At 45.7% G+C, this 72089-nt stretch overlaps 1 protein-coding gene across 2 annotated transcripts; it reads left to right on the forward strand.

Annotated features, from left to right (window-relative positions):
- The first annotated feature begins 14765 nt into the window (after window positions 1-14765).
- Window positions 14766-37247, forward strand: LOC138528318 (gap junction beta-2 protein-like). Of its 2 annotated transcripts, none has more exons than XM_069639819.1 (2): window positions 14766-15071; window positions 34774-37247. In XM_069639819.1, exon 2 carries the CDS (start codon window positions 34801-34803, stop codon window positions 35593-35595), a length of 795 nt encoding a protein of 264 aa, XP_069495920.1. In that variant the 5' UTR covers window positions 14766-15071; window positions 34774-34800; the 3' UTR covers window positions 35596-37247. The 2 variants fall into 2 exon arrangements, with proteins under 2 accessions (XP_069495920.1, XP_069495922.1); XM_069639821.1 differs by lacking the exon at window positions 14766-15071 and adding an exon at window positions 16832-16967.
- The last annotated feature ends 34842 nt before the right edge of the window (window positions 37248-72089 follow it).

A 72089-nucleotide genomic window follows, 5' to 3' on the forward strand; every position in this document is an offset into this window, starting at 1 on the left:
CACAGGGTTACAAACAGAGAGGTCGGGGTTAAGGGGACAAGGGCACCCAAGGGGATAGAGCTGACACTGTCAAAAGGCTTTAGCTCAAAGCGGACTTCCACTTTCTACAGACTCCTAGACCTGTCCGAGGAATCAGACATTTTACCCTATATGACAAAATGGGAGACAGAACTGGGTATCGACATACAACCAGACTCCTGGTCAAACATTTGGGAAAGGGCCCATGAAGTATCAGTTTGCAATGCAATGAAGGATTGTGGGTATAAAATACTATGCAGGTGGTATGACTTTAAGACCCCTTGGAACGTGCATATTTAATGGATAGGGTAACACCAGAATAATTCTGAGTCCAAATAACTGGACAAACTCAAGAAGATGGCAAGTTTCTGTTTTATTACCAATTATCTAAAACAGGCAGGTTACATTTAACATCAACGGATGTACGCTGATTCTCTCAATGATTTCCACAAAAAATACAATTCTTATACTTCATTATACATCAGAGTGACGTCATATTACGTGGCAATAGCGAAAAACATATCAAGGGTCGGGATTGGTTAAGGGAAACATCGAGATATACAATCATATAGGAGCAAGGATTGTTATTGTCTGTCCTTCATCAGGTGGACCTCTTCAAACATGTCATTTAAGAAAAAATAGTTACATCATTTCCCATTGGTCTTCTAAACTATAAATTCCTTTGTTATACAGACTAACACAATTGGTTGGCACGCTTGTGCCATGTCTGGAATATTCGGATCATTTAGCAGCACGTTAGACCCAGGTGCAGGGAGATAGGACATGAAGCCACCTCACCATCCAATTAGCCCAGCATCTCTCATCACCCATACCTTCTGCCATGAAATTGTCTTTCTACTTGGCCTTGCAGAGTATCCTCATTTTTGGAATGCACAGGAGTGAAGGCACTCGCTAACATGTCTGGAACTCCAAGTTCAAGCTTTATTCCCATCCATGGCTCACGTGACAAGAGACCACGATGTGGTCCATTTTGCAGCTTTTAAATGCTCTAAATGAATTAAAACTTGGCATCCTTTGTGTTCTTTCTTGAACCTTAACGTGAGAAGATTCATACTCTGCACACTCATTTCTCTTCAGAGTAGATAGCTGACCTCGATTTCTAGGATCCTGACTCAGGCCAGACAGCCTCGCCATGCAGCTCCACTAGCCTGCTATTTTGCTGCGACACAACTTTTCATTCCCCTTCATGGTTTCTGGCTTATTTATTTCATGATACCAATGACCAGTTTCTGTACATGGTAGCTTCGCCTGCATTCTATGCACTACTCATAGCTAGCCAATACAATTTTGATCTAGTTTGCGTTTCAGCGTCTATACATTTATTGAACTTCTGTTTCCTGCAGCACTTTGTTAACGTGTAATCTTTTTTTCCACGTTGATAGTTCACTAGATTTTTAACTTCGTCATTTCTCCTCTAGGATCCATACATTGGGGGTCATTACGAGTTTGGAGGTAGCCATGCCATTATTTGCGCAATGGCTGCCTTCAAACTCGGGTCCGGGTTCCCTGAATGGGGACTTAACGGGTCATTCCAACTTTGGAGGACCCGGTATTTCCCCATTCAGGAAACCCATCCCCATTCCCATTCGAGCCCCCATAGGGCTCAATGGGAATGGGGAGGGAGCTAACAATGGACCGTTAATAACAGGCCTGTTGTTAGCTAACTGGTTCTTTAGGGGCTCCTGCTAAGGACCGCTGGTTTTACCAGCCGGCCTTAGCGGGACCCGCTAAGGGACCTCGTAAGGTGGCAGTAAGGGTTTAACGGCACCGGCATCCTTACAGGTGCTGTTAACCCCTTATCACCGACCTCGTAATGAGGCCCATTGTCATCAGTCAGTATCTTGGGACGTCGTGCACACTTTCTTATGATGTCATCAGTTTGTTTTCTTTGCTCTTTCTCATATTCCTTCAGGGAGTTCCTCTCATAGGTTGTCATCACTTGGAGGGTGCATTCAATAGGGTTGTCTCAACATATATCTCCGTCTAAATACTTGCTGTGGTATTGGCACGATAGCTAGTGTCAGGCAAGGCACAGTCTCATGTGTCCAGTACAAAGGAGGTAGGGGGCAGGATCTCCTGCGGATGTATACATCTGCTCCTCTACAGGTACATTTCACCGAGCCGTATGCACGAAATTGACCCTGGTCATTCGGATAGATACTGGAGGGGTTGCAGGTAGATGCTGGAGAGGTTTGGGTCACTTGTGGTGGTCCTGCCCCCATGCTCAGCTGTATTGGAAGGAGATCCTCTCACACATTAGAGGCCTTACTGGGGTGGACCTTCCGCTGGATCCAAGAGTAATCATTATGGGTTACTCAGCAGCAGACGCTGGATACCCTCTACGAGGCCAAGCTCCACGGGTGATAACGCAGCACTGAATAGCTGCTACAACCACCCTGGCTTTCTCTCGGAAACTGGCTGAGGGCCCATTAGTAGGGCACTGGTGGGTCTGTGTGTCTACTTTGGTGGCATTGGAAAAAATAACAGTGATTCTAACTGAATCCTACCAGACCTTCTATGTAGCATGGCTCCCTATCATTTCATTTTTGGGATCTAAGGAGCATGTTACCCACCAACCATAGACTTTTTGGTACTTTGAGCTACTTTCAACTACTGTGGTTGCGTCAGGACACGCCATTTGCACTGACACTGGTGACACTTTACTCTTTTTGTTATGTTATTGGAAGAATGTTGGGTCTTGATGTGTTGCCCTATTTGTTGATAGTCAGATTTTTGCTCTGTACTGTGATTAATTCAGAAAATGCTAAATAAAGCTAAAATGAAAGGTATGCCGTGCTAGAATAAAGAATAGAATTCAGTCTTTCTTTGAAATTCAGAATTAGGCACATGTGACCACTTCTTGATATAGTTTTCAGGTTTTAAATATTGGTATATAATTGTATTCCTGTGTGAAAGTTAAGGATATAGTTCAGGCCTCCTTTGGGAATCACAAATAGGCACACGCGACCATTCTCTGATGTAGTTTTCACAAGTTATAGATAGTAACTCTTGTATTGTCAAAGTTCGGTATTCGGTAATGGTGCCAGCAGCATTCCCTCTTTAATTAGGGACACGCAACCACTTCTTCAAGCAAATGGAGGAGTAAATGGAGGATAGCACAGGGGCAACATGCTGGTCTTGGAAGCAAAACCATGCAGAGCAACAGAGGCTCGAATGCTGGATCTGCGCTTAGAAACTGAACTCAGGTATGCTATTAGGCGTGTTGTTAAAAAACAATAAAATATATAAATAAAATAAATAAATAATAGTCTTAGCATAGTAGAACAATGGACTTTAGTAACGTCAGCTTCTCACATGAGAAAAAGACTTTTACCGTTATACGCTAGTGCTACATTTCCATTGATCAGATTACTTTAGATGCAACAAACAACTTCTACTCGCTTAAAGTCTTACGCAAGTTAACAAGGAGCTGGACAGTGTTGCCGGCAATGCTCACGCAATGTGTTAGAATGCTGTGCTTCACTCAGCAGCTTTGTAGATAATTGCTCTGCAGGTTGCACTGCTTCCCAGACTTCTGTCATAACTTCTACTGCTTCTGGCTCTCTGGGGACCCACACTCTTCTCCTAAAGAGGTGTCTCTAGTCTGGCTACACTGTTTGGGAGCTCCTTTCACTCCCAGGATTCTCGGCTTGATTATTACTTTTCATCTCCATCTCCTGCACGTCCGCAGCTCTTCAATCACACCCACATGTGAAAAGACCTCTCTCCTGCATGGTTTTCACTGTGCAGCCTCTGCACTTCAGAGTTTGGGGACACAGGACTCTCTTTAAACATGCAGGTAAAATCTGCTCTCTGCACACTCCAGCGTCCCTAGTGTTCTCCCACTTCTGCTTGGTTTGCCGGCATGTGCGTGCTTTCTGCCATTACTGCTGCAGCTCGCATTGCGGTCAAAGTTCCAGCTCCTTCCACTCTTTCTAATTGCCTGCTCCTGAGGGGGCCTTTTATGCCTCCCAGGTTCCTTCAGGTGTCGGCTGTTAGGGTTAACTGCCTGACTACTACAACTTCATGTCTCTTCAGCCCTCTTCCTCATCGCAGTAATTCTAGGATTATGGGACTTGTAGTCCCCTTCAACAAAGTTAACTTTTTCAACAATTTAGAAGCTATTTTTAAGGGTAGATTAATTTCCCATAAATTCAGTAAAAAATTGAATTTTAAGATTGGGTGTTGGGAAGACATTTTGTTTCAGGTATTTTCTCTAGATCTTTTTATATTACACCTCAGGGAGTAAGGAGGGTATTTATTTTAAAAAGATTTTTCTTTTAACAGGGCTTGCTCAGATTTAACAAAGTTTGTACCCCGGGTCACAGATCCTGTATGTGGGTCAGGAACATTATAATGGCAATAAGCCATCACTTATTTGGGCAACCCAGAAAGGCATTTCCTTTCAGAAGACCTATACTGCATCTCATCCTACAGCATCTCCTTACCTCTCTGGCCTGTCTCCTCTGTAAGGAACTCATGGTGGCAACAGTGAAGACGGACACAAGTGATCACACTTAAATGGTGTTTATTAAACTGTATGCAGGTTGGAAAAACAACTAATATAATCCTAAATCTAAGATGGGAGCAAGCGTCGACCATCAAATGAAAATAAGGCAGTCCTTGTGACGTCTTTTCAAAATAAATGTCCTATACTAATAAAGGAAAACTATTGCCAAATCCTTACAACTAAATATAGAATATAATATGTCAGGATGTGTTTGCCAGAGATCTCCCTTGCCCACGTTTTCAGCATGGGACAAGGTGGGACCTTGGAGCACAGCACACACTCGAGCATTTCCTGCGCTAGTCGACTGTTCCGTATGAGCTTTCGGGTTCTTCGATGGTCGAGTCTCTTTCATTAAAAAGTCTCTTGCCTCCGAGGGCCCAATGTACTCAACAAACAAACAAAAGGTTCTGTTCCATATGTACGTTGGGTGATGGCTTCACCAATGGGTCCCCCTCTTCCAGGAGTAGACCCCTCAATATGTTCTTATTGATATCAGAACCTTTGGTGGCAGAGTCTCCCACTTCCGAGGGTCTGATAGTTACAAAAGAAACAAAACAACAAACAAAAGTTCTTTTCGGGTTGCACTTGAGGAGGTGATTCCTCACCTCTGGGTCCCCCTCTTCTGGCCGTAGACTGTTCCCAAATCTCAGCCTCCCTCCGCAGGGTTCCCTATGGCTTATCCACACATTTTAGGGTGATAGTTCTTCACCCCTGTGTCCCTCTCATCCGGGCACCAACGTCTTTCAATATGTGTCTTGATCCTCAGCCTCCCTCTTCCAGGTTCACTATGGCTTTGCTCAAAGACAGTTCACCTTTTGACTTTCAGCAGTCTTAATCTCTGTTCAAATCATTCTCGTGGACATCCCTCTCTCAGGTTCGGACCTCTTTCAAACGTCAGCCTTCCTCTTTCGGGTTCACACCTGTCAACACAATGCTCATAGGACTTCAGACTTCATCCCTTCTTGTTAGCATCCCTCCACCAGGTTCACTCTTGACAACTTTTGTAACACTGTTCATTTACTTATTTCACCATGCGGGATTAATTTCCCTTAGCTTCTCAATCATCTGTCGATCAAAGACTTTCGATGGTACACAGGATTTTACAAGACCCCTGTATGACTTTGACCCCTCTTCTCGTGTTTCTCCCAAGTCCTTCTGGTAACTGTAGTTCAATAGTGGTGTAATAGCCTAGCGTTTCTCAAGTGAACATCCACCTCCTGTTTGGTTCTGCTATGATGGCTTTCCCCAATTCTTTTATCAACAGTTCTTTGTTTTATTCAAAGTTCCATTTGCTGCTTGTTACTTTCGTTCAACACGTTTCAGTTTCTTTGTCGGCTCCCCCCTCGACTCAGCGGCTGTTGAACTGCTTTGGACCAGGAGCAGCAGCTTGGTCCCGAAAGCGTGCCTTTGCAAATCTGGTGAAAATCCGACCAGTAGTTTTTTTATAAAATGAGCAGAAAATAGGTTAAAAAAAATTGCACTGCTAAGACTAACACCCACGACATCAAAGATGACATCACAAATGTCATTGATGACATCACTGATGACATCACATGTCTGTCTACCTCTTTTTTCCTTTACTGACATATCTAGGCCACATGGTTTTCTTCAGTAACAGTCATGAACTAAAAATTGTAAACGTACTATATTTGCAGACTTATTGTTCAAGTATGTTTTTACAGTAATTTCCTTAGGGTCCAGTCATATCATATGAAACATATACATATGGGAGGACACAAGCTTGAAAAACAGCAATTCTTTCTTTGCATGAAGATAATCAGTAGAGTTATCAGCACTTTCTGATAGTTCTGTTGTTTTTTTTTATTACTGTATTTTCCCTGTATATGCTCATATTTGTATACACTCACACTACTTTCCTTAGGGTGCAGTCACATCATGTGATACATGTACATAGGGTAAACAGCAGCTTTGAAACTGAGCAATCATTTATTTGCATAAAGATAATCAGTTAGGTTATGAATTGTTTCTGCTACTACTTCTGCTTTTTTGCTTACTTCACTTTCCCTGTATATGCCCATATTTGTATGTGTTATTGTGTCTTTGTGTTTTGTCTGTTATAATGCAATTATATTATACGTGGGTTTTATTAGCTACTTATTACGTATTTCACAGTACACAAAACTCTAATAAGAAAACAGTTATCATTTCATTATTCAACATATCAACATTATGAATATTATACCTTCATCATGTATGCTGCACACAATGCCTATGTTTCTGCATGAGTACCTTAGTATACTGGATAGAACTTCATAATAGAATGCTATTTATATCAATGCATCGCTTAATGCACTAATTAGCTCTTGATATTTATTGCAATGATCTTTGACACTTTTTTCTCAACATTATAATAAGATTCCCTTGTACAGACATTTATGAAAAGTAAATGCACATGTGATGTCATCAGTGATGTCATCAGTGACATTTGTGATGTCATCTTTGATGTCGTGGGTGTTAGTCTTAGCAGTGCACGGTGGTGGCGTGAGTTATGGTTGCTTAGCTTACAATAACTGGTGAATTTCAGGGGTTTTTTGGTTTTATTTGGAACCATGACGTCCCTTTAACAAAGCTTTTTCACTGAATTTTATAGGTTTTTAGTAGCGCAACTTAACCATAACGTCCCTTTAACAAAGTTTTTTCACTGAATTTCATAGGTTTTTAGTAGCGCAACTTAATCATAATGTCCCTTTAACAAAGTTTTTTCACTGAATATATATATATATATACACACACACACACCAGTTTGTCAGGTCACCATAGATTCTATTAAAGTGAATGGACAGTAGGAGAATGAACTTCATTTCCTCCCCTGCTACTGCCAGTCACCAGAGTACCTTTGGCCAGGCAGAGCTCTTCCTCACAGCAGAATGAGGAAAAACATGTGTTATGCCATGCAGTCTTATTGTTACTCAGTCTTGTATAGCACAATGTCTACCAGTTCATTGTCTTTTGATGCTTCAGGATCTGCAAGAGGTGGGGTATGGAACAAACGTAGATGTAGAAGGAGCAGGGTAGGGTTGCTTTGTAGCCATGTTAATGTGGACAGATCTGTATAGGTAGGCCTCAGTGTGGATTGTAGGTGTTCGATTTCTTTCAAGTTGTCTGAAGTAGTTGTTAGTGTATGCTCCAAGTTATGTAACATGTTTATGTGGTTGCCAATGTTAGGTTAAATCATGCTTTTTCAAGGTATGCTATGCTAGTACACAAATTCAGGGCCCACACTTTGTATTCAGTTGCTGGAATGCTCCATTCTGGTATCCAGTGATATGGTTGCCGATAAATTGTTTTTACAAAAAATTGTGGCAAAAAGGCTGTGTTGTGACCTGGTAAAAGTGTTTGCATTATAACACACAAGGGAAATGGGGGACACCCCGCTCCCTTTGTGCGGTATGATGGGTCCAGGGTTCACGGGGGTGTCTCCCGCATCCATTACATGGATTGCGGGGGCCACACCATGGCCTTTTTACCGTGATTTTTTTTAAACTGCCATTTTTGCAGCAACTTTTACTTGGAACCTCCATTCTAATGACCCAATGACACCTCAAAGATGCTTCATCAATAGCACCATTCAGACTTATATGGGATTATAGTACAATGTAGCTGGACATGCACCATGAACTAACAACAGGAAGTCATTAAGAATTGCATTAATGGGAGGATTTTTCTTCTTAAAGGGGAAGTATCGGGCTTGTCAGAGGAGCAGTGGCGGAGCACAGGGGAAAGAGGGTGGTCACTCATCCATGCCCCTTCCATGTGTCCCAGTGTGCAACACCACCTGCTTAGCCACTGAGTTGCTTTGTTTGTTTGTTTTTTTCTTTATTTGTAACGCGCGCCGGACCCGAAAGGCATCAGGGCGCGAAGATAAGAATACTTTAAGCTTACAAGTTACAAGGTTACACAATCACAAAAACGTACAGATCAATGACAAAAACGTGAAGATCAATGACAATATAGCAGGTAATACATTTACATAGCAGATAGATACAGTGGAAAGGTCGGTTTGGCTATTGGTCATTTGGTTGGTAGGCTCACCTATGGCTTGTTTTCTTTGAGCCACTTGATGCAGTTTGATCTGAAGTGAGGGTATGTTTGGTCAAGTCTTAAGGTCGGCAGGAGGGAGTTCCACGATTGAGCAGCTTTGACCGGGAAGCTGTTCCCTGCAATTGTAGTCATTTTGAAAGGGGGAACTGCGAGGTAGTTCGTATAAGCAGTTCTCATGGGTCTAGATGTGATTCTTCTTTTAAACTTCTCTGAGAGGTAGCTGGGTGCTAGATTATTGAGACATTTGAATGTTAGGAATGTCGTTTGAAGTTTAATTTTGTTTGTCGTGGATAGCCAATTAGATTCTCTGCTGATTATTGAGATATGTTCTCTTTTGGAGATTCCTAGTGCCGCTCTAAGGGTGTTGTTTTGCAGTATTTGGATTTTTTGCGTGATGTATTTATTCGCACCTAGATAGAGAGCGTTGCAGTAATCCAGTTTGGACATTCCAAGTGTTTGTGCCAGTGTGGTGCAACTAGTTGTAGAGAGGTAGGGTTTAGTGACCGGATTAACTTACAAGTGTAGGCTGTGGATGAGGCCATAGGGTTCACTTATTTTACTAAAGTTAAACTGGCGTCGAGGTAAAAACCTAGTGTTTTTACCTCCTTGGCAACTTTGATTATGTGGCTGTCTATGACGAAGGTTGTGTAGTCTTGACTGAGTTTCTTGATATTGTATGTAGACCCCAGTATGATGAGTTCCGTTTTGTCATCATTCAGGCATAGACCATGACGGGCCATCCATGCCTTGATGATGAGGTATATCTTCTTCACCAAGGCCAAATCCTGTTTGTAATCCCCAGAAAGTGGGATGAGAATTTTGACATTGAAGTTTGCAGTTACATGCGAGACTGTCCCAAGTGCTTTTTCACACTACAACGTATGCAGACCAAGCATGATCAGTGGTGATTTATAGCAAGTTCCTTGCCTTTGCTGATCTCCAGTCCCTTTACTTTCATTTGGGCAGGATCCTAGAGGATGTTGGTGCTGAATTGCCAAATCTCTACTGATCTATTTTATTTGTATCCATTTACTTTCTGTAAATGCCCAAAAGCATCTATATCCACAAACCTACCTGGATATAACGAACATGCTGTTTTTTTAAACTCTCACTCTGTCCCCATTGTCCCATGTTGCTGCTTCCGCTGCGTACCTTACTGGTTTACAAGGACAATCACCACCTGAAAAGTTACTTTTTTTAAAGAGACAAAATGTGTTGGTGGCGATTGCAATGTGGGTGTGCATGCGCAAGAGAGTTTTATTGAGTGCGTGTGTTTGTCTGTTTGCACATCTGTGATGAGAGAGTGGTGCACCACACACATTCCTAGAATAGGATTTAGAGTGGCATAATGAAGTATACTTGAGCACCATCACTAGTGTTTTAAAGTGGTAATACAGGCTTATTTAGTCAAAGGCAGCATGATTGTGCTGGCATTTATCACGGACACAGGCATCATGGAAATGTGCTATACAGGACCAGTGTTGGCATTTATTGCAGACTGATAAGCATCATGAGAGTGTTTTACAGTGTTAATAGTGACATATATTTGGTCACAGATAACATGGTATGTGTTTTACAAGCTAAAGGTGATATACATCATAGACATAGGCACAAAAACACTTGCATCACAGTAGCAATGTCAGCATATATTATGGACACAGGCATCATGAAATGCCGTAAAGTGCCCCTGTGTGCTGTTTGTGACCCTGCATTCATTTATTCGATTTTTTTCACAGACCTAATTGCAAATTTGATGGCTTTTTACCCCGTTTTTTTTTATAAATGTGTTGGTGTACAATTCATCATCTCAACTCATTATTTAATAAAGAAATTCTTGGGGGTGGGGGGTCCGCACTAACCCTCTGACATTGCCTCAAGCTCACTCGTTACTCTTAGTCATTCACACACATTCAGGGAAAATATTCACTCCTCGCCAATGAAAAGATCTAGAGCCATCACTAACCTTGTATTACTTATAATGGAAGTGCCTCATCAGCATCCTCCATCCCCCAGGATAAAAAGAAGCCTCCAGTACCGAGGACGAGCACTTCTCACCATGTAATGACTGGGACATGGATCAATGGACGTGGGGATAGTGACTACTGATGTCCATGTTCATTGTGCAAAAACCAGCCCACAGAGGAATATTCAATTTGCAAACATTAATGTGCCCTGAAACCTATGCCCCTGAAATTAAAATTAGAGTAGCAGCAGCAGTGTAACCTTGGAAGTTCTACTTCCATCATCTCCTCTTTACTTGTGTTTCATTATCCTCTCTTGTTTTTCTAACACAGTTTAGTTTTTTAAAATTATTTTTGTGTAACAAAGTGTGCTCACATTTGGTTCTAAAAACAACTCCCATTAAATAAATTACTTATTTTTCATTGGGGTGGTTCCACAAAACCATGATACATATCCGGCACAAACCTTGATCATACGCCAGTACCAACGAGGAACCACATATAACCATTGTTTCTCAATTATCACACATATTGAAGAGCCTTCCGGCAGGGGAGTTGCTAGTTCTGGAAAAGACCCGGGGCTATGCTGATGTCAGAACTGTTGGGACTGGGGGCTAACTAGCCTTTTGGCTGTAGCTCCTGAGATTCTATCCGGGGCTACAACCAAAAGACCAGGGGCTTAGCCCCCCCCCCACTAGCAAAGCCTCTGCCTTCCAGAGTTTCCTGTGTTTGTGTAACACTCCCTTACTAGAAGTGCCAACATGCTCTGTGCAAAACCAAGACTGGCTGAAAGTGGGGCCTACTAGGCAGCTATGCACATTTTTTACAGAATATATCTCATTTTGGGGACATCAAATACATACAAATATTTCCCAGAGTGTGCACAGGTAAGGTTAAGGGAATGGGTTTTACAAACGTTACATAAGACCACACACATTCAAGAGGCACTAACGGTTCTCCGGTTGCAGAAAATGCAGCATGTTTTTTTCCTGTTCCATCAGTCACTCACTCACTCACTCACTCACTCTATCCCTTTATCCATCTCCCCTCCATGTGATCGAAGCTGTTAGCAGCATGAAATTGTTTTACAGTGGAAAGGTTTTCTTCAGGCGCACCTGACTTAAAAGGAGGCAGAATTGCCATATATTGTTAAGGCTACATCCCACACATGGCAACTTTCTATGACTTTGAGACAGATTTGTGTGATGATTTCGAAAATAAAATACTGAATACAAAAATAACCTTTTTTTCCTTGCACATTCCCTGCAATTATATGCAAGGGGAGACCGTTGCAACACCCCATAGGCTCCTTGTATATTTTATTACCCTAACCCCCTCACCCCCCCCTGCAAATATAATTGCGGGGAAATGTGCATTTCGCAATTCTGTATTTTTATATTCAGCATTTTCATAGCCACAGTAATTGACTGACACCGCTGAGATTACTAGAGGATACGTGGTCTGAGAAGAGCTGGACTTTTGGGAAGTAAGAAGAGTACACAGTCGGCCTCTGTGCCTGTTAGAGGTCAATACAGATGGAGATAGAAAGTAAATGTAAGGCATAGCAAAAGGTGGGTCAATGTAACCACTCTTCCTGGCCTCTTAGTGGAACTTCTTAGGGGACTTGCCTTCTAGGAAATCTCTTCATTTGCATATAGGCCAGTCTTCCTCAGGGGGTAAAGAGTGCAAGATAAGAATTGAATCTTTGGGCCCGATTCATGGAAAAGTGTGCAGAGATCCTGCAAAGCCCACCTGTCGGGAACGCCTCTGTGTGAGCCTACGCACAGAAGTTATTTTGTGCACTACGCGCATTCATTGAATTGTTTGCGCAAAGTGACTGTAAATGCAAGCCACGGCGGGAACGCCCCTGACCAGCCCCCACGCAAAGCAAAAAGATCCAGATACAACTAACTTTGCAGGCTCCCCCCGGGCAAGAACATATGCACCCTTGAAACAGTGTGTGGAGTCCCCCGCAATTAGACCTGCATCTCCAGGACACTGGACAGGGTCCCCCTGTAACTATTACAGAAACCCTGGTAACATGCATACACATTTCAGTAACTCTGGTAAAACTCTGGAAAATCTGTGTGCAAACCCCCGTAAACTGTTCCTCTACCCCGCTACACTGCTTATGCGCACCCCTAACTTCTATTGGAAGCCTGAATGCATGCACGCACCCATGAATCCACCATGCAATCTTACCTGTGCGCTGTGATTCCTATGCACAAGTGTCTGTAAGCTTGCCTTTGGGTGGCGGTTACATCGAGAGCTTTGCGTGGTCATTTCCCTGATGTGAGATCCACGAATATGATTTTACCTGTGCAGTTGTTGGCGTGCAATCGCCTTGTGCAGGCTGTCCCTGTTAGCGTCCACATTTTCCCTTTTTCTTCCTAATTTTGCGAGCTTCGCCCCCTACTCTGGTCTATGCGCAGGCCGCACTCACGCTCTGCACGGTGTCTCGCGCAAAGCACTCGGCCGCTCACATAGACGTGCCGAGCCTGTGCGAAGTCCCTGCAGTGTACGAAACAGTGCTGCACAATCGATTCCTTGAATCGACAAATGGGGTTTTGTGTGCGATTTGGCATGCGAAGTCTGGATTTACTGCGCAATGTATTCCAAGAATCGGGCACTTTGTGAAGGTTTGGGAGAGGGGTTCGGAGTGGGGGGTACCGAAACAGCAATTGGACGTGGGTGGCATATTAGGCAAGTGACCTAGACAATGCTGTATGGGTTTGAGCAGAGTGAGTCACTTGTGAGGCTGATTAACATGAGAATAACCGTGCTCCGGTGCTAGTGCCTCTCAAAGGAACCTGCTCTATTTCCCTATGGCAAGTGGCCCACAAGGAACACGGAGTGAAGAACTGAAAGACGATGGCCTGTGCGGGAGAGAGAGGAGTCCCACATTTGAGGCCCTATATGCATACGCCTCCTACCTCAGAATGTTATTCCGGCCAGTCCACTGCCCTGCACAGAACGTGCGCACCTTTCCCAGGGCAATGGAGTGGGGTGCAATAAGGTGCGCCTCCTGAATTAACAAGGTGGCTTTTGCATGTGCGCCTCATATGATACACGAGTGCATCGCGGCACGCCCGTCTCTTAATGTGCATTCCTGCTGGAGCTTGCATTGCCACACCTTTCCCCTTGGTGCCGCATTAAAATGAGCACAGATGGGGTGCAGGCAGTGGATTCAGTCATGCCCGTCACCAGTTCTTGTACAGAAAAAAAGCGACATCCCACAAGCCACTGGCACTTTGGCAATGGCTACTTCCTGCGATTGTCAAACAGTAACTTTGCGATGCTTTGTGCTACTATTCGTTGTCATGAGCAATGTACAGATTCACTTTTCAAGTCATAAGGAAGGAACAATGCAAACGTTCAGCCTTCTCAAAGTTGGTGCCATTCGCCTTAGGTATTGCAATTCGCAATTTCCATGTGTACACCGAGACATAGAACTTGGCGCCTGCAAAGTGCGTCACTTTGAAATGCACCGGCTTTTCGTAAAGTCCTTTCAAAACTGTGGACCTTTTTCTGTTGTTAATGTATTCATCTCTGTCATGATGATTTAAATAAACACGGGGACTGATGAAAATAATGAAAATGTGAACTCATATCGGTGCATCTTTCTAAAATAGAGTATTCACTGAGCTTGGAACTTGATTTATTACAACCAAATATATGTAGCCCACATGTGTCTTCGGACGAATAAATGCATTGAACGGTAAATATGCTGGTGGATACAACCCGTTTAAAATGCAATGAATGCCTTTAAGGAGGAAACTTTCTGGAGCCGCCGATACTGGGGTTCATTGGAGTGTGAATGGCACACTCACTTTGAAAAGTTGACCGGTCTGTGGTTCTTCAGTCACCTTTGAGCGTCATAAAATAATTCCACTGGAATACTCCCCTGCTTGATAAAGAGGCAAAAATCCTATTCTTCGTTTATTCGTCTTTTGATTTCGTTATTGAGTAACTGAGTGTGCATTGTTTCGATGTTTGTCACATAAGACTCTAGATTGTTGTGCCTTGATAATGCCGAATAATCCAGAGTACACTCTCCTCGGGTGCTTTATGGGTAGGAGATAAAGCAATCTCGCCAGTTCACTCCTTTTATTCAATGCCAGGGACGATGGGATTTACCAGAGGGCGTGACACGTCATGGACGGCCCCTCCCCCTTCACGGTATTTACTCCCTGGCGAGGTCACCGCAGAAGAGACAGTCCAGCGTGCCTATTGCGTTTTAGGAGCCGGGCAGCAGAGTCCTGAAGAAAGTTAATAGCGGGAGAGTCGCAAGCCACCTGCACGGGAGCAGCACGGGTCGCTTCTGAGGAGAGTAAAGGGGGAGCGAGTATCTGCTGAGCAGAGGTGCGCATAGCCGAGACCGGACACCGCTGGGATGCGGCTTTCCCCCGTCACCCAGTGACATGCCCCTGCCTGCAGCCTCAGGGGTCCCGCGGGAGCCGGAAGTCGTGTGACGTGCTGCGCCCGCTGCGGCTCCTCAGGTGAGAATGCGTGCGTGCGTGCGCCGCGGCGCGTATTGGTTCCCGTAGAGCTGCGAGGGGCTCGCATGCTTCCGCGCGCCGGCAGGTGCCAGTGGGGCGCGCGCTGAGGTCACGCCAGAACGTCGCGTGCAGAGGACCGTTGCACTCACTCACTGTAGCTCGGCGCGGACGCGCACTTCGGGTCTCGCGGCAGTCCATGTGGCGTGCGGGCCCCTGCGCTCTCTGACGGACGCCAGCTGCGCCCTCACGCGCGCACCCCGGAATGTTAACATGTTCAGGCTCCCTTCGTTCCATTGAGCACTGGGAATAGTGGTGTCACCTGCTGATTACATGGGGCTCGGTACTCACTGGGGCTGATTCACAAGCGCGTATTTCAATGGGAAAACCACCTCGAAAAACGCGTTGTGAATCAGGACTAGAGTGTGCATGCATGTGTTCACAGGGGGAGTTGAGCGAATAGGCGCTTTCCTTGATACTCACTGGCGGCAGCTAATGTGTGCACACGCAGGGTGAAAAGATCCCCCCCTCGCTGTCTCCAGTCCTAAACCTCATACTATTCACTTTTAGAAGCCCATGCATGCCTGGAAACGCGCATTCTGTGAGACACACGTCGAAGAGAGGAGAAAATTCAAGCAAGCCTCTTTTTCATAGCCACGGCCGCAAGTCCATGTACCGTATACATGATGATAACCATGATATCCTCATATACCCACTGACTATACAGCTGTGTATTTTCCGTTCGTACTTGGCGCGTGTTAATCAGTACACTTGCAATGGATTAGCAGTGACATTCTTTGAATATGTATGCATGTATGGTTTGCTTGTTAGGCGCTTATAGGGCAAGTAAAATACCGTTTAAAAGCGCCCACACACTTAAAGAGCAGCATTCAATTCGTTAGTTTATGCTGAAAGCGAATGCTCCGTGGTTCAGATAGTTGCTCTTGTTCAAACAGGCACTCTTTCAATGCATGTTTGCACTGGAGCAAATGTTGTACTCGCGCTAACACAGTCCCGTATTAGCACCAGGGTGAACTTTGACTTGGCGCAACAGTGCATTGACATAATAGGCTTTTGCACGAGGGCAATTTGGGCAATAATGACAATAGGGTGCAAAGTTGCACTTGCACCAGTGCGTGTGGTGGCTCTGGTCCCCTGTGCGCATGTCACACACGTCTGCGCACGGGAACGGTGCTAGGAAAGGAACTGCAGGCCAGCCTGCATTGGTGTCCACTGCATTGTTTCCGAGGGCGGTGTGCCACCCTGTTCACTGGCTCAGCGCAATGCTATGGGGCCCGCTGTACACAAACACGCGCACACGCCCGCCTCTCCAGACTCGCAGCCTTTGAGTCACCTGGATCCCGAAATAAAGCCCCGCATCAGTCGTGATATACCCGATGAGAATGCACTCGGCGCCGTTCCCGACGGGCCAGTGGCAGGCACGGCTTGTGTCTCGGGGCCTTTGGCTGCCTGTGGTGTTCTGCGGGCAGGTTTGGCTGGTTGCAGAGCCGCGCAGCAGGTTCTGCCAGTGCCTGGCAGCCCCGGGTATCTGGGATGCTGTTGGAGGTGAACGTGTTCCCGTCTGCTCCTCTGTGATGAGGGGAACCGGCTGGAACGCAGCCGTGTTTCGGATTTATTTGGGCATTTTTCTGCCCTGGGTTCCCCTGTGGCAGACCCACTGCGTCATCACACGCATGGGCGTCTCACCTGGAAGGGGAAACGCGCTCGGGCTCGGGTGCAGTGCACGCCTCATGACTAAAAGGGATGGATGGTTTGTGAAACCTGGCGCACAGCCACCCATGGGTGCACATGTTCCAGCCCACACATTGTCTGGGACAGCAAATCCAGACTGGCAGAGGGTGCAGCAGAGAAAGGGCAGGAAGAACCGAGCCAGGCAAGGTAGGCATGGTGCAGCTGAGAACGGGCAGGAGAGAGTGAGCAGCAAAGGTGGGACACTGCGGGCACTTGAGTGTGGGCAGCGGAGAGGAGCACTGCAGAGCAGCGGCAGATGAGCGTCGACAGAAGGGACTGGGCAATGGAGAAAGCCAGTCAAAAAAAAAGACTTCCTACGTTAGAAAGTCTTTCTGCAGCTCTCTCTATAAAAGATGTATGGCTGTCACTAGAGACACTTTGGGCCTGATTCCTGGAATATTTTGCACCGTGCAAAGTACTTTTCGCGGGTGCAAAGTGACTTTGCACTGCAAAAATACACTTTGCAGAATCAGGGTGGAGCAGTGTAAAGTGTCTTTTTGCAGCGCTAAGTGACTTTGCACTGCTCCACCCTGATTCATGTAACAGTGCAAAGTGTATTTTTGCAGTGCAAAGTCACTTTGCACTGTTCCATGAATCAGGGAGTTTGGTGGCAGTGCAAAGTCACTTTGAATCAGTGAAAAGTACTTTGCACCATGCAAAATATTCCATGAATCGGTCCCTTTGTGTGTCTGTCACTCTTTCCGTGGCTCTCAATAGAAAGACTTTCCCAGCTGTCACTGAAAGAGACATTCTCCAACTGTCATTAGGAAGACTTTCTCCGACTGCCACTAAAAGACTTTCTCCAGTGGTCTCTTGAGAAGATGTTCTCTTGCTGTCGCTAGCAGGGACTTTTTCCGGCAGTCACTAGAAGAGACTTTCGCCCGCTGTAGAAAGAAGAGACCTCCTTACCTTGAAATTACACCCCTGTCCTCTCGCCCCTCCTTCCCCCCCCCCGCTTTGCACAATGACTAGGACTCCCAGAGCTGCAGCCACCCGTTCAACAGAGTCCTTCCCAGTCCCCGGTTTCCTGTGTCTCTCAAAGGTGCAGAGTGAAGAAAGGGGTGCCCGGCAGAACCCTCAGACCCGGCCAAAAAAATCTCCTCTGTGTACAGTTTCAAGACACACAAAAACTGAGTGTGGTAATAACGTGCCAGTATTTCCGCATACCAGCACATTACCGCACCAGCACACTTCAATTTTGCCCGTAGGGTGGATGATTTACCTCCACCTCTGAGCTCTGAGCTGGAGGTATATCTGCCACCCTACCGGCAGAAAACTGCTGGTATTACCGGCCCGGTAACTCTGGTGCCAGTTTACCGTCAAATAGCTCCACGGGACTCCATAGAACAGGGATTTACTGGCATTTCTGCCACTCAGAATCTGCTGGTAATTCCAGCAGACCAAGTGGCAGAAACGTTCCTAGAGTTTGCCGGTACCCTGCCAGTAACAGGTAATGAGGCCCCTGGAAGGATCAGGGAAGCTGCTTGCCGTCCTGGTTGCTCAAGGACATGCAGCTTGTTATTGTCTGCTCTGTGATGAAAGATTGCTATTGCTACACACATATCAAGCGGTGTATGTATGCCTTGCAAGCGAGCATTGAGGAAATCAACTAAGCCATTTAAAAAAGAAAAGGGGTTTTCCTTGTGATTTGTTGTCTTGGAAGATTAGATCACTAAGTGTGGCGTGTGGGTGCTTTGAGTCCAAGTGAACCTATTGCAGCGTAAATCACACACACATTCACCCTTACTAGACAGATGTGTTGCATGCAAAGGGGTACAATTCACTGCATCAGAATGCAAATCGACGCGACCCTAAACGCCAGGGCTGGGCTATTGCTGGAGAGCTCTGCGAGCTGCTCGCAGTTATGGCTGCACTCCTTTCATTCTCACACACGACGCTGCCTGTGTGACATGGCCCTACTTGCGTTCCTTCTTCACCCATGCAAGAATCCATACTGTGTACATCCACAAACACTGGGGTTTAAACCCCTCTCAACAGCTGCCCCAGGCAAAGCCTCCTGCGTGGGTCTGAGTGGAGAATGTGGCAGGTGTGACTGGACTCTGCTTGTGTTTTCTTCAGCTTCAGGGCTGTACTGCAGAAGCAGTCCCAGTCAGGTCGGACTGGGACAAGAAATAGGCCCGGTCACCCAAAAAAAGTGGCCTGCCCCTCGCCTCATGACCCTTGACCTCTGACATCACTGTGATATCATTTGACCCCACCCCAAAGTGACATCCCGGGAAGCAATGAAACACGACCTTTCACCCCTTGAGAAAACAGGAAGTGTCATCAAATAGCATTGAACCTAAGTACACTAAATTACTGTGAATCCAAGCAGACGCCCAAGTCCAAATATGCATACAGTATCACCCAGCCTGTGTTGTTACTCATTTATCGACCTAAGAAGCATGAAAGGCTTTTTGAAAAAGAAAAAAATGGAAAAAATATATATATTTTTTTCCATCTTTTTTTTTTCAAAACTGTCCCAGGCATGGCCAGAAACCGGCCCCAACACCCCAGGGAGGAAAGGCCGAGCGGCCAATCCGACCCTGGCCCCAGTCCTTTTCATTAAAGCAGACGGCCCTGTATGGTAACCACCTCTATATATGGAGGGGCAGCTCCCCGCCGCGCACTTATACATTATGGAATGGACCTCCAACGACTTCATGCAGTAGGGAAAGGGAAACGCTTCTCAACAAGATGTGTGTTTAATCCTGCGCCCAGGCTCCATTGGCATCCTAGCACGGCCCGCAACTAGGGCAAGGATTTGATTTCATCTAATGGAGGGAAATGGGCTGCTGGCAGGGCCCTTGTGCTGATGGGCCGCTGGTGCTTTCCCCCTCCTATGCTGTCTCCTGTTGCCTGCACCATTGTGTCTGACTCTTCTAAGTGTGCTCCCTTATCAGTGCACTGTGATGAGTGTTGCTGTTAACTCGTGAGCAACGCCAACTTCCAATTCTACAGTCACCTCCCGCCCTCACCCCCCTCCGCTGCATGTAATGTCAGGGGTTGGGCCCTGGGGAAAAGAGGGGCCACAGAGGGTCTATGCGCCTGATCACACATACAAGCACCACCAATAGGGCGTCGACTTGCTCGAGCTCTTCTATTCTGGCACATGGGGAGACGGAGGACGGCTTCACCGTATCTGTGGGATGAAAGGCACGGGAATTCTAAATCTGCCCGGGTTCCCGTGCCTTTATGTGGCCTAGCAAAATGGCGGCCACCCATGCCACATTCATTTCCACGGATTGTGTCAGATTCCTGTTGGCACTTTGGGGTACACGAGCTGTCTCTGATTACTTTCAGCCTCTTGACGCATCCGAATACATTTGCTTACTCTGCCCACACCCCCTTTTTCTCAGGCCACATATTTTCAAATAGCACGCACGCAAGCATTCCTAATTTAAAATCAGACGTGTGTATTGGCACTGTGCAAGCATAGCGGGTAATAAGGCATGCGCGAGGCACACTGGATGCTACAGCGCACGCAGGAAAGGGGACTGTACCCCATCACTCTCGTTTTGAGACTTGTGTGAGGTTTTCCTGTGGGAGCTGCTCCATATATAGCAAGCGGAAGTGTTCCAGCCTGTAAAAGAAGGTGCTGGATGCGTGTATGAAAATACGGGTGGCATTTAGGAGCGGGTTCCAAAAAATACAAGGAGTGCGGCTGAGCTAATTGTTTGCTTTCACTAGACCGTGAACCTTGATGTGCAATTATGTAATGCTCGCCGAGCATGAGAGCACTGCACGGACCGTACACCCAAGGCACGGGTGGGGGGCGAGGCGACCCGAAGGAATGGGCTAGATACATGTGAGCTAAGCTGTAGCCCCTTGCCCCATGATGTGCCTTTCCTTGAAGAATGCGCTTTGAAGTCGCTACATTACTTCACGGCGACGCTTTGTGAGCATGCGCAGTAGCCCTGACACCGACTGTGGCAGTGTGGCTGAATGGAAGACCACTGTCAGTCCTTCCCCCACACGGATCGCGAGCGCCATCTAGCGTTCACATATGAGAGACAAAGCAATCAGCTCTATTAATGTTGCCATCAAGTTCTAATCGGCACGTGACCTCGTACCATGCTTTGGGGGGGATCGTGTCTGGTTCCACTTGAGTTGCCGCGTGACAGTAGGTATCTATCTGGGTGGCTGAGCCCGCAAAGGTCTTTGACTATCGAGGCTCCTCCCCCGGCATAGCTTCAGGTCTCCCTCTTCTCGTTCCTTCTTTTTACAGAGTCCCTCCCACCCCAAACCCCCGTACTTGATGTGTATTGGGCAGATGTTTCATAGTTGGGCAGTTTGAAGCTTTGAGAGAAGGTCATATTAGCGTTTCGTGCTGTCTGAACCACCACGCTAGGACATGGCACCAGCCGTATCATATGGTTGCGTTCTGATTTATGGGCACCGTTCTCGTAACTTTCAAAGTCTTGCTCAATTCCCAGCCCGTCCTTTGCAATCCTTAGTTGTTGCAGGAAACTACTTGAAAGTGTGCCCTGCTTTTGCATTTTTTGTGTATTGTTTTTCTACAAATCATCCGTTTCTGGTGGTCACCTTTAATGACAGGCCCTTCACAAAATAATTAACTATTGGCACTTTTGCCTTATTTAAGATCAGTCATTGTACACCAGGTATTTCAAGTCTAGGGTGGCCAGATGACCCCACGTCACCAGGAGACCACTTTCTAATCATTGCGTGGCCACTTATACTTAATTGGTATCCGGTGTCCAAAACCAATGTGTTTACTTGACTCTAAGCAAGATCACGACGCCCAGAAAGCATCACTTTCCTAACTGACAGCCCAGAGCGGGACACGTGGTGACCCAGTGACATGCCTTCACCTGGCCGCCATGTTCAGAAGAAGCCCGCCAATCAAACCGCGTATTGCTAAGCAACCGGCTTGTCGCAGGCCAGACGCTGTTCCTCATGCAGGAAGGTCGTTGCTCACACGTTGACACTATACCGCGCAGAAGTTCACACATGTCATCATATACACGGAGGGGTAAGAAGGCGTGAACGAAATCTCGAAACATTCCCAACATCTTGCAATCATCTGGTCACGGGTACAGAAGATGGAGACTTACCTTATTGCAACTTATATAGCGCATCGTTTTGCGCCGGGACGGCTTCTTGGCGCTTCAATACATCAGTTCAGGCAACCATGCATTTTAGGAAAGAAGTGGGGTTTGCTTTATCGGCGATTTCCCCAATATTCTCTAGTGAGGAATTGCATAACAAAGAAGGAGTGTCCTCCAAATCTGGAGACTAGTGTGTGCTGTCGGAAGATGGAGTGGCGTCCGCGTAATCTACCACAGTGGACATGACGAGCGCGCCCTTCCGAAGCCACCAGACCCACGGGGGGCTCCTATAGTGGCTCTTAGCCGATGCATTAACAAGTCTGGCTCATAGGCGATGCATTAACAAGTCTGGCTATTAGGCGATGCATTAACAAGTCTGGCTCATATGCGAAGCATTAACAAGTCTGGCTCATAGGCGATGCATTAACAAGTCTGGCTTATATGCGAAGCATTAACAAGTCTGGCTATTAGGCGATGCATTAACAAGTCTGTCTCATATGCGAAGCATTAACAAGTCTGGCTCATAGGCGATGCATTAACAAGTCTGGCTTATATGCGAAGCATTAACAAGTCTGGCTATTAGGCGATGCATTAACAAGTCTGGCTCATAGGCGATGCATTAACAAGTCTGGCTCATAGGCGATGCATTAACAAGTCTGGCTTATATGCGATGCATTAACAAGTCTGGCTATTAGGCGATGCATTAACAAGTCTGGCTCATATGCGAAGCATTAACAAGTCTGGCTATTAGGCGATGCATTAACAAGTCTGGCTCATAGGCGAAGCAATAACAAGTCTGGCTCATAGGCGATGCATTAACAAGTCTGGCTCATATGCGAAGCAATAACAAGTCTGGCTCATAGGCGATGCATTAACAAGTCTGGCTCATATGCGAAGCATTAACAAGTCTGGCTATTAGGCGATGCATTAACAAGTCTGGCTCATAGGCAATGCATTAACAAGTCTGGCTATTAGGCGATGCATTAACAAGTCTGGCTCATATGCGAAGCAATAACAAGTCTGGCTCATATGCGAAGCAATAACAAGTCTGGCTCATAGGCGATGCATTAACAAGTCTGGCTCATAGGCGATGCATTAACAAGTCTGGCTATTAGGCGATGCATTAACAAGTCCGGCTATTAGGCGATGCACTAACAAGTCTGGCTATTAGGCGATGCATTAACAAGTCATGTTGGAAAAAGAATAAAGTAAAAACAATGGTTGTGGACATTGGCGTATGGCAAAATTGTATGGACACACACCCGGGTCAGTATTTTGTATATTCCTGCAGTTGTGATTTTCTGAAAGGTCCACATTCCACGTGTGCCTTCCCTGCAATTGATTTTTGCGGCTTTCATTCAATCTGATGTCGAGAGCCCCAGGTGAGAGCGCAGCCTCTGTGCTGCTCTGTATTTCTCTTGCGGCGCCTGCGCGCCTCTTCCGCGATGCGCCATTTCATGGTTGCTATCGCTTGCAAAGGTGCGCGCGTTCATCCAGTCATTCAATCATGGCCGCACGCTGATGTTTATTACTAGGCGGGATGTTATCCTGGAACATCCTTGCGATGCACAGCTGAACGTTGCGAGGGGCTCTGGGGTGCGCAGGGGCACAACACCTTTGCCTTGCAGTTCTGGGGTGTGCAGGGGCTGAACGCCTTTGCCTCGCAGTTCTGGAGTGTGCAGGGGCGCAACACTCCTGTCCACATCCCCGAGGGCTTCTGTGCCTGGGAGAGATTTAGACAGTTACAAGTTCAGACCGGTTGGAGCTGCTAACTGTATCAGTTACCTCAGAGCAAAGTGCAGTGCAAGTAGCTGAAAGGATATTATTGGGAAGCCTGTTACAGCGTCAGTGAACAGATAGCAACCAATCAGCAAAGCCCATCGTACGTGTGCTGACATTAGGACATTTAAGTGCGCTGCTGGTATATGTTGGGATCACCCGTGCATGCGGGGCTATGCTTTACATAGGGTGACTATATCAGACCCATGCTGGCATTCATAGGGTGTCAAGAGCGCACTTGTCATATAATGGCAACCGCTGCTCATATGGGTTTAAAAATAAGTATATACGTTGTCGGTACTATGTTTATGGTGGCATTATGGAGGCATTTGATAGTACAGCCGAAACCTTCTGGCTTTGCCAATGCCGGATTGGTTTTGGGTGTTTGGTGTAGGGGGAAGTTGGGAGTGTAGCATCCCAGCGCTTCCCCGCCGTGTCCATCTTTGCGGCGCTGCCTGGAGCAGCAGGGTGCGCAAGGTAGGCGGGGGCTGGGGGGGGGGGGCAGAGAGATCGCCTCCAAGAGTCCCAGCTGTTCCAGCGGCCCCGCCTTTGCCTCGCAGTCCTGGGGTGCGCAGGGGCGCAATACCTTTGCTTCGCAGTCCTGGGGTGTGCAGGGGCGCAACGCCTTTGCCTTGCAGTTCTGTAGTGTGCAGGGGCGTAACACTCCTGTCCACATCCCCGAGGGCTTCTGTGCCTGGGAGAGATTTAGACAGAGTTACAAGTTCAGTCCGTCTTCACGCATTAATGAATGCTCCAACGCACAAGACCGAAGGACGACTACAAACTCACAGGATTGGTCAACCATGCACAGGGACAGGGGCAACGTTTCTGTTGCTCCGCATCCCCACCACCTGCAGATTTTTAAAAAATAAAAAAAATGTAACGACATTAAAATACCCGGCAAAGAGAAAGGTGGCCAAATCGTACCACCGCTCAAATATTCAGTTTGTGTGCGGCGTGCACTGACGCGCGTTGCATTATGGTTGTGTTAAGATCTTCCTGTTTGTGGCAGCGACTTCATGATTCAATCTTTGAGAATGAGGATCGACGTCACTGTGGCCTTCCCCTCTCTTAGTTGTCCTCGCAGATCAGGAGTGGGGAGGTTGAGGAAGGGAGCGTGCTGGGTGGGTGCCATCCATACTTACATGACACGGCATGTTCCTTTACATAGCCCGTCACCACTCCACACCTCTTCCATTGATGCCCTGCTAACTCAAAAGGTTTGTGACCTGCCGCTGTGCCTCTCATCCATGTTTTCCATGCAGCAGTGGCTCAGTTAAGGAGGTCTGCTCACCACTCATCCATGTCCCCCATGCCGCAGTGTCTCAGTTAACGGGGTCTGCTCACTACTACTCCTTGTTACCCACGCAGCAGCTGTTACTCCATTTTCCACACGCACCAGTGGTTCAGGTAAGGGGGCCTGCTCACTGCTCATCCATGTCCCCAACACAGCAGTGGCTAGTCAGGGTGGTTTGCTCACCGCTACTCCATGTTACCCACGCAGCAGTGGCTCAGTTAAGGGTTTCTGCTCAACGGCTTCCATGTTCTCTGTGCATCATTGGCTAAGTTAAGGGGGTCTGCTCACCGCTACTCCATGTTCCCCATGCAGCAGTGGCTCAGTTAAGGGGGTCTGCTCACCACTACTCCATGTTCTCCATGCAGCAGTGGCTCAGTTAAGGGGTTCTGCTCACCACTACTCCATGTTCTCCATGCAGCAGTGGCTCAGTAAAGGGGGTCTGCTCATCGCTACTCCATGTTCCCCATGCAGCAGTGGCTCAGTTAAGGGGGTCTGCTCACTGCTACTCAATGTCTCCCACGCAGCAGTGGCTCAGTTAAGGGGGTCTGCTCACCGCTACTCCATGTTCCCCATGCAGCATTGGCTCAGTTAAGAGGGTCTGTTCACCGCTCCTCCATATTCCCATGCAGCAGTGGCTCAGTTAAGGGGTTCTGCTCACCACTCATCCCTTTGCCCTAGGCATCCGTGGCTCAGTTATGTGGTCCCACGCTCGTCAGTCGGCTTTGACTTTGGAAGGTGGAGAAGATATTGGAAGTCACAGGACTTTCTAGCTCTCTGACAGAGAAAGCAGCAGAATGTTGTTCGTACTTGTGGCGCCTGTGTGGTGTGCAATAGCGCCCCCTTTCCACTGCTGCCCATGAACACAATATAGAACTGTACATGGGTATGTGTCAACTACGAGGGCGTGTTCCCATCAAGGTGTCATGACTGACATCATGGACATCATCTCCACTCAGAACCCCCGAGATGGAAGACGCCCCCCAGTTAGTATTTTATCTTCTGTGGAGCTCTGCTTTGGCTGGGGCGGCCTGCAACAAGCACCTTTCTGTATGAGCCAGACAGGACTGCCGCTGTTGCTGGATCCATTCCGCCTCCATCTTTACTGAGGGCAGATGCTCTTGCTGAGGTCGAGCTGTATGAAGAGCTGCCAGTGGTCCGGCTGCACTGCTAGGAACGGAGCTTTGAAGAAACACAAAGCAAAGAACCTTTACGGTGTCTTCAGCCGTTGCCGGACCAGAAAAGATCTACATTTAGATGTATTTATTTATTTGTTTATTTGTATCGCGCACCTCACCCAAGGGTATCTGGGCGCATTCTTAGGAGAACAGTTAGTTACAGCACGGAGAGACGTTCCATTCCATTTTTAAATACAGACAAGTTGCAGATAAGTGAGACATTACGACACAGTGGGTACATTGAGATATATAGTATGATGGGACTTACATGGCCGTGTAGTTGCCCTAGTGGGCGAGGACATTAAATGAGTTAGTGCTCCTGTATGAAGAGCCACGTTTTCAGTTTCCTTCTTTCTTCAGTTAGATGCATCAGTTGTGTACATTTGTGGTCAACGGCAGCCGTACACAACCCTAGGAGAGGGCATGTGCACTGTTACTCATGTAATAATTAACATTTGGCAAACAGCCTCATAGAAGAACCTGGGTGTTGCCTTTGCACACCCTTTAATCTGTTCATTCCAGCTCGCCTCTCAATCACTACTCCAGAATACGTCAGGGATGTCCCATAGGCCACTGGAAGGGGTGACCACTCTCAGAGCCGGCCCGTCCCAAATAAATGGGCCCAGCCATAGCCCAGCAGCAACCAGACAAGACAGACAGGCTTTTGCCTCGCTCACTGTTTAGTGTGCACGGTGTAAGCATGCAAATGGCAAGGGACGTTTGCCTGAGAGGACAACACATCCAGAGATAACCACCAATCATGACTGTCCACCTAAGGAGGCTTGGTCAGGCTGGCTAGCATTCTGATTGGTTAGCTGACGTCACAGGGCTACACATATCAAACTGCACATGCTGGGGTGAGATAGGGTCAGGGGATCTGGCCCAGCAGCTGAATCGCCAACTCCCCACATGCCAATTGAAGCTATTGTGTGACCTGTAAACATTTGTGTGTGTCTCTGCACCTCATTTCAGCCATCCGCAACAAGTGGGACTTCATAGCAACATGCCAACTAGAGCAATCAGTGCCGGATATAGGTGCTGGCAACACCCCATTCGACGGGCTTTCTTCAAGCTTAAGTGTTGTTTGTGTGTTTTTTGGATGGGCCATGAGGTGTATAGATGGTAAGCATGGACGGACGGACGGATCGATGACCAGATGACGCATGCTGGTGAATGTAGGGTCCTGTTTGAACAGCCTAAATTAGCACTTTTCATGTACCCCTCTTCTCTGTGCATTTGTTCTGCCAGATAGATAAAGGAACTTTTAGAAAGACCTAAAAACGGGGAACATACCTTTGCGTGATAGCTTGGTCCACTTGTGCTTACACAGAACAGAAAACACAGGTCGGCATAGTTCACAATCTTTTTCAAGTCATTGATTGAATTGGCTTTTGAGCATATCAAACACAGAGCTCCTTCAAAATACGCAAGGGAAGGCCCGGGTTTTTGGGGACATCATCTCGCATCGTAGGAGTCAGTAAGGCATCGCGGGTGTGTTAGAGGATATTATATCTCACCCTAAGAGCCAGGAAGTAATTGCCTGGTGTGTTTGGGGATTTCGTCTCTCACCCTAAGAACCAGCAAGGAATCACCCGGTGTGTTTGGGGACATCACCTCTCACCCTAAGAACCAGCAAGGAATCACCCAGTGTTTTTGGTGACATCATCTCTCACCCTAAGAACCAGGAAGGAATCGCCCGGTGTGGTTGGGCTTTGGGGACACTATTTCTCACACTGAGAGGCAGGAAGGAATCACCTGGTGTGTTTGGGGACATCATCTCTCACCCTAAGAAAAAGAAAGGAATCGCCCATTGCGTTTGGGGACATCTTCTCTCACCCTAAGAGCCAGGAAGGAAATGCCTGGTATGTTTGGGGACATTATCTCTCACCCTAAGAGCCAGGAAGGATTTGCCCAGTGTGTTTGGGGAGATTATCTCTCACCCTAAGAGCCAGGAAGGAAATGCCTGGTGTGGTTGGGGACATTATCTCTCACCCTAAGAACCAGGAAGGAATCGCCCGGTGTGGTTGGGCTTTGGGGACACTATTTCTCACACTGAGAGGTAAGAAGGAATCAACTGGTGTGTTTGGGGACATCATCTCGCACCCTAAGAAAAAGAAAGGAATTGCCCATTGTGTTTGGGGACATCTTCTCTCACCCTAAGAGCCAGGAAGGGATCGCCTGGTGTGGTTGGGGGTTGGGGACACTATTTCTCACACTAAGAGGCAGGAAGAAATCACCCGGTGTGTTTGGGGACATCATCTCACACCCAAAGAGCCAGGATGGAATCGCCCGGTGTATTTGGGGACATGATCTCTCACCCTAAGAGCCAGGAAGGAAATGCCTAGTGTGGTTGGGAACATTATCTCTCACCCTAAGAGCCAGGAAGGAAATTAATGTTGTGTTTGGGCTTTGGGGACACTATTTCTCACACTGGGAGGCAGGAAGGAATGACCTGCTGTGTTTGGGGATTTCGTCTCTCACCCTAAGAACCAGCAAGGAATCACCCAGTGTTTTTGGTGACATCATCTCTCACCCTAAGAACCAGAAAGGAATTATCCATTGTTTTTGGTGACATCCTCTCTCACCCTAAGAACCAGGAAGGAATCGCCCGGTGTGGTTGGGCTTTGGGGACACTATTTCTCACACTGAGAGGTAAGAAGGAATCACCTGGTGTGTTTGGGGACATCATCTCTCACCCTAAGAAAAAGAAAGGAATTGCCCATTGTTTTTGGGGACATCTTCTCTCACCCTAAGAGCCAGGAAGGGATCGCCCTGTGTGGTTGGGGGTTGGGGACACTATTTCTCACACTAAGAGGCAGGAAGGAATCACCTGGTGTGTTTGGGGACATCATCTTACACCCAAAGAGCCAGGATGGAATCGCCCGGTGTATTTGGGGACATGATCTCTCACCCTAAGAGCCAGGAAGGAATTGCCCAGTGTGTTTGGGGAGATTATCTCTCACCCTAAGAGCCAGGAAGGAAATGCCTGGTGTGGTTGGGGACATTATCTCTCACCCTAAGAACCAGGAAGGAATTGCCCGGTGTGGTTGGGCTTTGGGGACACTATTTCTCACACTGAGAGGTAAGAAGGAATCACCTGGTGTGTTTGGGGACATCATCTCTCACCCTAAGAAAAAGAAAGGAATTGCCCATTGTGTTTGGGGACATCTTCTCTCACCCTAAGAGCCAGGAAGGGATTGCCCGGTGTGGTTGGGGGTTGGGGACACTATTTCTCACACTAAGAGGCAGGAAGGAATCACCTGGTGTGTTTGGGGACATCATCTTACACCCAAAGAGCCAGGATGGAATCGCCCGGTGTATTTGGGGACATGATCTCTCACCCTAAGAGCCAGGAAGGAATTGCCCAGTGTGTTTGGGGACATTATCTCTCACCCTAAGAGCCAGGAAGGAATTGCCCAGTGTGTTTAGGGAGATTATCTCTCACCCTAAGAGCCAGGAAGGAATTGCCCGGTGTGTTTGGGGAGATTATCTCTCACCCTAAGAGCCAGGAAGGAAATGCCTGGTGTGTTTGGGGACATCTTCTCTCACCCTAAGAGCCAGGAAGGGATCGCCCGGTGTGGTTGGGGGTTGGGGACACTATTTCTCACACTAAGAGGCAGGAAGGAATCACCTGGTGTGTTTGGGGACATCATCTTACACCCAAAGAGCCAGGATGGAATCGCCTGGTGTATTTGGGGACATGATCTCTCACCCTAAGAGCCAGGAAGGAATTGCCCAGTGTGTTTGGGGACATTATCTCTCACCCTAAGAGCCAGGAAGGAATTGCCCAGTGTGTTTGGGGAGATTATCTCTCACCCTAAGAGCCAGGAAGGAAATGCTTGGTGTGGTTGGGGACATTATCTCTCACCCTAAGAGCCAGGAAGGAAATGCCTGTTGTGTGTGGGCTTTGGGGACACTATTTCTCACACTGGGAGGCAGGAAGGAATGACCTGGTGTGTTTGGGGATTTCGTCTCTCACCCTAAGAACCAGCAAGGAATCACCCAGTGTTTTTGGTGACATCATCTCTCACCCTAAGAACCAGAAAGGAATTATCCATTGTTTTTGGTGACATTATCTCTCACCCTAAGAACCAGGAAGTAATCGCCCGGTGTGGTTGGGGGTTGGGGACACTATTTCTCACACTGAGAGGCAGGAAGGAATCGCCTGGGTGTTTGGAGGCATCATCTCTCACCCTAAGAGCCAGGAAGGAAATGCCCAGTGTGTTTGGGGACATTATCTCTCACCCTAAGAGCCAGGAAGGAAATGCCTGGTGTGGTTGGGGACATCATCTCTCACTGTAAGAGCCAGGAAGGAATTTTCTGGTATGTTTGAGGAATTTTCAGGTGATTATGTAGACTTTGGGGCCGATTCATGACATTTTTTGCACGGTTCATATTGACTTTGTACTGCTGAAAATTGACTTTGTACTGCTCACACAAACCCGGATTCATTGAACTGTTCAAAGTGCGTTTTTGCTGTGCAAAGTTCTTTTGTACTGCAAAAATGACCATGCACTGACTTTGCACGGACTTTGCACTGCAAAAATACGCTTTGTACAGTACAGACGCTCAGTTGATCAACCTCAGAATGATGAAGGGCTCGTGCAGCAACTGTGTGCTGGCCCATGATTGAGCTCTTAACTCGCTGAACTATCTTCCCCTAATTAAGCAACAAGCAGAAGCTGTGGACATACACATTCTCACAGGGCAAAGTCCGCTTTTTCAATCCAAAGCTCCAATCGCAAGCTTAAACCAAAAACCAATGTCATCTGAAGGTAGCGCCCCATCGGCACTACTTTGTCACCTGTAATCATCGTCTAGACACCCCTTTCTTTATTTGGCATAGTGATTCGGTAGTGTATGGCAAACGGTGAACCGCTTCGGCGACACTGGTAAGGAAACCTGGACGCCGGAGGAACACCCAATAGCAAAAGGGCCGTATGGAGCCTGGAGGCCTCCAAACTAAACATTTGACCTGTGTAAAGCCGCGAGCCCAGCCTGTAGGTGAGGTAGAGGTGGGTGTGATCACGTTGCCACTTACCCAGGTACTCAAGGCCGGCAGCCTTTTGGGTAGCCTTATTCCAAATCTGCAGGATCCCGCCCCACTACCCGCGGCTGCGTCGCTGTAGATATCCAGATGTGCGCACGCAGCCGGGGATACCGCGCACTCTCCGATGCCCAACTACCCACTTCATTCTTCCAGGGCATGCAGAGATCCTCCACCCTCCAGTAATGCCAGCCCCCTGCGTCCCACTCACTATTCTGCAAGGCTGGCACGTGGCGTGATAGGAGGGCAATGTTCAGATGTTTTCACAGCTGTGTTCCATGAGAAACAAGGACATCCTGTACATACAGTCCTAAACGGAAGCTCAGGGTATTTCTTTTCTTAAAGCAGCACGTTATGCACCTTGCCTTACCACTGCTTTCTCTCCTCTTCCAATCACCTAGGCTTCTATGTACGTAACCCTGTGCTTTTGCTTTTATGCGGTTTGTTGAGGTAAAAAAAAAAAAAAAACCTCAAACTCATGCAATTTATCAAGGGTTTTATGGGGGGAAGTTGAAGAATCAAGAGCCTCTGGGGTGTCCAGAAAAGATGAGTGCCTCTGGCTAGTTCAGTGTCATGACGATCAATTAAATGCACACATGTGCGCAATTTCCTTAACCTTTTGTGGCCATTTTGATTTTGAGCAAAAAAAAAAAAGCAGAAAAAGATGAACGATATGCTGAGGTAGCACTTTGGAAGAAGGCAGTTGCGTTTGCGTAGACCATCCTTTAATCAAGCCAAGCCATTATAGGACCACCCCATTGCAGTCTTCAGAAAATGGCGCTCCCCTACGTGGTGTTCAGCATAATATATTCTGTTCCCTGGGTACGAATGTGTGTCCTCAATCCCAAGGAAAACATGTAACAGAAACTGTAAGGGTGGGAGGATTGGGGGCACTGGGATTGTGAGTACTTGTGGCTGCAGTGTCAACCTGTGCCCCTAACACTGCACCAACATCATCCATACTGCTTCTCACAGTCCACACACGGCATCTCACAGCCCCCACATGGCATCTCACAGCCCCCACACGCCATCTCACAGCCCCCACACGGCATCTCACAGCCACCACATGGCCTCTCAAAGCCCCCACACGCCATCTCACAGCCACCACATGGCATCTCACAGCCCCCACATGGCATTTCACAACCCCCACATGGCATCTCACAGCCCCCACACGGCATCTCACAGCCCCCACACAGCATCTCACAGTCCCCACATGGCATCTCACAGCCCCCACACGCCATCTCACAGCCCCCACATGGCCTCTCACAGCCCCCACATGGCATCTCACAGCCCCCACACGCCATCTCACAGCCCCCACATGGTCTCTCACAGCCCCCACACGGCATCTCACAGCCCCCACATGGCCTTTCACAGCCACCACATGGCCTCTCACAGCCCCCACACGGCATCTCACAGCCCCCACAAGCCATCTCACAGCCCCCACATGGCCTCTCACAGCCCCCACATGGCATCTCACAGCTCCCACACGCCATCTCACAGCCCCCACATGGTCTCTCACAGCCCCCACACGCCATCTCACAGCCACCACATGGCCTTTCACAGCCACCACATGGCCTCTCACAGCCCCCACACGGCTTCACACAGCCCCCACACGCCATCTCACAGCCACCACACGGCCTTTCACAGCCACCACACAGCCTCTCACAGCCCCCACATGGCATCTCACAGCCCCCACACGGCATCTCACAGCCCCCACACGCCATCTCACAGCCACCACATGGCCTCTCACAGCCCCCACACGGCATCTCCCAGCCACCAAGCCACCACATGGCCTCTCACAGCCCCCACATGGCATCTCAGAGCCCCCCCCCAAGGCATCTCAGAGCCCCCCCCCAAGGCATCTCACAACACCCACACGGCATCTCACAGCCCCCACACAGCCTCTGCGTTCTCCAACAATTCCCCAGTGCACCCGCCTTCGCTCTACATCCTGCAGCCGTCATACTTAACCCCACATCACTGACGCTGCATCTCACTAAACCTATATCTTTAACACATCCTGCATTTTGAGGGTCTCACACTGCACACATTTCATTCAAGTTGCACTTCATCACTTAGACAGTTGTTCACACTGCAAGCCAAATCGCTTGTGCGCACCCACAACTTCCAAACGATGTCATGTAGCACTCATATCGCTCCCCACAACCTTTTGACGCTCTCCTGTCGCACACTCTCCACCCTACAGCACTTACTACCCCCACAACACCCACACTTCACCTCACTTTATTCAAGCTACAAAGAACAACACGTGCACAGTATTGCACAGAAACTGCACGTTGCTGCCCTTACACCAGATCCAAAACACACGCGGACACACAACCACACAGACACACCTCTCCCAGCATTAACATTGTACTTTAAGCACTGAAACTGCATCTCGCCTCAATCACGTGGCACCATCAGATTTTGACAATGCCGCCCGCACCCAACCCCCCTCTTTCAAATGCCCCACGTCTTAATTTTCAATAATACATTTGTGTGCACTCGGGGTAACAGGCTGAGGAGCTCCAATGCATCGACAACTTTACTGGTTAGTGATGCAGGGGTTACGTCATGTCCTGTGTAAAGAGTTGGGACGCACACAGACACCAATACTTACTGACCTCGTGGTGCTGGGTCCAGGAACAGCAGCAGTGAAACACAGCAGTAACACTGTAGTGCAAGGTGGCTCACTTTCGTAATAGAAATGAATGGGTTTATAGCAGCCTGTGATTGCAGGTGAATAAGTGTGCAGGTTTGGCATCTATAGCAGTAATTGCCACGACCACAGAACGAATTCTTCACCCCCTGTAATTTACATATCATAAGAATCTTCTCTGAGACTGGAATTAGACTCTAAATTCAAATAACAGGATGGCCTTATTTTGTAAATGCTTGAGATGTAGGCCTACTAATGGGACTGGCACGGCTTGTCTCTAGTGGTTCAGCTCCTAATATTCTTTCATGCCACCACAAGGCACATGACTGCCAGTTCCATAGGTCCCATATAGGCGCGTTAGAATAAAAGTCATGTGCTTTTGGGTAATTGTGTGATATTTGATGCATGATGTGACCAATGAACCACATCTGTCATAGGTTGTTTGAGGCTTACAGTCTCATGAAATAATGAATTAAATACTTTTACTTACACGAAGTAGTTCTTTCTGTCACAACTCTTAGCATCACAGCGGAACTGGTGCCTTTTTTTATAAACATCCCTCTTACCCATTCCATTTACTTCAGAACATTGAAAACCTAATCCCACCCACTGGGGCCCCAACCTGTAGCCTGCCGGCTTCACAGAGATCTCTGCAGAAGGTACATTAACCTTCTGAGCGATTTTACACAGTAACGTTGCGCCACGATTGACTTGTGCCGGCCTCCCAGTTCTCCTGTGAGAATCCTTAATATGGACATATGATCTCTTTTTTAGACATCTACACACGCATGTTGGTAACAATGTATGTAGGTTGTTTGCAGCGCTTATTATGAAGCACAGCTGTAGTGCCGTTGGCATGGGAGGAGCCTTGTTTGGAATCTGTTGTTATTGGCCATGTTGCCTGATCCACTTCTTTTGTTTTATTAGATCTAGAAGCAACACAAAGAAGAGAAGATGGATTGGGGAACACTGCACGGAGTCATCGGAGGAGTGAACCGGCACTCCACCAGCATCGGCAAAATCTGGCTCTCCGTCCTCTTCATTTTCCGGATCATGATCCTGGTGGTAGCTGCAGAGGCTGTCTGGGGAGACGAACAATCGGATTTCACATGCAACACTCTGCAGCCCGGATGCAAGAATGTCTGTTACGATCACTACTTCCCAATTTCTCACATCAGGCTCTGGAGCCTTCAGCTGATACTGGTGGCCACTCCTGCTCTCTTGGTGGCCATGCACGTGGCTTACAAGAAGCACGAAGAGAAGAAACAGCTCAGGAAGAAAAAGAATGGCTTGCTAGACGCCTGTGAAATAGAAGAATTAAAACTCAGAAAAATCCGTATTGTGGGCAGCTTGTGGTGGACCTACACTACAAGCATCTTTTTCAGGCTTCTCTTCGAGACCGTGTTCATGTACCTGTTTTATTTCATGTACACGGGTTTCCACATGCCACGCTTGGTCAAGTGTGATGCCTGGCCATGCCCCAATGTGGTGGACTGCTTCATCTCCAGACCCACCGAGAAGACGGTTTTCACAGTTTTCATGATCTCTGTCTCTGGAATTTGCATGGTGCTAAATGTGGCTGAATTATGTCTACTGGTCTTCCAAGCCATGTACAGGCGAACTAAGAAGATTGCAAAGTACCACAAAGGCAAGACGGTGACATTGCAAGAAAAGGAGCAGAACGAGATGAACGAACTGTACTCGGGCAGCTGTCAGAACACTGTCTCCAGCGTGTCCAAACTCAAGTGACACCAGGTGGCAAATTAAAGGAAACTTTGATGCCAACATCACTTTATCCAACTCTATTCCCAAAGTGCATTCATAGTAATTTTTATATGATTTAACTAGTAGATGATAAGAATTAAATTAACTAACAGAGGTACTGGTTTGACGTTGTTTGCCGAAGCCAAACCTGAGATCTGCAGCTGGTCATCAAAATCTATTGAAATCTGCAATATGACAATGAAATGGAAGCAACACGATTTCCATAGTTGACGATTGGGAGAATTGTGTCTGAAATGAAGTCTCTGCAACCTTTTTCTGACAAAAATTCTAAGGGAAAACTAGAAAACATTTTCCTGCATGTTACTGTTACAGGTGTGCTGAAAGAAATTGTGATTCCAGTAGTTTGCCAAACCCAAAGTATTTCTTTTTTAAGGTCTTGTTATTTAAAATGCTATGCAGTTTACTGGAATAGCCGGCGGTGATCTAGAGCAGAGTGCAATTTTCTAGAAGTAATAATAGTGTTTCAGTATTATAACCGATAGCATGTCTATTGGTTAGTTCTAGGATGCTGCTTTCAATGTGCTGCCAGATTTTATTCCATTTCCTAATTTGTTTTAGAATGGCAATGGTTACTTGACACGATATAGACTTTGTTTGACTGCTCCTTTTATATGAAAAGAGAAAACAAATATTGTGAAAATGTGAGTATTTTGAAATGTAGGCACCTTAAGTTTCTCTCAGAAGTGCGCACAATTCTTCTTCAAGCCCGCCAGCCTCCAACTATGGCATTAGACTGAAGGGGGCCTGACTTCGTCCCATCTTCCAACCCCAGTTTTCTAGATATGGAGATATGGGTGGGTAATCGTTTGAGAAACAAGTGAAAACATTATCAAAAACAAAATGGTAGAATGAGGCTGATGTGAAACAAGTCTTTTAAAAAACAATTCAGAGGTCATCAATTAAACTGACCCAACGAAAAAGAGGAAAATGCTAAAGTATGGCTGTGCTACAATATGAGCATAGCAATTACCATGCTGTCCAACGAACGCCACATGTTTACAAAAAACATGAACAAACTGTATTTCTAGAAACATGTTTAGAGAAAAAGTCTGAGATCGGAGCAAATCTAGCAGCAGTTTTACTGAGCAATAAGTTCTATTCCTTTTTGCAGTCCGTGCCACCCAGCTATCAGAAAGTATGTGATCAAAGGTAGCTTTATTTTTTACTTGACATAGTTGATTTTTCTACATTTTGGACATTGTGTTGATAATTGTCTAGGGTTCCTGTGGGTGCAAAAGACTGTTGTTCAAGGACTCTTAAGACACTTACACATTTACGCGCCTTAGCAAAGAAAACGTAAAGGCAGCTAAACTGTAACAGCCAAGTTCAAGAACATGACAGCAGCTGCCTGTTTCAAGAGACTGAAAGTGAAATGACCACTGTTGGTTAGAGCCTGAAGATGGAATGGAACGTCCACAGCTAGATCAACTGTGTGGTCAATCTCTTGTGATCGGTGTGAAAGGGCTTACACCTTATGCCTGTGAGTATTTGAAGCTGTCACTGCCATTGACACTGCCGCAGGCGCTTGGGGAAATGGTGCAGGCACAATAAGACATGTTGCTTCTTTTTGTGTACTAGGTTGGAGCGCAAATAAATAAATATACCTTTGTACAAACGCTTGTCTTCTCAGTATCAATAGTGTCTCTGTTCTGTTCTAATTCCCAAAGGCATCTATACATGAATTGTTTTAAGATTTGGAAGACAAGGAAAACGCCAAAGTAAATAAAAGGTGCTTTCCACAAGACCCCTATGGCCAATAGGCTTATACACTTAACATTGATCCTCAACTGAAGGCGATGTTTAGATAATATGTACTGCAGGTAAAATTCCTAAAGTTCTCCCACCCCTTCTACTGTTTAACCAGCATATTCAGCACATTTGTGTTATCAAACACAATAGAAATAAGGTTATGGACTTGTCAAATAATTCCGGTGAAAATGCAGCTTGGCTGGTTTTTATCAGTACTACATATATAATTGTCTTAGGATGTCTGTGCATTGGGCACTGAGTATGTGCATATCCATTCTTATGCCTAAGGCCGGCAAACAAATTCTGCACAGGGAAAAGAAACATAATCACCAGATGACTCCTTGAGCCCAATTGAGTGGATGATGTCGCAGTATTAGTATATTTGTTTGAATATATTTGGCCGAATGGTACATTTGACCGAATTTGGCCTGTACCATTCAACCAAATATATTCGAACAAATTGGCTAATACATACCGAACATGTGGAGTGGAGGTTGCGAGGGTGTCCCCCGCTCCCCATGACTGGTGTGTATTGGCCTTGGGGGAGTAGCGGGGGTGTCCACCGCTTCCTCGATATTGGAGGCGGGGGATGGGGGAAAAAAAGAAAAAGGGACCCTGCGGCATCGGACCCGACCCACGTTGGAGGGACGGATCTGACGACACAGGGCAGAAGTGCACCAGGCAGCAAGGAAACAGATAAGTGGGGGTGGGGAATGCATTTTTCTTTTTGCTCCCGCAAAGCTGACCGCATGCAACACCATACGATATGATGTTGCATGCCTTCCGGTATTTTTCGGTCTATTTTTTACGACCGATTTTCTTCATTCATATCTCCCTAAACTGATGTCGCTGCCATTTGATCCTCATATACAAATCCTGAGGCTGTCTGAATCAGTATATTTGGTTCAATGACATTTTTAAAATTTTTATTGTTTAAAGCGCAGACCTAGCTCTAGAGTAGCGGAGCACTGTACAGAGTGTGGGAAGCTAGCATTTGGGCTGCCATCTTTTAACAGTAGCTCAGTACTGTGAGGTCTGTGCATTGGTATGTGTGTGCATTGGAATTAGTCAATGTTAATGTTAGTCAACATGTTAGTCAATGTTACAAACATTTTATTGTTAGGGTGAGATTTGTGAAAAATTAAATGAGCACCAAGCCCAGTGTGCATTACGTACATACATAGCAACCGAAGAATATGCCCCTTTTATCCCATCCATATTTGCCAAATATAAAGATCTGTGGCCCCTCATATGTTCCCAAAATGTTCTTTGATTTTATATAAAGCAGACCAGACCCTCCTGTGGTGTTATTTGACTCCCTCCCTTTTCTAGCTGAATATTTTTAAAAAGTACAAAAGGGGTGTTCCAGACAGTCTGTCTTGTAATACTAACCTTCTATCGGACAGTCATTTATATGGGTATTCTAGGTTTTGATATATTGCTTTGTTCAGCAAGACAGGTTTAGCATTCTTATTATTACTGTATTGTATACTGGAAGTGATCATTAGAAAATAACACTGCAAATGTTGAAAAAGAGCAGGTTTACAATGTCATTACAATTAAATAATTAACTATTTTAACAGGTGCTTTTGTAAAAAAAAAAAACAGCACTTCATCCCCTAACAACAAGATATCTGTCTCTTTTCCTGTAGTTGCTCAGCATTCAACAAGTGCGCACCTGCCAATGCGACTCTCAACCACATAGAAACAGAGTGAGAGGCAGAGTGACCAAGGGAGAAAAAGAGAGAGAGTGATGGAGAGAGAGAGAAAGAGACAGAAAGAGAGAGAGATGGAGCACTAGATAGGCTGCCCTGGGTATCATCAGTTTGTAATAATTTCACTGAATTGCTGTTGGCACCCACGTTGCCCCTGTAGGCACCCTACTGGACTTCTAAAGGCCCACCACAAGCTCCTTCAGAAACACAACTCAACTTCTACAACCACCCAATGCAGCTCCTGCAGGCGTTTTACTGTACCCCAATGAACTACTTCATAAACATGACTGCGCTTCAGCAACCACCAAGCACCAACCCACTTTCTCGTAGGCTTACAGGCATCTACGGAACTCCTGCAGCGATACCGTTTAGCTATAACTGTGTCCAATTGAACACCTTTGGGCTCCACACTGAAATTCTACAGGCACGCCATGGAGCTACTTCAGGTTTCACAGGGATCCCTTGAAATAACCACACTGTGGCCTTGCAGTGACAGAGCGGGGCTCCTGCAGACACCCCACTGAGCTCCTGCAGTAACCACACTGAGCATCTGCAGGTTCCTTCAGGGACCACACTGAGCATCTTCAGATACAGAACTGAGCCTTTGCTGGTTCCTGCCGGGACCACGCTGAGCATCTGCAGTCACCCAACTGAACAGCTGTAGACACAGAATGAGCACCTGCAGGTGCTCCATTGAACTTCTTCAAGTTTCCAACAGAGGCCTGTAGAAGTTATGTTACTCAGCTCTCCTAGTTATACCACAGAACTCCAGAAGGCTCCCCACTGAGCCACTGCCATAGTCCCTCCACTGAGCTTCTTAAGGTGTCACATTGGGCTCCTGCAGGAACCTCACTGAGTTTAGTCAGGGGGAGCTCCTGTAGGCAACCTAATGAGTTTCTATCTGCATCCTGTTGAGTTCCAGAAGACACCTCATTGAGCACTTGTGAGCATCACACTGAGCTCCTCTGGGTATCACACCAAACCTTGCATTCGCCCCATTGAGCTCCTTTAGGGAACCCACTGAGATCCTACATGGAATACATTGAACTTGGGAAGGCATCACAAGAGCTCTCAGCTCTCAGAGAGACAGGACCTCTGTACTGTGCTAAAAATAAGATATTTTGGAAAATGCGGGCAGATGGCGTTGCAAAAGTCTACTCCAGAAGATACAAATGCGTTGGCTATTTGTGCCTGATGTGACAAGGAAAGTAATGAAGAAGTTCTCTAAACTGCCACATTTGGCCAACAAATGAGTCCACTAATGTCTTAATCTGAGCAATGCAGTTACTTCTAGATTGTCAAGGGCTGTTGGCCAGAATGATGGGTTCCAGGTGATCCCTGGGGACCGTAGAGAAGCATCTCCTCCGTTTTGGAGGCTTTACATTTGAGTCTATTGCTGTCCATCCATGCACTGATTGTTTTAATCTCCAATGAAAACCAGTCACGCGAAGTTGATGTCCAACTTCGATTTAATAAGATGTCAAGGTTATTGGCATACATGTCAAAGTGATTTCAAAGGAATGCAAAGGTTTGACCAGTGGGTGCAGGTAAGGATGGAACAAGAGCAGGGAGAACCCCCTACCCTGGGGTACTCCACATTTGACTGTGGCAGTGAGGGATTCGAAGTATCCAATGGCTACGAATTAATTTAAGTTGTCTTTGTTTGAAAGCCCCAAACACAAAAAAATGACCCTTTCTCTCATACAATCAAAAGACCCGCCCTGGGAGGATGGTGAGGTCGATGGGGCCAAAAATACCAGTGAGACTTAAAAGGACCAGCAATCTGACAGCCCACCATGAATGAACCTACCTCCTGATATCAAAAGTTATCGATTTTTACAAGACATTCTGTGATCTAGCTGGGACAAAGTGTGCTCTCCTGGAATGTAATATGTCTGTGATTTCACCAAAAGGCAAAAGTTACTTGGCAGCGGTAGTTGAAGCTAATTTACCCAGAAAGTTAAGTCTGGAAAGTGTCTGAAACGTGGCCATATCTGACGAGTCAACGCCATTCTATTTTAATTATGGTAAAAACACAGCATGGTGACTGGACCTTTTGCCCAAACAACCTTTCCAGTTGGCTTGCCTTTAAAATCTCCTTCTGAGACGTTCTCTCAGGAGCTGATATGCAAAATAGGCAATACCCCAGTCACCCACTGATCTGGTATCTACTCAACCACTTTCGCATTATACATGACCAGGCTACTTTCACTTTTAGAAGCCAGTCCTGTCTTTTACTTTTTATTCAGTCTCTGATGTTTAAACAGGGCATAAACACGACTAGAGACTCACTCACCCTTCAGCTAGATATGAGGGCCTCCCTATCTTGGTCGGCTCCCTGCTTATGTCACAGGCCAATGGCATTCAGGAGATTGTGATTAAGAGGCATTTAGATACCCTTGCTCTAATTAGCTGGACTATGGTCCCGGCCGGGAGCCCCTCAAGGGCGCCCTTGTTCAGGGGGTAAGCCACTTCTCATTTCTACCTGTTCATTTAGCTGCTTTTGTCTACAGACCACAACTGCACAACTACCAGTGTTCTCTCAGCACCTAATGCAGCACCTATCAATCATCTCATTATTCTCTTACTCTCACCTTCTATTCCTGCAGCCCACCAGTTTGCCCTCAAGCCCTACTCCACCTTTACACACATTCTATTGCCCATTCATGACAGGCACCCACCATGTAACTGCCTGCACATGCATCCTGGACTCTCACTATGCCCATCTCCACCAGAGTGTCACCCTCTAAGCCGGACTCTGTGACCTAAGCTTCTTCAGATACCGTTGGCTATGACTCCCATGATGCCTTACCCATGGCTGTGCTGGCACTGGCTGATGGGCGTTGTAGTCTAAAACACCCAGAGAGCTTAAGGTTGCAGGCCCCTGCTTTAGAGTTTGCCATTCTCTGAACCTTGACTGACTCTAATTTCAGTCCAGTGATAACCCTTAAAGGGTAACCCTCGGAGACATGGTAGTTTTCTGGGTTTCCCAATCTCACAGTTTCCCATTGTTTTGGACCTTTCTCTGCAAATGCAGTTTGGTGGAAATACTAACTATATATTTTTAATTTGGGCTTTTAGGTGTTGCTTGGGATACATATAAGCCAAACTATTGCAATAGAGTACAAATATGGAGGAATGGCATACGAGGAGGGACACAGAGGGATGACATGACGAGGGACTCACAGCCTATGGGTGTTCTTTGATTATGACCCCCCGCCCCCATTGACTGCCCATGGCTATGCTAATCCCTGTGGCCATTCCTACACATTACTGCCTCTCCCTCTCAGTTTCAGTTGGAGAGCTTTTTTAAATCCCCAGAGCACATATCTGATAACAAAATCCATGTAGCATGAGGAATAGGACGAGTGAATTCAGTGCAGGCCAGGTAAATGACTTCTTTTAAGGGAGGCACCTGTGGGGTGCGTACATTATAATAGGAGAATATGTTTTCTAATGCAAATTGAATGAGTGATTTCTCTGGTTTCAGCTGTAAGGTTGGATAGCTTGATGAGTCCCAGTGTTGAACCTTATTAATTTCCAAGCATATTAGATACTCCAGTCCAAAGAGCTAAAAGAAGGGTGAAACACGTCTGTGATTATTGAACGGTATTTGGAAAGGTCTTGCTTTGACCAATAGTGCACCATTAAAGTGTTCCAGCCTTCGACTTGTGAGGACTAATGTTTCTTTAGGGAATATATGCATACCTTCCGCTCCACCCTGTGACCTCACCCTGTGGCAAACCCTAGCTGTAGCCATAGAGAGGATGTTAAAACTACAGATTTTCACAGGACAGGTTTACTTGCCTCTGCATAACAAAACAAACAAAGGCTGCCAGCAGGGAAGCTTTTACCCCAAAAGACAGCTTAAGAAAAACTATTAAGCATTTTTGTCAAAATCAAAGGGGGCCAGTCCCATAGCTGGAGAGGCCCTGACACCAGGCCTGATTCTGAATCACCTTATTATCCTATTTTATAATCTTCAGACTCTGATTACTAGACTCTGGACATTCATACTGCACGGACCCAGAATCCCCATTATTTTTTTTAATTTATTTTTTTTATTAGCATTTAGCTTCAAAAGAAGCTTTTTTACCATTTACAGTTTACATTTAAAAGAGAATTCCATGACAATAAAAACATGTAATGCAGACAATGAGACTGAAAACCAAAGATTATCAGCAGCTCTTGCTGTCACAAAATGCAAAGTAAATATGCTCTTGTCAATTTGAATTTCACTTGTTGTCTTCAAACTTTTTGAAAATGATTGATACCATCTCTAGCAAGGCAAACGTTACAGATAACCTTGAACCCTGTAGAATCTGTAACCAAATGTCTTTCTTCGTTAGATTTCGATTGTTCACGTAAAATCTGCCTAATAGGTTACGACGAATATCTATGGCGCTCTGACAGCTCATAATAAGCTGGCAAAGCGTTTCCATTTTGTGACCACAGAGCCTGCAATAGTAGTTTCTAGTACTCTTCGGTTTCCTTGCTTCAAGAATTTCTTTTGTCGGAAAAATGTTGAGGCGCAATCTAAGAAATGGTTGTCGCAACACAGCCGAAGAAAACGTACTCAGATAGAGCGGAGTTGAGCCACGCTTATTCAGGGCAAAACAGTATTTCCCATTAAGTTTAGATGACTGTGCTGACTTGGGAGACTCAATCCAGTCATACTCCTACAGATGTTTTTTCACAAGATCAGGATTTTTGATGAGTAGTGTTTCTGTAGTGTCTATTGAGTCCAACAGTCCCACGCATTTAATACTCCAATCAACAAGTAATTGCTCTTTTCCTGTCTTGAGCACCTGTCCCAACAACCCAAAGCCACTATCCGGTGGAGGCAGCAGGCATTTACGGAAGAAGGAGAGTGATTTCCAACTAACATAGGTGATGAGCAAAGTAAGTCCAAACTCTCTCCTTATCATTGCCATCCGCATACAATTAGGGAGATTGAGTACGGCTCTCCAAAAGAGACCCTCTAGATTTTGCCACAGATTCCAACTCAACTGGAGAGAACACTCAGCCCCATAGCTCACAATAGGGACTACCTTCATGGTATAAAAACGTAGCAGGGGAGCCAGTGTGAATTTGCAGTATCTGCGTACAATCAATCTTGCCTGGGCTATTAAAATCTTCTATTTATGCCTCAGCACTACTTCTCTTGGGGCTTCACTGCAACTTGCATCGATTGATATACCTAAGTAAAGCATTTGCGTTGTCTCACGAATTTGATCGCCATTTATATACCAGCCCTTAAATTTTAACGATTGGCGCCTTAGCTTAACAAGAATGAGCACCGCTGATTTGGTAGAATTTACTCTCAGATCGTTAGAGGACAGGAAGGATACCAAGGCGTCCAGTTGGCGCAGTAGCCCAATCAGAGTGTCATCCAAGAGGATAACATCATCGGCATACAACAATCTGTTCATTGGGGTGCCTGCAATACATGGTGGAAAGCACCTAATGTCCGTGAAGGCGTCACCCATGTCTGCGATATACAGTTTGAAGATGGCTGGGGCTAGGCGGCAACCCTGTTTGTGGCCCACTCCTGTTTTAATCGGGTTTGCCATGTCACCCTTTTGATTGAGTTTGATCTGAATGCTCGTGTTTGAATGAAGAGCCTTCATTAATCCTCTGGGTCGGAGTCATGCCCCATTATCACCATGCGAGTAACCTCACAGGGCTGGTTGCTTGGTGATTGAGCATAGCTGGTTTCTGGAAGTATTTCTAGTTTTTGGAGTACAGTAGTGACTGTTGCTGGTGTGGCGGAATCTCTGGGAAGGACTGGGCTGACCTCTTCCAGAAAGCCTGCCCTCCTCCACTTTACTCTTCCCTGAGCAACAGGAGGCCTGACGCTGGGGACCTGCAGCACACAGAAACTGCTAGTTACAGATTCTAGTCAGGTGAAATGTGTGCACATTCCATGTAATTCAGGCGGCAGTTTACCACACCACATTGTGGCACCACAATTCCCCCAGCCAGGAACCCTCCTCATTTCACATACATTTTGGCTTTCTTTCAGTGGCTAATATGCTTTTTTTGCAAGGGTAAAGGAAGAGAGCAGGGGTTGTCTTTTTAGGGCAGGCAGACTGGGTTCTCCACTTCAAGAGCTTCTATAAAATCAACTTGACTGTCTTATCCTTCTATGTCCTATCTTTTTGGGCATGCCAAAATACTCAATGTTCATGCTACTGTGGTCTAGAGGCTCCTTAATGCTTCGAGAATATGTTACATCACATGTTGATGTACAGCCGTCCATGCTTGAACCCTTACACTTCTAAGTGCTGTAACAATGGTGGAATTAATACCAAAAGTATTGTTACCCAATTTATCAACCTCAGAAAGATGAAGGGCTGATTAGGTGCTGCCAAGATTTGAACTTGGAAAGTGCTGCAGGCACATGTCACATTGAGTATTTAACTCACTGAGCTATGCAACTAGTGCAGATAAAAAGAAACATTTACCATGTTTGCCCTGTAACCTCTCCTGACCCCTGTTCCATCCAGTTCTTTTTCAATTCAAAACACAACATCCATTAATATGATCACACTTATAAGAAGTGTGCCATGACATATTTGCCCTGCTTCTAAGTAATGTAATAACAAGTGAAATAAGTGCTGGATTAATAAGAAATGTAATCCCCACGGTCAAAACAATACCAAATGTTGTGGAAATGTTGCCATCAATAATTCCATACAAAGGCTCAGAATGATGTCATAGTCTTCAATCAGTCTTGTCAGTTGATTTAAGTGTGACTGCTGTGATTCTTACAAAACTTCAAACCTGCCCCTAGAAAAGTCATATCCCAAGCTGTTTCTTTGCTTCCTTGAGATATGCACTCATCTAATTAGTATGACTATTAGTTGGCACTTGCGCCACCTATAAGCTAAAACTATTGGTTAGAGTACAGATAGAGAGAAATGCATATTAGGAGGGACACACAGCTTGTGGGTCTTGGTTGGTTATGTACCCACTCATTGACTGGCCATGGCCATTGTAGTCCCTTTGGCCATTCTCACGCAGTTCCCGGCCCTCCCCACCCAAACACCTCCTCATAGAAACTCTTTGCACTTGCTTCAATCATACCTTACCATCATACTTTTCACTTGAAGGGCCTTCCAGTGTTTATCCAAAGCAGTCTTCTGAGAGTTAATGACTTAATTGGTGCTGTAAGTGTGCTACTGGTGTAATAAAAATGTCATAACCAGGTCTGCCTTCAGCCACACGATTTATAAGCACTATGCGTGTCCTTCACTGAAGTACTGTTAAAAACAAGCACTGGCAAAGGCAAACGTTTTGGCTTGTGTATAAGTATTAGGCATATCCCAGGCACAGCTTCTAAATCCCCAGGTACGTGCACCATTTTGCAGCTACTACCATCAATTGCCAGATAATACCATTACGGCAGTGCCTGGTTTGTGCCTTTCCCATGCCTACACAAAAGCACAAACTGTTGGTATTGCCAATGCTTGTTTTAACACGGACTAAGCTACACTGAGCGATTTTGCTCCGCTTTCTAACACAATTATAGTAGATGGCAGCCTGCAAAACCTGTTTAAAAGCCTGTAGATATGTTTCTTATGACAAGCTAGTTGTGACATCACCCCTGACCTGTAATAAGTAAATGAAATCCCTCCTGCTTTCAAATCAGCTTTTAAAGTTCAGTTCTGATATTGCAACGTCTACTGCTAGAGCCAGGACAGAGCAGAATTCCGGTATAGTACAATTTTACCTAACCCCAAAAGAACGACTCCCAAAAGTTCGACCCTCAAGTAAATTTGAACTTTTGGGAAGTCGAACCTTTGGGTTCAGTAAAATCACTTAGAACCCAGAATTCCAACGGCCAGGGCGGCACATAATTGAAGCAATGCAAAGTTTTAATATTCTTTTCTAATAAAATATGTTTCTGTCACACTTGCAGGACATTTAGTGATAAGGAAGTGTTTGTGCACTGCTGGAGTTTAACAGGCAAGAGCGATAATCTATCTGCGTGTTATTACATATTTTAAAACACAAAATGAAAACTTTTGTGAAGTATTTTTTATTAAACTGCTTAAACTATTCTTCTGCAACACATTGGAAGCTGGATTTTAGCTTTTTAAAAATCCAAACAGATTCTACTTCAATTGTATGTATCAGCTACTGGAAGATCATTACATTAAGCAAGAGGCCAGGTATTAAAGAGATGTGACCGTGTTTGCTTGTGTGGGTCTTGGAAGGATAGCTCAGGGGCAACATGCTCGCCTTGGAAGCAATACGACACGGAGCAACATAGGTTCTGGGTATTAAGCGTGTTATAAATAACCAATCATATCATATGACCATGTATAATAAGGAATAATATACCCTCTACCTTAAGTAAAGAGGATATTGCAAGTTACCTCAAATGTATGTGACTTAATAAGGGTCCATTTGGTCATTGCACTCCTTATTGACTTGGCGCTTGTTATATCCATATAACGTACAGTAGAGGGTGCTTTATCCCATATATTAATGTGGCAAGTATGTAATTCCTTCTGTGCCATCCTTGTAGCCTTTTTATGAATAGCAAGATAAGCTTTGCAAGCAAGTTTGCTGAACTCACTATAATTAGAATGCCACAGGTGGTCAACTTGACAGTTTTGGGCTCAATTTTAAGTTTGGCGGTATTACCATTTGGTAATAGCACCAGATAAATGTACTATTACTGCATGAGTTACAAATCCAATAGCCGGAATAGTCCACATGATTCCAAGCCAGGCGGACCCTTCTGTAATTTTACCTTTTGGGGCCCCATAGGACTCCCTGGGGATCGGTAATTAAGTATGTGATAATTGCCGCATGTGGTAATTAGCGCATGGAGTAATGAATGCTTTTTTTGTGGGGGCAATTACCTCCACACCGAAGCAAACAGAGTAGTAGAGTTGCAATCCTGAAACTCTGAATGTGGCAGAGTGGTAAAACCTCCGGTAGTCTAAAACGCTGATGTTTTACCCCTAATGACCAAACTTGTAATCAAGCTGTTTCTGCTTTAATGTTCTAAAACACTCATAGAACTATGCAGCACATTTCAAAATAGTTTTAGGTTTTGGGAGGGGAGAAGGCAAACTAATTACTAAATCACTGCTAAATGTGCCAGGCCAGAGATGTAAGTGACTCGGTAAAAGTGTCGTAGTTCTGCCAATTCCTAAATGCAGTGGAAGTTTGAGTTTTAAAATGTGATAAGCAGGAAAGTAGAACTTATAAAACAAAAAGGTTAGTCCCATTTAGAGGAAATGTTACCATCAGAGTGACAAGGCTGACATCAGCAAAAATGCTTCCAAGGATACTGCCAGTGAGTCGGGCCAGGTACCCAGGACCAAAGACCTGAGCGACAAGGACAGGGGGACCAGATTTTCAAAATAAAAAAATAAAAACGGGAAGGCCACAAACATAAAAGTAGGACTAGTCCCTACCAGTCCACCCTGCACCCACCCCTCCCATATCCTCCGCTACCCCCACCCCAGTGATCACACAGTAACGAATGATTTCCATTTCCAGCACCGCTTTATATTAACTGTGGGGATTTGGCTGTACATGCAAGCCTGTGAGAAACAAAGGAGCCATTGTACTAATAGCTACTAGAGGCCCTGGATAACTACCTGTCCCCCAGCCGGTGCTGTGGCACAGTCAGTAAGTGCATCTGTCTGTTAGTTCAATAGTTCAAAGGTTTGGTGTCCGAGCCCATCGTGGCATAACGTGTACAATTACTAAACTGTTAAAAATGTGTATTTGCTTTATACCTAGTATGTTACATTTTCAAAGCTCCAAAACCGGGACAGGGTTTTTCATTTTAAAAAAAACTCCCTGCACAGGGGATGGGAACCCCATTCAGGGACACTCCTGGCAAAACCGGGATGTCTGGTCACCCTAGAAAAGGAGGTCCAAAGTATGAGTAGCCATGGGGACCGAGGTATTATAAAACCAAGTATCAAAATCAGCCAGGAATAAACCCCTCAATAAGTAATTAGCAAAGAAGCTGTAACATTGGCCAGACTTTTAGAAAAAGAGCGATCAGAACCAGGCAGCTGATAAGCAAAAGTCTAACCGAATGATCGGGTGAGAAGTAAATTTTAACATGTAGCCATTCTGCTGGGAGCAAGTTCGAGGGAGAAAAAGAGTTTTTAAAATAAATTGCCACCCTTTCATCAGGGCTGTCGGATGAGTTGAACAAAAATAATTTTGTAACCAGAAGCAAATCATGAACAGGGTCTGGACCGAGGTATCTGTAAGCCAGCATTCAGTCACAAACGTACTATCACAAAGTACAAAAGAGATGACATCGAAAAGTTCCAAAGTGTTCTTAACGGTTCCATCTAAAAGGATCATTGGGGATGATGGGATGATCGTCTGATCGCCTGCATTTCTCTTTCTTGCCTCTAGGTGGCACTGTTATTCAATGTACTTTTTAAATGCAGTGTTGAGTTGCTACTGGTTTGGCATTGCCATTGATCCTGCTTACTTCACAGGAAGGTGCATCAGCTTCTTTTGTTCACAAGTTTCTTTAACTTTTCCATTGCTGGATAGAAAGTCACTCAATGATTCAATCATATATTAACTAAATATCAAGTGCCACATTTTGAAATGTGCTTTATTTTGCTTTACTTCACATGCTTAACTGTGTAACTCTTTAACAAGTGCAATGCTGGAGGACTTCTGAAGAACAATTGGTTTTGCATAGCAATGCATACAACATATTTCAACTTGAAAAGTAGGCATACACACAATACACATGAGGATTTAAGGATGTTGACTGTCTCTTATGTTTACCAGAAAATGTGTTTCTCGTGTTTCTCATTGAAACACGAACATTGGTGCTTTTATGGGGAGGATTAAGTGTACATGCAGACGATCACCCAATCCTCCCAAATGTGTATGGGCAACTAATGTTTCTTATTTATACCTGATGCTGTTGGCAACATGGCCACGGATATTTGTGTCTGATTACCGAAGCTGAGGGGTAGTTCCATATACGTGATGTTGTACTGTGGAGGCTTTCAGTAGGAAATTGGACACAAAAGAATGTATCCGTGGGGATTGTTGTTGTTGGAGCACACCATGCCTAGCATTGTACCCTATATGTGTTTGATGGAAGCATTGTCATAGATATTTAATGAATTGGGGATTCTTTGTGTTCCGGCTCCCATCTGCCACCTCATCTCTGACTGTCTGTCCGCCATCCAGGAATGGTGTGCCACCAATGATCTTTGCCTTAATGCCAGTAAGACCGAGATTCTCCTCATCGGCACACCTGCTCCCTCCTTTCCTGTCACTCTGGCCGGCCTCTCTTGGCCATCTTCCTGCTCCCACCTGTGAGGCTAAAGACCTCGGGGTCATCTTCCACTCCACACTTTCCTTCTCTCCTCACATCTCGGATGTCTCTAAGATGTCACACTACCAGCTGCACCTCCTCAGAGGAATTATTCCTTTCCTTTCCTCTCCTTCCCCCAGAGGCTCACTTCTCCAGCGCTCTGGTTCTCTCTAGGCTTGACTATTGCAACAGCCTCTTTCTAAAACTGCCTGCCTCTACTCTCCGCCCTCTGCAACTCATCCAAAACAGGACTGCAAGACTTGTTCTTGGCATCAAGCCCAGGGATCGTATCACTCTAGGTCTGAAACCTCTGCACTGGCTCCCAGTGGCATCGAGGATTAAGTTCAAGACCCTCTGCATTGTCCACAAGGCCTTCTGGGGTCTGGGGCCTCAATACCTTCAAATCTCTCTTCCTAAATATCTTCCTTCTCAAGCTCTTCGCTCATCCACCTCCAATTCCCTCAGGGTTAGTCGCTTCTCCTAGCAGAGAGTTGGTGTTAGAATTCTTTCCTCTGCTGGGGCCTCCCTCTGGAACAGCCTCCCTGCCACACTGAAACTTGAGGAGAACCATCTCCAGTTCCGGAAGCACCTCAATACCTTTCTCTTAGCTTCTGCTTTCTCTCCTCCTCTCCCCTGCTGATCGCCTGGCTTAATCTGAAACTGCACTGGTTCCCTGGCTATCCTCTGATCTCGGGCCCAGGTCCCCTCCTCACCAGTTGCACACCTGCACTGACCCCCTGGCAACCATTGCATTCAGGCACTGTTTCTGTATCCCTGCAGACCCTACTAGCAGTAGACACCTGATGTCTGCACTTACCCCTGCAACCTGCTGGCCGCACTTTTATTTATTATTGTCTTATTTATTTTACCGTTATCCTATGTACTGCACTGCCCCCTCCCCTTTGCCCCCGCACTTTTCCCCTTCCCTCCTCCCCTGCACTTGCGCGATCTCAATGTCACCTGGCCTTGTAGGATCGCTGTCTCTGGCTTCCCTCTGTTTCCCCTCCCCTGCCTCATCGCTTCTTGAAACACTTGTGTATAGGCCCGTTATAAATGCCATATCTTATATCTGTGGCATGTACGTTGCCTGTACTTTGCATATTGTATTGAGACCATAGACATGTATCTGGAGAATTATCAGTATTTAAAGGCTGTTTTATATAACTGGCCAAGTACTTTACATGTATTTAGTGAACCCTTTCAATATACTGTGGAGTAAGAGTGCTTAAAGCCTCTTACACATACATGACAGAGTACTCTGCATATCCATAATTGGTGGGAACATATACACATCTATTTAATCTGTGGGGGTATTATCAGGGTTTGAAGGTTCTTACATATTCCTAATACCTCACTCTTAATGTAGCTGGTGGGAATATTGACATACCTCATTAACATATGGAGGAGTATGGGTATTTAAAGACTCTTACATACATTTGAACTGTTCCCTGCGTCTGTCTCATTGGAACATAGACATATCAAATAACATATGGGATATTTTGGCTGCGTGTAGGTTCTAACATATACATGGCACTTTATTCTACATGTTTATGGATGGAATGTTGACATACATATTGAATATAGAGGGGTTAGGGGTGTTTAAAGACTATGGGCCTCATTAGGACCCAGGCGGTAAGGGGTTTACGGCGGCGTAAACAGCGCCGACCCTTACCGCCTGATTCCGAGGTCCCTTAGCGCCATGGAGGATTTAACACCTGCTTTTAGCAGGTGTTAAAATCCATGGTGCTAAGGGACCTTGTTGTTAATTACGCCACCGTAATTTACGGTGGCGTAATTAACGCCTTCCCCACTCCCATTATGCCCTATGGGGCAAAAATGGGAATGGGGAAGGGTAAATGGGGATTGGGGACTTACTGCCCCGCCAACCTCGGAATGGGGCGGTAAGTCCGCCAACCACCATGGCGTAAACGTAGTTTACGCCATGGTGGTAAAGGTACGACCCAGGCGGTAACTTACCGCCTGGGTCGTAATGAGGCCTTATATGTATACCTGGTACTGTTCTCTGAATGTACCTGGTGGGGACATTTATATACTTGTGGGATTGTGGGTGTTTCAATGACCTCAGATGTATCTGAAATTGTAACCCACACATATCTATTTGAACTATTAACATCTACATTTCATATGATGGAGATCATGGGCATTTAAAGGCCATTATCCACTTCTGGCAATGCAGTCTACATGCATCTCATGGGAACATTGACATACCTGTTTAATGTATGGGGTTATCGGCACTCAGGGATTCCTACAGATACCTGGCACAGTACTTTGCATGTATCTGATGGGAACATTGCTATACCTATTTAATATAAGGGGGACAATGAGCTCTCACATGTATGTGGCCCAGTACTCTGCATGTATCTGTGGAGAATATTGATCCAGTTCTTTAATATATGTGGATTGTGGATGTTTATACTTACAGATTCCTGGCACCATGTTCTGCATGTATCTGGTGAGAACATTGATATACCCTTTTAAACATATGGGGAATTATGGGTGTATAAAGGCTCTCACAAATAACAGGCTCAGTAGTCTGCATATATCTGGTGGAAACATTGATATAACTATTTAACATTTGGGATGCATGTAGAAATATGGGTGTATAAAAGCTCGTAAATATACCTAGTACATAATTCGGTATAGTTCTGGTGGGAACATTAATGTACCTATTTAATGTATGGTTGTTTATAGGTTCTTTCAGGCTCTTGGCACAGTCCTCTATGTGTATCTGGTGGGGACATTGACATACTTATTTAACATAAGGGGGATTATGGGTGTATAATGGCTCTCATGTGTACCTGGCCGAGTACTCTGCATGCGTCTGCTGAGGACATTGAAATACCTTATTAATTTCTGTGGGATTCTGGATATTTATAGGCTCCTACATGTATCTGGCACAGTAGCCTGCATGTATTTTATGGGAACATTGATATACCCATTTAACATAAAGGGGATTATGGGTGTATAAAGTTTCTCACATATACCTCGCCCAGTACTCTACATGTATCAGGTGTAAACATTGATATACCTTTTCACTTATGTGGGATTGTTGGTGTGTATAGGTTCCTTCAGGTACCTGGCACGATACTCTACATGTATCTGATGGGAACATTGATATTCCTATTCAATCTCAGGGGATAATGGGTGTATAAAGGCTCTCACATATACCTGGCCCAGTACTCTGCATAGATCTGGTTAGAACATTGACATACCTTGTTCATTCATGTGGGGTTGGTTATAGGTCAAAGGATCGACAACTAAAGGATTGAATGGTCAAAGGGTTGACACCAAAAACAAAAAACAACTTTTTTTTTCCCTAAACGAAAACCCCAAAAAAAAAGTAATTAAAAAAAAAATCGATCCTTTTGTTTTCATTCCTTTGATGTCGATCCTTTGACCATTCGACCCTTTGTAGTCGACCCTTTGACCGGACACCTGTGGGGTTGTGGGTGTTTATATGGTTTTACAGTTACCTGGCACCATATTCTGCATGTATCTGGTGGAGGCATTGATATACCTATTCACTACATGGGGATTATGGGTGTTCATATGTTTGTAGGGAATATTGGTATAGATATGGATATTTAATGTGAGTGGGATTATGAGTGTTGATCTGTTACAATCATTGCATATATCAGTAAATGCAAGGCTCTCTGGTCCAAGTCATAAAGAAAAGCAATATCTGTACTTCAGTGGGATCTCACTTGCCACTGAAGTGTGTAAAAGTGTGTCAGGCCATGTTACCAGGGAGATTCCAACAACCCATGGATTGAGACAGGGCAGTTTTCTTTTGCCACGTCTCTTGATGCATTTATACAGTATCGATCTTTTGTGCCAATAATTGGGGATTTACGGCTTACTGTTCTCCAAAATGGAGATGACATAAAGGTTTTTGGCCAGACACCTCTTGGGCTAACGCATGCTATTACAGCGTTAGAGCCTATTCAGTTAACAATGGGTTAAAAATAAGTCCAAAGAAATCTTGTGAGATGGTTAGCAGGAAAAGCAGGAAGTCCTCCAAATATAAGTGGTATGTACGTGGAGCACCTATAAGTATATTAGATCATGTTGTGTATCTGGGGTTTCCCTTATACTCAACCGAGAAGCCAAAATCAATTATGGAGAGATTACGCACTATGACAATTCCCCTGTCAGCCCAGTTGCAGAAGTTTTATGTAAGATTCTGTGCATTCTCCTTGTGACCTCTTATGAGTTTTTACATGGGCAAAATCATTCCAACGTTATTGTATGGGTTTGAGATTTAAAATTTGCCTAAACATTATTCATTGGACAAGTTGGAGGGCTTCTTATGGAAGTGAACTTTCCACCTCCCAAATTGTGTACCAATTATTTACATTAGAGTCGAGATACTGATTCAAACCCTAGATTCGATTGTTATTTACGAAAAACTAGTGGTACTCCTTAAGATCTTAAACCCTCCCAGTGAAATCCTTACATGTCGATTTAAAACAAATCTATTTGGATGGTAGTTCCGCTACTATTACTAAAAGGAAGGTAGTGCTGGAGGAAATAGGCTCGAACAGTGAGGACCTAACCTATTACCCGAATAGGGTGAAAGAAAAAGTAATATTTCTGGGACTGGTCTGCACAGAATGAGAAATACAAAAATATAAAATGTACGGAAAATATAAACTGGTATTAAGCTTAATTGATACCTGTAATGCTCACCTGATTCTCGCAGAGGCGCCGGTCTTGACTGGGCGACTACCGTATCTTCAAAGGTGATGTGTAGCACCCGGTTGGCTCTTTGGGCTGGACCTCTGTGCACTGTATGCCTGACGTGTAGAGTAAGATGTCTTAGGTAAGTGAATGCCGAGCTCTCCATCTGCCTCGGGGCAGGGTGCTGTAACCAGTTTCTTCACTGGATAGGTAGCGCAGGCCTCTTGACTTCAGAGGACTGCTGTCCGTCGTTTACTGCACGAACGGTAAGTTTCGAGTCATTCAAATGTCTTTAAAGTCTTTAGTAATGATGTCTCTTGTTTTGCAGGGTTCCGGCGATGGCGGATGACGGGCTGAAGTGAGTTGAAGATGGAGCCCGTGTGATGAATAGAAGCGCCTGGAAGCACGTAAGTAAGCGCTTGTTGCCTGCTTCACTATGCGCTCTAACTGTCTTTTTATTTTGCAGGTACGAGTTCGGAGCGGCTGCAGGGTGCCGGAATACCCACTGGATTAGATGTGGAAAGGAGTAATGGCACGTGAGTATTAAAGTTCCCCAATGTCTTTAAACACACCTTGTTTTGTCTTTCAGATGCGGGATGCAGCGCCGAAGGCCTCCGGAGCGTGCGAAGAGTTGGTAAACTTTTGTCTTTCAGATGCCGGAATGCAGTGTGAAGACCTCCGGAGCGCACGAAGAGTAGGTAAGCCTTTGCCTTTCAGATGCCGGAATGCTAACCTGTTCTTTCTTGTCTTTATAGGTGTTGCTGAAGACTGGATTCAGGATGGTAAGCCTTTGCCTTTAAGATGCCGGAATGCTAACCTGTTCTTTCTTGTCTTTATAGGTGTTGCTGAAGACTGGATTCAGGATGGTAAGCCTTTTTCCTTAGGCCCAGGACCGGATGCAGAAGACACGATGAGCGTCCTGCTGCAGAGGTTGCAGAATAACTCCAAGCAAGATTCATCCACCGGGTGTGGTTTAAATAGCCTCCTGTAGTGCTTAGGTGTCTCCTTCCACAGCCACGCCTAAGTAAGAAAAGAGTTCCTGGTAAGAAAAGAGTTCCTGCCTTCCAGAAGAGTTCCAGTGTTCTGAATCTAGGGAGTGGCTCCAGCCCCACCCAACAGGAAAAGTAGTTCCAAACAGAAGAGGATCAGAGGCTCAACTGGCAGGCAAGTAAGCAGCATGGTCTGCTGAAGGTAAGTCCACCCAAGCATTATGAGCCCGGCGCTTCCAGCGCTGGGACTGGGCATATTTATGAGCCTGGTGCCACTGGCGCCAGGACTGGGTCCAAAAGGTCCCAATTGGGACTGGTTGGCACTCGGAACCTGGGTTATGGATCTTCTTCCAAGGGAGTTGGGAAAACCCTGACCTTTTGGAAGCAGAGATCATGACAGTACCCCCCCTCAAGGCCCCTCCCAAACTGGGCTTCTCCGGGGGTTTTGGCTTGTCAGGAAATGTTCGGTGAAATCTTTTGATTAGGCGAGGAGCGTGGACATATTCAGCAGGTTCCCAGGATCTCTCTTGGGGGCCGTAGCCTTTCCAGTCAATTAGGTAGAATAGTTTAGATTTGGAGATCTTGGAGTCCAGAATGCTTTTGACTTCAAACTCGAGTTCTACATCCACTAGGATAGGTTTTGGAGATTTGGTTAGTCGGGTTTGAGTTTGCACGGGTTTTAATAGAGAGACGTGGAAGACCGGATGTATCTTCATGTGCGGGGGCAAGTCCAACTTGACCGCTACTGGGTTTACTATGGTAGTGATGGAATAGGGACCAAGGTATCCTGGGTTGAATGTGCGTGGCCCTTTTAGAGATAGATATTTGGTGGATAACCAGACTTGATCCCCTACTTGATAGTGAGGGGCTTCCTTCCGATGTTGATCTGCTCCTTTCTTGTATTGTTCTTTAGCCCTTTGAAGGTGAGAAACAGCTTCCTTAAAGGCTTGGGTGATTGTAGAATGCAGGTAGTCTACTGCTGGTGTTTCAAGACCTTGGAGGGGATCCAACTCCGAGGTTCGAGGGTGACTGCCGTACAAAAGAAAAAACGGGGTTTTCCCAGTTCCCGAATGGACAGAGTTATTGTAGGCATACTCGGCTATCCAAAGGATATCTTTCCAAGTTTTTTCAGTTTGTTGCAGCATGCAGCGTAAATACTGTTCCAGAGTTTGATTGGTCCTCTCGGTTTGTCCGTCGGTCTGAGGGTGGTGACTGGTCGCTAGTCTCACATCAATTTGAGCCGACCGACAGCAACTTCGCCAAAAATGAGAAATAAATTGACTACCTCGATCCGAAATTAGAACCGAAGGAAAACCGTGCAGTCGGACGATGTTTTCGAGAAATTCTCGGGCCAGAGTTGCTGCTGTTGGCAAGCCTTTGAGCGGAATGAAATGCGCCATCTTGGAGAATAAGTCCACGATTACTAGAATCGTATTGTATCCGGAGCATGGAGGTAGATCGGTGATGAAGTCCATAGAAAGCGTATGCCAAGGGCGAGGTGGGATGTCAATAGGGCGTAAGAGGCCTGCTGGTCTTTCCTTTTGACTCTTGTTTTGGGCGCATACTCCACAGGACATTATAAAGTCTCTGATATCTTTTTTCCAAGACGGCCACCAGAAGTAGCGCTTGATCTTTTCTGAGGTCTTGGCTATACCGGGATGACCTTCCATTAAAGAGTCGTGATAACAAGAGATTACTTTTTTCTGTAAATCTGTGCTGGGTAGGTATAATCGTTCTTGGAAATACAATAAGTTGTCCTTTACTGCAAAGTCCTTTCCCTGCAGATGCCAATTCTGTATGTCTGCTGGAGTTACAAGTTGCCTGGCTTTATCCTTAACTTCCTCTATGGATTCTGTGGCGATTACACCCAGAATTCTTTGTTCGGGAATGATTGGTACAGGTTTAGGGTTGACCAAGTGTTCTTCCACTCCCATCCGAGAAAGGGCATCGGCTTTACCGTTCTTTGTACCAGGTCGATAGGTAATTATGAAGTCAAACTCGGCAAAGAATAATGCCCAACGGAGTTGTCTAGAGGATTGGGCTTTTGCGGTCTTCAAATATTGCAGGTTTTGGTGATCCGTAATCACAGTAACGGTGTGTCGGGCCCCCAGCAGATAATGCCGCCAAGCCTTAAAGGCAGACTTGATAGCCAGAAGTTCCTTGTCAGTAATCGTGTAATTGATTTCAGGAGGCGAGAATTTGCGGGACCAAAATGCCACGGGATGCAACTGATTGGTTACCGGGTCCTTTTGTGATAGAACTGCCCCCATGGCAAGGCTTGAAGCATCAGTTTCCACGATGTAGGGGAGTTCGGGGCGAGGGTGTTTTAAGATTGGTGCAGAGATAAATTTAGTCTTCAAATCCTGGAAAGCTTGTTCCGCCTCGGTAGACCATTCAAAACGTTTGTTTTTCTTTAACAAGGCAGTGATGGGCTGGACTATTCGAGAGAATTCGGGGATAAACCTGCGGTAAAAGTTAGCGAAGCCTAACATGCTTTGCACACCTTTTACGGAGGATGGTGATGGCCATTTGAGAACTGCATCGACCTTCTTTGAATCCATACGCACTCCGCCAGGTGATAATATGAATCCCAAGAATTCAACTTCAGTCACGTTGAAAACACATTTTTCCAACCTAGCGAAAAGTTTGTGTTGACGCAATCTTTCGAGGACCATTTTCACGTGTTTCCGATGTTCAGATTCCGATGAAGAATAAACGAGGATGTCGTCAATGTAAACAACAACACAACAACACATACATCTATGAGCTCTCTGAGGACATTGTTCATAAAATATTGAAAGGCGGCCGGGGCATTGCAAAGTCCGAAGGGCATGACCTGATATTCAAATAGCCCATACTTGGTGCGGAAGGCCGTCTTCCATTCATCTCCCTCTTTTACTCGTACCAAGTGGTAAGCTCCTCTAAGATCCAGCTTTGTATATATGCATGCTTTTCTGACTTGGTCCAGGAGTTCAGGGATCAAAGGTCACGGATATCTATTCTTAACGGTGATCTGGTTCAGGGAGCGATAATCGATACAAGTTCTAAGGTCTCCTTCCTTTTTTGGAACGAAGAACAAAGCTGAAGAAGCAGGGGACTTGGAAGGACGAATAAACCCATTTGCCAGGTATTGATCCAGGTATTGTCGAAGGTGAAGGTTCTCAGGCTCGGTGAGGGCATAAATTCTACTACAAGGAGGAGTAGATTCAGGTATCAGGTCTATCTGGAGTCTTAAGACCTATGAGGAGGTAGAGAGTTAGCCTGATCCTTCCGGAAAACATCTTGGTATTCTAGGTATTCGGGAGGTAACTGGGGAGTCTCTGAAGAAATTGCGGCCAGTGCAACACCAGGTGGAGGGTGACAAGTAGAGACACATTCTGGAAACTGGACCGTTCTTGCTCGCCAATCGATCAGAGGATTGTGTTTCTCTAACCAAGGTATTCCTAGAATAATCTGAAACTGAGGGGCCTTGATCACATCGAACACGATCTTCTCATGGTGTCCATCTTGACTTACTAGCGTCACCTCTTGAGTGGTATGCGTTACTGGCCCGGAGGCTATCTCCGTACCATCCACCGTAGTAATGACGTCCTTTACAGCCTTGGGACAAAGAGTTAGATTCATCCTCAAAACCATTTCATGATCCACATAATTGCCGATGGCACCGCTGTCGACGTAAGCTTCAATTGCATGTAATCGATCCGGATTATCAGGGCTAATGAGGACCATAGGTATCACGAAATGCGAGGTCACGGAACTGGTTTTCACGCTCGGCAAGAGGACCTCTATTCTTGTCGGGCGAGGTCGTTTCCCTGCTCAGAGTTTGTAACTTTGGTAACTGCAGCTCCTACTGCCTTCTTGGCAGGTTTCACCGGACAGTCTCGAAGAAAGTGCCCTGAGTTTCCGCAATATAGGCATAATTGCAACTGTTTCCTCCTTTCCCGCTCCCTTTGTGTTAGAGGACCTTTCAGACCCCCTATTTGCATGGGTTCCCCGGAGTCTACTCCTTTGGAAGGAGTTGGCGGTTTGGAAAATACTCGAGCATCAAACTTGGAACGATCGGCCTTCCTGTTCTGCAGCCTGTGATCTATTTGAACGACCAAGTCTATATAATCCGAACAGTCTTGTGGGGGATTCACTACTTGGGCTAAAACGTCTTTGAGCTCTCCACGTAGACCTCTATAAAACAGCGTAATCCTTTTGTCCTCAGGCCATTTAGTTTCCACTATTAGTCTATTGAAAGATGCAATATAAGCCAAAAGGTCTTGATTACCCTGTCGCAACAAAAGAAGCTCATTGTCCAAGGCCTGCCCCTGTGAATGTCTTGCGAACAGTTTTTCCATACTAAGCTGAAAGGCTTGAAAATCATGGAGAACCGGATCATCTTGATTAACTAGAGGGATCGACCAGTCTGCCGCATTGCCACTAAGGTACGAAAGTACAAAAGCTACTTTTGCTTGATCAGTTGGAAAGGCTGCTGGCCGGCATAAGAAGTGCAACCGGCACTGATTGATAAATACTGCAAACCTCTTTGGGTCACCAGAAAATCGTTCGGGCGGAGCCAGAGGTACATTCCCAGGTAGGTTGATCTGCACTGGATTCATAGAGGATGTTGAAGGAAGATTTGCCCCTGATGCGGGTAACGGGGTCTGTCCGGCTTGTGACTGTAGCACTTGTCTAGCAAGATTGTCTGTTCTCTCCTTGGAAATAATTAGTTCCCTTCTTAGAGCATTCGTTTCCTGACGAGCTGCATGCACTTCTGCCCTTAGTTCCCCAAGTAACCGGGCTAGGGGGTCAGTATCCGAGGTTTCCATAGCGCCTGGGCGAGAGTTTTGCGGTAGGCTTTGCGTTCTGTAACGCTCACCTGATTCTCGCAGAGGCGCCGGTCTTGACTGGGCGACTACCGTATCTTCAAAGGTGATGTGTAGCACCCGGTTGGCTCTTTGGGCTGGACCTCTGTGCACTGTATGCCTGACGTGTAGAGTAAGATGTCTTAGGTAAGTGAATGCCGAGCTCTCCATCTGCCTCGGGGCAGGGTGCTGTAACCAGTTTCTTCACTGGATAGGTAGCGCAGGCCTCTTGACTTCAGAGGACTGCTGTCCGTCGTTTACTGCACGAACGGTAAGTTTCGAGTCATTCAAATGTCTTTAAAGTCTTTAGTAATGATGTCTCTTGTTTTGCAGGGTTCCGGCGATGGCGGATGACAGGCTGAAGTGAGTTGAAGATGGAGCCCGTGTGATGAATAGAAGCGCCTGGAAGCACGTAAGTAAGCGCTTGTTGCCTGCTTCACTATGCGCTCTAACTGTCTTTTTATTTTGCAGGTACGAGTTCGGAGCGGCTGCAGGGTGCCGGAATACCCACTGGATTAGATGTGGAAAGGAGTAATGGCACGTGAGTATTAAAGTTCCCCAATGTCTTTAAACACACCTTGTTTTGTCTTTCAGATGCGGGATGCAGCGCCGAAGGCCTCCGGAGCGTGAGAAGAGTTGGTAAACTTTTGTCTTTCAGATGCCGGAATGCAGTGTGAAGACCTCCGGAGCGCACGAAGAGTAGGTAAGCCTTTGCCTTTCAGATGCCGGAATGCTAACCTGTTCTTTCTTGTCTTTATAGGTGTTGCTGAAGACTGGATTCAGGATGGTAAGCCTTTGCCTTTAAGATGCCGGAATGCTAACCTGTTCTTTCTTGTCTTTATAGGTGTTGCTGAAGACTGGATTCAGGATGGTAAGCCTTTTTCCTTAGGCCCAGGACCGGATGCAGAAGACACAATGAGCGTCCTGCTGCAGAGGTTGCAGAATAACGCCAAGCAAGATTCATCCACCGGGTGTGGTTTAAATAGCCTCCTGTAGTGCTTAGGTGTCTCCTTCCACAGCCACGCCTAAGTAAGAAAAGAGTTCCTGGTAAGAAAAGAGTTCCTGCCTTCCAGAAGAGTTCCAGTGTTCTGAATCTAGGGAGTGGCTCCAGCCCCACCCAACAGGAAAAGTAGTTCCAAACAGAAGAGGATCAGAGGCTCAACTGGCAGGCAAGTAAGCAGCATGGTCTGCTGAAGGTAAGTCCACCCAAGCATTATGAGCCCGGCGCTTCCAGCGCTGGGACTGGGCATATTTATGAGCCTGGTGCCACTGGCGCCAGGACTGGGTCCAAAAGGTCCCAATTGGGACTGGTTGGCACTCGGAACCTGGGTTATGGATCTGCTTCCAAGGGAGTTGGGAAAACCCTGACCTTTTGGAAGCAGAGATCATGACAATACCCTGCCTGCATATGTATGTTTGTTTCTTGATAGGAAAGTTAGGTTGACTTATCTGAAATTCAGGCTCAACATGTTATGCACCTTAGACATGATGGGGCCCCATAGGGGGATACAAAAAAAGAAAGGGTGCGTCGGTTGTGCCAATATACAAAGGAAACTTGGAAGCATTCAATACTTAAATGCCCATTAACAGCAACACCTAAGCAACGTTGGTCATTTCAGTTTATTTCGGGCCGACTCACAGATCGTGCTGGCACATTCTGGCTAATGTTGCTAATGGGCAATCGCAAATCTGTGACAATCACACTTTGGGCCTCATTACGACCCAGGCGGTAAGTTACCGCCTGGGCCGTGACTTTACCACCATGGTGTAAACTGTTTACACCATGGTGGTTGGCGGACTTACCGCCCCATTCCGACCTTGGCGGGGCGGTAAGTCCCCAATCCCCATTTACCCTTCCCCATTCCCATTTTTGCCCCATAGGGCATAATGGGAGTGGGGAAGGCGTTAATTACGCCACCGTAAATTACGGTGGCGTAATTAACTCCATGGTCCCTTAGCGCCATGGATTTTAACACCCGCTAAAATCGGGTGTTAAAACCTCCATGGCGCTAGGGGAACTCGGAATTGGCGGTAAGGGGTCGGCGCAGCTAACGCTGGCGTTAACCCCTTACCGCCAGGGTCGTAATGAGGCCCTATGTCACTTAAAATCAGTTTATGTGATGCTGGGGGAATCTTTTATGTATGGATTTTAAATGGAAAATGTTGTATCTGACACAATATGTGGCTTTGAAATGATGATAAGACTTATGACATGATATGTTTTAAGAGTGTGGTTTTTTGATTGTGTGTTTGTTTTACTGTTGATGTGTACGGTTTTGTAAACCGAATCACAATTATAATTATAAAAAAAAAAACAATAGTACATTCATGTTCATCTATCTCCTGCTTTGCCAAGAAAGATGCCTGATGTTGTGGTGTCCCAGGGGGTAGGCATCCTGAAGAATGAAGGGGAAATGGGCATTGGGAATGATTGATAACATGGCATGTAGACATAAGGATAGAGGGCAACAATGGCTAACCTCCTCCAGTGCCGTTACCAAGTATACTATGCTTCCCGGCACATGTAAAGCGGTGTGCTTTAATGAGGTATCTAACTTCCCTGTGCTAATTGTGCTAATTAGCCACACTCTAGGAGACACTGAATGTGCACAGAGTACCATGTGCATGCTTTCAAATGTGTGGAACTGCTAGAATCTGTGACAGAGAAGGAGGGGTTAATACGGCCTGTTTGGAGGTTCTGGAAGCTGGGTGTTGGCACCCAAGCATGCAGATAAGGTGACACATTTAAACAAAGAACCCACGTCACAGAGGTTTATTTTCTAGAGAGTTATTGAGATCATTAGCTGGTCCTTCAGGTAAGGGCAACCCTGCACAACCTCTGACAGTCATCTCCCTTTTAATAGGAATCTTGAGTCTTTGAGAATTTGAGTCTTGGGCAAGGAATACAGGGTGATCGAAATGTTGGACATGAGGTCACCTGGCGGCTGTTGCATTTTACAACAGCCTGAGTCGTAAGGGGAACCCTACTCTGAGTTTTGTAGTGCGGGCAGAGCTCAAGGGTTGGGCCAAGTTGGAGTGGCCAAAGAAGGACAGTCGCCACCCTATACATTTTACAATGCTGAGTAAAGCCTGAAGTAATGCCCCAACAATGCCCCAACACCTTTGCAGTGGCATTGTTTAGGATGGCATTTGCCACTTCCTTTTTTGAGGCGCTGTGCATCAGTGAGTTGGCAGCACAGAATGAAACTGACACAACTAGAAGGGGTTGAATGTGGGTGACATCGCCTTTAACACTAGTGTGTTGGTGATCAAGGTTAGACTATCTAAGACGTATCGTAAAGGAAGAGTTAGGTTGATCACGCTAAATAGGTCTATGGACACAAGTAGTTGCCCCACCACGCTGCTACCTCAGTATCTGCGGGGGGGCATACCTGTGGGTACACGAGGACGGTTCCCCTGTAACTCTTTTTCAATTTAGGAAGGTGCTATCAATGACGCTACAGAATGCAGGTTTTTAGGGGATGGAGGGTCTTCACATTTTTTACTGTGTTGATGGTGGTGTTATTTTCTACAGCCCTGAACAGACCTTGATGGCCTTCTATGGCTTTTTACAGCTCTTGCAGCTAAGCTTCATGAAACGTTCCATTACTATATGTGGGAATAGGGCCCTGACAGCACCTGGGAATGTCTGCTTGTGGCTGGACACGTTTGGATCCTTATCAATATCTGGGAGACTGCGACTCTTGGATTGGTAAACAAGTACTGGCATATGACAACTTGCTTTCCTTGTCTTGCTTTGACTTCTATTACATATATATGATTAGTTTAGGAAATCTGTGTTCTTTTTAGAGTTAAGAAACTAACAGATGATGCTTCTGTCTGCACGGGTCCCTGTTATCGTTCTTACTGCTTTCACCTTTCTGACCATTGTGACTATTGTGGCCTACCTGGCCATTTTCTTAGCCTTCTGCTTACCTTGCTGTACCATTCATGCTCCTACTTCTGCTTGCACTCTTACATTACTCTGTTTTATCCACATATGCAAGCTTTGTGCTTAATGCTCCATCTGGTTATGTGTGAGCCTGAGCTATATACGAAAACAGATTTATAACATGGATAGGTCACGGTTAAGGGCTCAATGATTTTTGCGATTGACTGTGTTACTGGTTGGATCGGCTTCACTACCGAATGACCAAACCTTTGGAGTTTGAACCCAACTTATCAGGATTTTATTTCAAGTTGCCTGTATTTTTCCCAATTACTATTATTACATTATGTTTACACGTTTCCATCATAACAGTGTTATTCGGTTGCAAAATTGATAAGAAGACAGTACCTTCCCATATTTATTTTTTTGGCGACTTGGTGTCCCCATGTTGAGACTTGGTACCTTGAGATTTGGTTGAACAGCTAATTTATTCTGGTTCAAGTCTCTGACATGACTGTCTAAAGATAGCTAATGCGCTGATAGAAAGACCGTTTAACGGTCTCATTGGTTAACGAGGAGTCTCCTCTGTGGTGACTTGGAACCCTGAGTTTCAAACAACTCACATTATTTATGTCTTCAAAACAACATTCCTGTGGGCAGCTAATGTGTTAAGAGGAAGAGCCCCACTTTTATATACCCAAGTAAACAAGGGCTTTACTGTGCCGACTTGGAATTTGGGTATTTTTGGAGGAGTTGTTTTCCCGAAGCTGCGATAACTTAAACAAGGAAGATTTTAACTTTGTGATGGCGCAATACAATGCAACCACGTCTCTGGGGGGTAACAGGTCTGGCAAAAGGAAATATGCTAGTTCTGTTGAAGCCTTCCATTCATTTGAGCAACTTATTTCAGAGGTTAAGGATGCCTTGGGACCAAGCTTGTTGGAAGCACATGATAAGAAGGATAGTGGGCCGTCTGTGACATCTGGCAAGTCTGTAGTTACTAATGGTCAGAATGAATCTTCTCTTGGGGACCCCAAATGCTCCTTGAGAAGGTTTAAGCTTTGGAATGTATTCTAACTGATGTCACAAATGAACTCAGGAACATACCAACTCCTGAAGACAGTTCAAGGGTTTTTAATAGAATGTTTAAATGAGATCTCACAAAAGGGTCACTTTCGTCTCTTATGGGCTTTGACCTCCCTAGTCTAGGTGTCCTTAAATCACAAGATATTACTCAGAGAACAGTAACCCTTGCTATCTTAAAGTCTGGCTAGCTAATGGTGAGGGCCGTGATGTATCCAATGGAGTCATCATGGATTGCCAAACAGTAACCACCTCCCATGTGGCCAGGGGACAGCAGCCGCTACCTGATCCTGACCCTGGGGGATGGCTATGTGAGGGAGGATCACATGAGAGGAGAAAACTACTGGGGAGATGTCATGACGCCATTGGATGAGACATAGTATCCCCCCTTTGCCAATGAGGAAGATCCCCTTGTACCGAATACCATAATGTCCTATTGCCATGTATCTGTTCCCCCTTTAGGGAAAATAGTGAAACCTTTTCCCATCACCCTTTAGGTAACACTCCCATTCACGGTCTGAAAAGCTCTAAGAAAGCCTTTGAGGTCTAATTCCCCAGCATGTAGAACTGATCCTTCATTTGGAATCATTGAGAGAGGTTCTCCAAGCACTGCCCATTAGCTGATATCAGTGAATGCCAATTCCCACAACCACTGAAGTACTGCGATGAGGAGGATAAAGGAAATGATGCAGAGCAGTAGGAGCCCTAAGCTCAATGAGCGTGTTAGTTGTTTTGTGAAAGCACCTGTGAGCGGGACATTTAAAAATGGAAACCAAACCTAAAGAGAGGGCACAGGAGAAGACGGTGCATCCCACTTGGAGGCATGCGGAAGCTGGAGGTATGAGCCGGTGTAGCAGAGCCAAAGGGCTCACCAGCAAACAGGGACCAAATCATTGCGAGAGCAAGCAGGACTGCATGAACAACAGGAACAACAAGAACCACTAGACAATTCCTGGGCATTCGGCAGCTGGAGGAAGCAGTGTTACCCCCACCGGAAACTGACGGTAAACAGGCATGGAACAGCGGAGCCACAGGAGAAGGAAGAGAGACGGCAAGGCAGTCCAGAGTGTAAGGCAAGTGGCTGGAACCGAAGACAGCACACAGAGCTGGTGAGTTAACCCAAGCAAAGTGGGGACCCAGGGCATTTCGGCAACCCTGCCAAACTCAATTTGAACTTTGTAAGGCGACAGAGCCCGAAAAGATAAGAAGATTGTTTTTGAGTCTGAAAGGCAGAATACAAAGGCAACCCCTATCTTTCTGATGTTCCTTTGTCTACTACTACTCTCCCTCGCTCTTTCGACTACTCTCTACTCCGAGCCTACATAACTCTCTACTCCCCTCTTCACTACCTTCCACTCCCTTCTCACCTCCTCTCTCTTCCTCTCTCTACTACTCTCTGATCCTGAGGCTACCTGGGTAGCTGGAGAAAATAATAGACGTAGAAGTCTCCTTTCCTGTTTCAATAGGACAATTACTGCTGCCCGGAGTGTCCTGGGTCTCCTTAATATCCACAGGTGTATACGTCACTGCCGGTGGTATGGGTTGACAATCCACAAAATTACTAGTTGAACTATTGCCTCAAGTCCTTGAGAAGCAAAAGATACCCAGGCTGAAGGTGCAATATTTAGTCTGGATGATAAGGCTAAATGCCTTCTTCTATCGTGGAATATTACAGGAGGCACTGCCGGTGGTATGGGTTGACAATCCACAAAATTGCTAGTTGAACTATTGCCTCAAGTCCTTGAGAAGCAAAAGATACCCAGGCTAAAGGTTCAATATTTAGTCTGGATGATAAGGCTAAATGCCTTCTTCTATCGTGGAATATTACAGGAGGCACTGCCGGTGGTATGGGTTAACAATCCACAAAATTGCTAGTTGAACTATTGCCTCAAGTCCTTGAGAAGCAAAAGATACCCAGGCTGAAGGTTCAATATTTAGTCTGGATGATAAGGCTAAATGCCTTCTTCTATCGTGGAATATTACAGGAGGCACTGCCGGTGGTATGGGTTGACAATCCACAAAATTGCTAGTTGAACTATTGCCTCAAGTCTTTGAGAAGCAAAAGATACCCAGGCTGAAGGTTCAATATTTAGTCTGGATGATAAGGCTAAATGCCTTCTTCTATCGTGGAATATTACAGGAGGCACTGCCGGTGGTATGGGTTGACAATCCACAAAATTACTAGTTGAACTATTGCCTCAAGTCCTTGAGAAGCAGAAGATACCCAGGCTGAAGGTGCAATATTTAGTCTGGATGATAAGGCTAAATGCCTTCTTCTATCGTGGAATATTACAGGAGGCACTGCCGGTGGTATGGGTTGACAATCCACAAAATTACTAGTTGAACTATTGCCTCAAGTCCTTGAGAAGCAGAAGATACCCAGGCTGAAGGTGCAATATTTAGTCTGGATGATAAGGCTAAATGCCTTCTTCTATCGTGGAATATTACAGGAGGCTCAAACATCTTGAGGTTAGCCAAATGGAAATTGCAACTGCCAGAGCACTTTATAAGTAGAGTATCATGAAAGCCACATTGAATGCCTATAATAATAGGTGGGATAAAATTAAGTGGTGATGTACTTCCAAAGATCAAAGGAATTTTCGGACATTGGTTGCAAGAGGAACTTCAGATAGTTCAAATGTCGAGCATCAAGCAGGGAATGTTTTGGGCAAAGAATGGTTATAACACTTTAACATAGTTTATGGGAGCATAGCAAAATGTGATATGGCCAAAGCTTTGGACTATTCTACTTGATAGTGACATTTAGTTGGTGGAGGTAAGGCAGAGTATAGGTTCTCTGGCATAGTTGAAAGTGCTCGGCTCAAGAAGGAGTACCCAGAGACTTTCATGAGGCAAATATTGATGTTTGGGCAACACTTCTTTTGAACATCTTTAGAGAGGTACAGATGTCACAGATTTTCATCACTATCATCCCTTTGTTTTAGAAAGGCCAAAGGGATGATACTAGATGTTAAAGACCTATCTCTTGGACAGATGTCTCATTACAAATGCTGGGGAGGGCAATTAAGAACAATTTTCAGCTGTAGAAAGACACTAATAATAAGGATCCTGATTGTTAAATCGACTTTCTACAAGTTCACGGCATCACAGAACAGTGCCTTAGCCTGGCTCAAATGTTTGGTAAAGATTGCAAGGTAAAAAAAGGATCACTCTTTGCAGCTTTTATGGAAATTTACAAGGCCTTTGATAGTCAGTAGGCCAAAGCTATAATACATATTATTGTCAAATGGTGCTGATCCTGATTTAGTAAATAGTATCTCTCAACTGTACTGCAATTCTAATAGTCAAAGAAACATTTAATTGCAAGAAGCTGCTACACCTTCTGCCTCATTGTATGACTTTTTCCCCAGCAATTTAATAGATAAAGAAACTTACGATTGTCAGAAGCTGGTGCAACTTCGGCTTCATTGTATGACTTTTTTCCAGCATTCAAATAGTTAAATACATGTATGATTGTCAGAAGCTGGACAGCTTATGCTTCATTGCATGCCTTTTTTCCAGCAATTAAACAGTTATAGAAACTTGTGATTGCCACAAGCTGGCACAGCTTCTGCTTCATTGTATGACGTTTTTTCCAGCAACGAAATAGTTTAAGAAACTTGCAACTGGAACAGGACGAGAGAACTGGAACAATGGCAATGAGAAACCAACAGCAAGTAAACCCTCAGGCCCCTATTCTGAACTTGGCGCAGTGAAGATGCTAAACAGCACGATTCACTGTGCCAAAAGAGGACGCCCAGGCTCCACTAGTATTCTCAAGTGGGCCTGTGCGTCCTCGTTGAGAATGACAGTGCACTGTGTGGATTGCGCCTGTTTTTAGTTGTAACAGGCACAGTCCAATCTCGGCAGCATTTTTGTAAAATAACGACATATTAATTATTTTACAAAAATGCTGCCGAGAACACAAGTGTATATGAACACGTTCCTATACACAAAGTGAGCAGCTTCAACATTGCAGGATGTTGAAGCTGCGTACTTTGGTGTATAGGAAAGTGTTCATATACACCCGTGCGGTGTATATGAACACTTTCATTTACACCAAAGTGAGCAGCTTCAACATTGCAGGATGTTGAAGCTGCTTACTTTGGTGTAAATGAAAGTGGTTATATACACCCACGTGCTGTATATGAACACTTTCATGTACACCAAAGTAAGCAGCTTCCACGTTGCAGAATGCAATCTTTTTGTTTTTTAAATGTGTTTCCCTAGAAACACTGTTTTTGCTGTTTTTTTACGTAAATGTGTGTTTTCAACGTTAGTTCACATGCTTACAATAGGCTCTTCAGTGCAGTGTGTAGATTGCGAAACAACACTTTATTGCCACTGTACTCAAAGACATGCCATTTGTTGTGAAAAGGTGTATGTATTGCGAACCAATGTTCTCATTCTCACAATAGAACATCCCAGCAGCACTTAAGAAGTCACACATGCTTCTGTTGATGAGACCCCTTCCCACCTCTGGCTGGCGACAGGAATCATTGGCATACTTCCACACTATTCTCAGGGGTATATATGAGAAAAGCTCCTTGGCAGTCGGAAAAAAGCGCTGCACTGCTTTCATCATAATCTTCAGTTGACGGAACACATGAGAACAGGGCATGTAGCCCATAAAGAAGGCTTCAAGGTGCACGATAGCTACAGGTACAGTTGATGAAGAGGCCTCGCGTTGACATTCTAGAAGCAGTCTGCCGAAACAGCACAATTTGACACTACTTCACAAAGCGTCCACTCCCTCCAAACCGAAATTGCCAGACATGTCTTCTTGGAGGGCATACATGCACAGATCTTCCACAAAGCCATCACCCACAACAAAAACTGTACGTCTTGCCATATTTGCCAGCCGCAGTACACAAAGTAATGGGGAAAGTGAATGCCTCCCTTTCCTGTGACGCACACCCAAAGCACCTGATTGAACAAATGCCATAGTCCCATTTCTATTGGCCAGCATGCTCACAAACACAGATTGTGGCACGTGCCTTTCTCCAAGTACTGCCAGGGCCGCGCCCCAGTAAAGCAGGAGGAGTCCTTCCTATTGGCGCGCTTTCCTCTGATGCACACCCTGAGCAGCACATGATAGGACAATTGCTACAGTCCCATTTCCGTAGGCCAGCATGGTGAGGAGCGTCGAATGTGGCACGTGCAGGTCCCCAAGTATGTCGAGGGCCGCTCCCCAGTGCAGCAGGAGTGCCTCTTCCTATTGCCGCACATCCTAAGAAACTCATTGGACAATCCCCACAGTTCAATTTTTGTGGCCGCCACCCGCAAAATCCCTGCAAGTGACTTTCGTGCTGCGTGCGGTCGTAGGGGAATAACTTGCAACCAGGGCAGGGGGAGTTCGTAGTAAGGGGTGACTCTTAAAAGAGTCTGTCTTTTTTTTGTGTAGATCTTTCTACAAAAACACATTTTTTGTCTGTTTTTTGTAGCTTTTGTGTTTTCTTCTATGCACATTAGTTCAGTAAACACTTCACCGCATCCTGTAGACGAGCAAACAAAACTGCATTGCCAATGGATGACAACAAAATGCAATTTTCTTGGAAAAACTCAGCATTTCCACATGTAATAAGGTCATTGTTGCAGAAGAACATTCCACGAGCTGACAAAAAAGTGTGCATGCTTCTGTTGATGAGACACTTTCCTTCGTCTGGCTTGGAACAACATCCATGAGCAGTGTGCCATACTCTTTGCGGTATTATAGATGAGAAAAGCACCTTGGTGATGGGAAAAAGTGTCCTCACGACATCCAGCAACTTCCTCAGTCTACGGAACAAATGTAAGCAAGGTAGGTAACACATATGCATGGCGCCGTAATGAATTACAATAACATCTACTACTGGAAACGTGACGAGGTCTTTGCAAAGTTCATGCATATCGACAAAATGGCACTCATACACGGTGTTCCACAATGTGTCCACTCCTTCCAACTCAAAACTGCCGCCGTCATAGTTTCTTTGCAGGGCATAGTTGTGCAGATCTATTACAAAGGGATCACCTACAGTCAACACAATACGTTTCGCCATGTCAGCCACCCTCAGTACGCAGAGTATAATGTGCAACCGTTTCACCTCCCCTTCCTGTAAACCATACCCACACTACCTGATTGGCTAATCCCCACACTGCCATGACAATTGG

This window comes from Ambystoma mexicanum, chromosome 7q (genome assembly GCF_040938575.1).
Source record: "Ambystoma mexicanum isolate Mex_15411 chromosome 7q, UKY_AmexF1_1, whole genome shotgun sequence".
Classification (NCBI taxonomy): Eukaryota; Metazoa; Chordata; class Amphibia; order Caudata; family Ambystomatidae; genus Ambystoma; species Ambystoma mexicanum.

What these genes read in the sequence shown, in the direction of transcription:
- LOC138528318 (XM_069639819.1), top strand. Translation starts at nt 34,801, where the DNA reads ATGGATTGGGGAACACTGCACGGAGTCATCGGAGGAGTGAACCGGCAC.